The 70,433-nt window shown below is 53.0% G+C and overlaps 1 protein-coding gene across 1 annotated transcript; it reads left to right on the top strand.

The window, feature by feature from the left end:
* Nucleotides 1-31,116: 31,116 nt before the first annotated feature.
* On the top strand, nucleotides 31,117-69,685 carry CMKLR1 (chemerin chemokine-like receptor 1). The gene is made up of 3 exons (XM_069497122.1): nucleotides 31,117-31,193; nucleotides 65,844-65,913; nucleotides 66,536-69,685. The coding sequence occupies exon 3, from the start codon at nucleotides 66,539-66,541 to the stop codon at nucleotides 67,649-67,651; it is 1,113 nt and encodes a 370-aa protein (XP_069353223.1). The 5' UTR covers nucleotides 31,117-31,193; nucleotides 65,844-65,913; nucleotides 66,536-66,538; the 3' UTR covers nucleotides 67,652-69,685.
* The last annotated feature ends 748 nt before the right edge of the window (nucleotides 69,686-70,433 follow it).

The raw sequence follows: 70,433 nt of genomic DNA, 5'->3' as shown, positions 1-70,433 counted from the left end.
TATTTCCTGGCCACATGGCTGGAGGGAGTTGGGTGACCTGGGCCAGCCTGTCCCCTACTCCATTGGGGGGGTGTATGAGAAAAGGGACATAGGCCGAAGTCCCCAATACCGGCCTCCACATTGCCTGTGCTGTAGTTTATAAAAACAGTTATGGCCACAAACTTCATTACCTCCCCCCCGCCCGCCCCTCCCCACCGGCTGTTGAAGGAGAGATTCCCCATCTACCTTCTCAAGCCCTGCAAGCTCTTTGCTGCTCTCAACTCTTCACGTATCCTCATCGTCCTCTTTCCAGTGTTGCCCCCAAAAGCCCTGCTCCAGCCTGCAGCCAGGTGATCCTCCCAGGGATCGGGAGGATCGGCCCCTCTTCTGTTGATAGCCTTCTGTGGCTCCCTATTGCCCTGGATAAATCCCATACTTCTGATAAAGGTCTACAAGGCGCTTTGTGATGTAGCCCCTCCTGACCTCTCCAAGCTTTGTCCTACCCCCCTCGCTTCTGCCCCAGCTCCTTGCACTATTTACGATTGAGGCGGAAGGAGTGTCGTCCACTGTCTTGACTAAGTTTTGCACGCTGCCACCTCCAGACCGTTGCACGTGCTGTTCTTTTTGCCAGGCACGCTGTCTCCCTTTTTGCCTGGTTAAAGCCAATAGTTCATGCAATGCTCTGTCTCTTCTCCCAGACTTTTCACTCTGCGAGGTCCGGAATGAATGCCTTATTTACTCATCTCTCCCCAGTTCCTGGCACATCATAGGTGCTTCATAAATGCTCGTAAAGTAATGAATCTGATAAATGAGTGTTAGACTGTTTAGATTATATAATACCAAAGGTTGCTAATAATACTGATGATAATGATAATAATAATAAAAGTGGAAAGCTAAGGTGGGCGTTGTCGCTTGCATTTTATAGTCAATGAAATGGAAGCTTAGACAAGTGTGGAGTGTCCCCGAGCAAGGACCAGCCAGGTTTAGGGGAGGGCAGGAAATTGAGAGCTTCCTCTGTGCCTATGGAGCTGGGAGGCCACAGCGCCCCGCCCCGGTGGTGGCGGCACCTTCCAGCTCTGGGAGCTTCTCCGTCTACAACCATCCTGTCCCATCTCGCTGTCCTCGTCTGTGCCCTGTGTCTCGTGTGGCTACTGGAGCAGCCTCCTGCAGGCATTTCCAAAACAGATCCACCGCTGGAATCTGCCCTCTGTGCACCGCGGGGGAGTCAGAAACCCCGGCTGCTCTCACGTTTCTGGTCCCAACAGCCCTCAACAGCTGCTGTCTGCTAATAGGATGAAGTCTAGACTTCGAAGACCCTGAGGGGTCTGTCCCCAGGCCCCCAACCAACCTCCGCTTTCACTCTTGCTCGCCCTGCCCTCCAGCTTGATCAATCCATCCTGTTTGCAGTACCCCCCAGCTTCCCACCCCCAAGTCTTTTCTTGTGCCGATCCATCCTTTTGCCTAGAAGGCTGTACTCTCTCATTTCAGTGGGAAACTCCTTTTCACTCTTCAGGGCCCCGCCCAGGAAGCCCACCCTGATTTCTCCCGCTAGAAGTGATCTTTCCACCCCAAAAGCACTTTCTCTGGTCTCTTCCAGCACATGCCTCCCCCACCTTCTGGTTGAGCGCCGTGTGCGCTTGCCTCTGCCACACAGGAGGCCCCCAGAGGGCGTGTCCGGGGAACTGGCAGAAAGTGGGCATCGTGGAAACGGACGTCTGCCTAATTCATTCATTCAGTAATGAAGGGGTGGCCTGCTTGCTTTCTGTAGAGGTGTGTGGGGGTCTAAAGTCCTGTTTTCAATTTGTGTGGTTTCTGTCTCTTTCTATCTGAGCTGGCTGTGTTTCTGCCAATACCTTTCTTTTAAAAATTCTGTGGGTCTTTTGTGCATCTTGTTGGGGGTCAATTCCATTAGAAAAAAAGCCACATGTGTGAATCTCATTGATATAAGCTCCTCCTACCTTGAGCTTCTGCTGGGAATCCTGAGGCAGCTAAGGCCCAATACCTTTAAGGTTATGAAAAGCTACGTTTTTTTTTGTTTGTTTTATTGGTTACCTGAGACACTATCTTAGGTCTTTAGGAGGCATTAATAATGGATTTTACGGTCACACCCTCCACTTCATCTTTACACCTTATTTCTTGACAGTGCCATGGATTTGATCTTTACCTAGAGACATTTCTTAATTTTAACATCATTTGCTATCTAGAGACACAAGCAATTTTCAAAACCAGCAAGTACTGGCTTCTTTTTGTTTAACATGGATTCCTTTTATTTATCTCTTGCCTCTAGAATATTACTATAAGCAGCGAGAATAAACAGATGTCATCTTTAACATTCTGCCGGGAAATCTTATTTAGATCACTCAGTACACCAGGTCTGTTACCCAATTTCCATGTCACCACAGGTGACAGTGTTGCTAAACTTCCTACCACTGCATAGCAAGCACCCCCTTCCCACTGGGGTATCATTTATGTGTGCACCACTCATGAGATCATGACCCAACCAATATTTCTATAAGCAAGACGTGGTTCCAAGGACAGCACAATTCCAGGACCTGCTCCCATGAGCCTGACGTTCTACCAGGATCTCATTTAGTTCCCGTTCCCTTGGGAACCGTACGAAATCAGTGTTATTATTGTTTCCACTTTACAAATGTGGAAAATCAAGCTCAGAAAAGTAAAAATCCATTTCCTAGGGCCTCGCAGATAATAAGTAAAGGCTCTGGGATTTGAACCCAGCTCTGTTTAAATTCCAGGGCTTTGATGTGTAGGTGCTACTATTAAAATTCCCTTTCCTGGAATTTTATTTCCACTGCCCTTGAAAAAGTCTGAAGCTATGTCCATTTCTTCCTTGAAATTTGCTGGGGAACAAGCTGTTGGCGTTCCCCTATAGGTTTATACATTTTTTTCAGGCACAGATGAATAAAGATGTGCATTTAGGAGCAACCAGGTGGCTAGAATTGCTTTTTAATATGGGGGCTTTGGGAACTCCTCACTAGACCTCACCACCCCACAATGCTCCATTCAGTAAACAGGACTGACGAAGGTACTCGGAGCTTCCCCTTGGGAGGGCAGGACCAGGACAGGTTCTTAAAGTGTTGCAGTCATTGACTTTTCAAGGACGCTTGGGGGAAGAGAGAAGAGACGCCGATTCAGGCAGGAAAACTAAATTATGTGGTCATAAATCCTCAGGAAATTGCCCTTCTCTCTCTTTTCCCCCCACACCCTGCCATCTTACTAAGTCACAAGATGCTCTCAAAAGCTTAATGACGCCATAGGATCTAGGGCAAGACATGTGCTGAAAGGAGGGCAGACCCTGTTCCCTGGGTGCTGTAAAATGCGCTGCATCTCTTTGATCTTGACCTTGGGTTAGAAATACGGGAACTTTTCATAAGCCACAGAAAAGCTGTTAGTTTTCTGTGCGGCCTGAAAGACACCGGCCTCGCCCTCAGCTGCAAGCCTGGGGCTGGTCTGCCGCCTCGAGCTGCCCACAGCGGAAGAGGCCTGAGGCTCTTTGTATAGGTCTGGAGGACACAGGAGGGGAAGCTTCCACCAGCACCCGAACTGTTCTCCAGGGATTTAGTTTAAAACACAGCCTGTTTGCCAAGACCCCAGATGAGCAGACCCCTGGCCCTTTCTCATACCTCACCTGCTATCCTCCCCTCTCTCACTCTGCTGGAGGCCACACTGACCTCCTTGCTATTCTCCGAGCATAATAAGCTCTCTGCAACATCACAGCTTTGGTTTTTCTGATTCTTCTGCCTGGGATGCGTTTCCTACATTTTCCTACGAGTGGTCCCTTCGCATCTTTCAAGTCTCGGTCCAGTCGTCACCTCCTCAGGGAAGCCCTTCTCAACCAGTTTATTTAAGGTGACACATGTTCTCACATCATTTTATCACATCCCCATTTTATTTTTTTGACAGCACTTATTGCAATCTAATTATTTTGTTTATTTTTTTACTTGTTTACCTGCTTTTTTTTAACTTGCTTACTGATGCCCATCAGAGGAGAGAAGAACAGATATTTGTCTCTGGACTTTAAGTCTAGGACAGTCAGGACTGGGGCTATGAAGCTGGGCTCAAGTGTGCCCTGCACAGCTTCAGGGAGAGCTGCTCATTTACATCGCTGGTCCTCAAATGGAGGCTATTTTGTCCTACACCCCTTGGGGACATCCAGAAGTATCTGGAGATGTTTTTGATGGTTACAACTTGAGGGGGGTGGTGGGGTGCTATTGGCATTTGTGGGTGGGGGGTAGGGATGTTTCTGCACATTCTGCAATGCACAGGACAGCATCCACAGCTGTCTGGCCAAAAATGTCAATAGTGCTGAGATTGGAAACCCCTGAGTTAAAGGACACTGTGAATGTCACTCGTATGTACGTTTACCTGCAGGAGTCAGGCATTCGCGACGCCCAGCTGCCTGGAGCTGTCTGTGGTGCTGAAGTGTGCATGGCCCCATGCTCCAGGCCCCAGACTCCCTTGATCCCGTTTGCATCTTTGTCTCTGATTCTACCTCAGTCTGTCATCTATAGAACTATGTAACATTGAAGCTGAAGGATTCTTAGAAGTCAGCTAGTTTACTTCCTCTCTGTTGTATAAAAAGGAAATTGAGGCCCAGAGCCCTGATTTGCCCAAGATTATGCCGCACCCGGAGTGCACCTGCCCCTCCCCCACCCACGTTCCCTTCTCAGCACGACTTGGCCAACGAAGTCTTGCCATCTGAGGGTTGTTAATGGAGTTGGCCCTCAATTGAGGCATCTTGTCCCTTAATCACATCAGAACTAGAGAGAAAATGACTTTGAAGATTTGTTCCCGTGGTGCTCAGGGCGGCTGGGGTGGGCAGGCCCTCTCTGGGTGCCTGGGGGAGACAGCTTGTCTGGCAGGGAGCTAACTGATTCCTTAGGTCAGCGCTGTTGCGTGTGCACGGACAGATCTGGGCATCCCTTCTGCCTGGCGTGTCACTGAGCGTTCCCTGTGAGCTCCCCAGTGTCACGCTTTCACTGCTGCCTTCGTGGAACTGTGCTTTGTGAAACCATGACTTCTCTACCCGCCAGAAAGATTACATCCCAGGGGGCTATTCTGTCGCCGGTGGTCTTCACTGAAAGCCTCACTTTCATGCATCTCAAGGGAACTGTCACCTAGATCTACTGAGAACCTAGTAAGTGTCAGGCGCTTTATATATCGCTTCTGATCTTAACAACGCTGTGAAGTAAGCATTATTTGCCCCATTTTAAGATGAAGAAACTGAGTCTCAGAGAGGCCAAGTAGCTTTCCCAAGGTTACACAGCAAAGAAATGGCAGAGGTGTGATTTGAACTCCACCTTTCCTGTCTTTCCTCCAGATTTGTCTTTCTCAAAGTGTGGTTCCCGGACCAGTGGCATCAGCATCACCTGGGAACTTGTTAGAGATGCATGTTTGGAGAGGGATAGGGAGAGATTTGTTACAAGATACAAAATTGCAGCTTTATAGGAGGAATAAGTCCTAGTGTTCTATACCACTGTAGGATGACTATAGTTAATAATATTCTATATACTTTCAATAGCTAGAAGGAGAATATTGGATGTTCCCAATACAAACAAATGATAAATGTTTGAGATGATGGATATGATCTGACTGGATCACTATACATTACATATATTGAAGCATCACTATGTGCCCAGTGAATATGTACAATTATTATGCGTCAATTAAAAAATAAGATTTAAAAAACACATGTTTTCATGACCCACTCCAATCTCACTGAATCAGAAGCCCTGAGGGCGGAGTCTGACAATTTATGTTTTACGAAGCCCTTTGGGTGACTCTGATGCTTGTTTGAGTTTGAGTTTGAGAACCACTGCTTTGGGGCTTCCTTCCTTTTGCTCCTTGCTAGAACTTTCTGCTAGGGAGCCAGGAGCCAGTAAGGAGGAATTATCAGGCATCTCCTGGGGCACGAGAGATTGTCCATACTGGACTCTTCCTTCCCAGAAGCAGGTCACTGGGAGGCTTAGGGTTTTGTGTTATCGAGGTACCCCCTCTAGTCATCCTGAGCAGGGAGACTTATAGCCACTGAGCTGCCTCGGTTTCCCCAATTTGACTAGCTTCTGAGAACAAAAGAAACCATTGACTGAGAACCCGGTGGCTTGGATCTTCCTTGTCTGAGTCGCCCACCATTGGTAGAACAGATCAGACTTGGGGACTCAGGGAGGTACAGCCACAGGGCTATTGCCCGCTCGCCCCCACCATCTGAGGCAGACCCAGATGGCTTCTGACACAGACATCCTGAGAGTGCTCTGGCCTCACCCGGTCCATCATTCAGCCACGTGACACACAGCCAGGACTGCAGTGAGCATCCCTTGTGCCCTGTGCTGTTGCATAAGTCAAGGAATCTCCCATCTTTTTTCCTCCTCCAAGAAAGCCCGGGGGTTTGTAGTGGCAGCTCACCCTTTCCTGACAGTCGCAAATCTCTCCGGGGTTGGGGAGAAGGTGGCCGGGCAGATCTTCCCGTTTGTGGGGCCAGCTGTTTATCTCCCAAGCTCCTTTGCAAAAATGACGCTGGCAAACGGGAACTTCTGTGACTCATGCTCATGGCATCCGCTTCTTCTTGGATGTGCCCCAAGAAGATCACCTCGTGGAATCCTTAGCACCACCCTGCAAGGTTGAGCTTGGGATCCCCATTTTACAGATGAGGAAACTGAGGCTCTGAGAAGTCAGCCTGTCCATGTCCTGCAGCTAAGGAAGTGGCAGGGCTGGGGAGCGAACTCCAGTCCCTGGCTCCCTCTCACCCACGTCTGTGCTTGTGACTGGTTGTTTGATCCTATTTCACGGGCAAGGTGAGGACCGTTCTGCTTACACAACTGGGGAGGGGCAGAGGCAGGATTTGAATCCAGGTTTTTCTTTCAGAATTAAAGCCTGTGTTTTGGTGTCTGTTTGATCTAGCAGACTTGGGGCTTGATCTCAACAACTCCATAAAGAGAGCCACGGTGGGTCTGAGCACAGAGCAGTGTCTTTAGTGTGAATATGTATGGCCTTCGGCAAGCCATTTTACCTCTCTCTCTGCCTCAGTTTCCCCAGTTAGTTACACAATGTCCATCAACTTCACGTGTTTGTTGTTAAACTCAAATGACATGATCCTGAAAGATACTTTAACATTAATAATAATAACAGCATTGGCTATGCTTTATTGAGCACCTACTGTGTGCCAGGAATGATGTCTGGAGATTTGTCAGTTCTGACTCCTTAGTTCTCACCTATGAGATAAGCGCTTTGATTCATTCAGGTGAGCTCTGGGCCTCGGGTGCTTCCTCTGTGCAACAGAGATGATTTCATCACTGCCACATAGGGTCACTGCAGTATTAAGTGAGTTAACGCACGCAAGTGATACGAATGGGACCTGCACACAGTAAGCACTAGTAAGTGTCATAGCATATCGTACAGTCAGGGAAACTGAGGCTCAGAGAAGTGTAACTTGCTCAAGACCACATAGCCAAGAAGTAGCTGATCCTGGGTGTTAAACCCGTGTCTTGTGAGCAGGTGTAATACCTGCTTTTTCTCTTCCCTGTTCAGAGGGCCCCCTTATTTGGTATTTGCCCCAGATACCAGGGCGGGATACCCAAGCCTCTGCAAACTTGGTCTGTCCCCTCTTGGATGTGCCACACCCACTCTGAGCCTCAGGGACCTGCAGGGAAATAAACTGCAAAGCCTGAGAAATAAATAAAAAATTAGCTTCATGTTCCCGGCGTCCGGAGGCTGTAGTGGGTGTTGAATTATTCAGGCTGTTTGGGTGTGAGCTGTTAGTTTTCTGCTGCTCTCGCCTTGACGGCCGCCCCGACAGATTGATGGATGAGCCCGTAAAACACTTGGAGGCCAGAAAGAAAATTCTTAATCATAATTCACTGGCAGGAGTGAGTGTTTTTTCTACACTGGCAGCTCCGGAGGCTCGGCCTGGCCCCCACCCTTCCTCACCTTCTACCCTAATGAGGCTGGAGATTCCCACTGTGGAGTCGTCCTCGGGGACTCGGGGAGGGCTCGTGGCAGGACTTTGAATTTTATTTTCATTCATTTTATTTTCTGTCTTTATTTTTAAAAATGAAAGTGTAGTTTCCATAACAGGCCCCAAATTTTAAATTTGTAGCTGGATGAATTTTTATATTTGTGAATATGGTGTAACTATGACTCGGATCCAGACCCAAATTCCCATCCCCCTAGAAGGTAGCCTTATAGGGTAGCCTTATGTTCCTGTCCACTCAGTGCCATTTCACCCCCAGACAATGCCTATCCTGGCCTCTAGCATCATAGGTTAGTTTGATCTACCCTGGAGTTTCACGTAAAGTTTGTGTCTGGCTTCCTTCAGTCGAATTTTTTTTTTTTTAGATCCATCCATATTGTTGCACAGTATCAGTAATTTGCTCAGTTTTATTGCTGAATAGCATTCTAGAATATACCACAATTCCTTTATTCATTCTCCTACCGATGGAGGGATATTCCCAGCCTTTGTCTGTGGTCCAATAAGGCTACTGTGAACATCTGTATACAAGTCTGTATGGACACGTATATTTATTTCTCTGGGGTAAATACCTAGGAAAGAAATGGCTGCATCTTAGGGGACGTCCTTGTTTAGTCTTATAAGAAACAGCTGGACCTTTTTCCAAAGTGGTTGCATCATTTTACATTCCCACCAGGCATACAGGAGACCTTCAGTTGTCCCACATCCTCAGCAACACTTGGTATTATCAGTCTTTTTTTTTTTTTTCCTTATTTCTTTTTCACACAGGCATCAGAAGAGAGAGAGACGTATTATCAGTCTTTTTGATTTGAGCCATTCTGACAAGTATGCAGTGTTATCTCATTGTGTTTTTCTATTTGTAGGACTAATGCTGTTGAGCATCTTTTCATGTGCTTATTGGCCAATCTGGAGAAGAGTTAACACCCCAGGGGCGATTCTCAACCGTGGGGATGGGATTTAGTAGATAAACAAGAGGAGCTTTCTCTTCCTGCAGTGGGTTGATTCTGGGGTATGTTTCACAGTGGTTCTTAGAAGGGCCCCCGTGGGATGGAGTCCTGTTTGCCCACAGTAGTAACTTGCCATGAACGTATCCTTTAGCCAGCTGGGATCCCTTTCTGTCACCTCCCCTCTCCCTCACTATGCCTCCTGGGGTCACCTCCCAAATAAACTCCATGCACCCAAGGTTTTGTTTCAGGATCTACTAAGATAGGAGGTGCTCCAGAAGTTAGTAAGAGCAGGAAGCTCCTCCCCACCCCACTCAGGGCTGGGAGAATACAAGGACAGGTGGTGTTACTGGTGTCCAGGGGCTGGGGTCACCTGGAAGAAACTGGAATTATAGTGGGCTTGTCAGTCACAGTGCTTGTTATGTTTGAATGCTTGTCCTCTCCAAAACTCGGGTTGAAACTTAGTTGCCATGGTAACAATATTAAGATGTGGGGTTTTAAGAGATGATAGACCATGAGGGCTCCATCTTTATGAATGGATTAATGCCATTATCCTGGCAGTGGGTTTGTTATAGAAGGGAGATTTCAGCCCCCTTCTCCCCCCACCCATCCCACTTGCCCTTCTACCATGTTATGATGCAGCAAGAAGGTCCTTAGCAGATGCCAGCACCTTGGTCTTGAACTTCCCAGCCTCCAGAACTGCGGGAAATAAATTTCTCTTTATCATAAATGAATCTAGTCTGTGATATGCAGCTATAGCAGCACAACATGGAGTAAGACACTGTCCACATCAGAGAGGAAAAGGAGAACTACCTTGGCTCCCACCTTTTCTGCACCCTCAAATCTGAGTGTCCCATTGGTGGAACCCAGTTGGCCCAGGAGCCTGGGAAATTCAGCCCATGGGGTCAGGCCCCTGAGACCCAGAGCTGAGCCAGGGATATGCGAGGCGTGGATATGAGGACAAACAGGCCCAGAGCTGGTGGGAAGCAAGTCAGCGGGGGGTTCTTCCCAGTGCCTAGATGAGGATGAGCCACCCTCCTTCCCCAGTGGGCGCCCAAGACTTGGCTCCCAGGCCAGACCCAGGGACTGCTGTCTCTTCTTTTCTCCCCTGAGGCTTTGTGCAGGATGCTCTGTGTCTCAGTCACTTGGACCCCCGACCACACCACAATAGCCATCCTGTGCATCCAACCAGCAAAAGCAAAAGCAAAAGCTAAAGCTCAAAGTGGCTCAGGAAGGAAAAGGGGGCTCTGGGGTATGCCCTGTTTCCAGGCTCAAAGGGTTGCTTAGGTATCTGTGATCTACAAGATGAAAGCCCACCAGGTGGAAAATGGCAGTGGAGTGCCAAGCCAAAGGATTCCCTGTCTCCACAGCAGGAAGGTAGTACTCTGAGCCAGTGCCAGGGACTCCCAAATGCCTCTGCTGGCAGAGCCCACTGTGGCAGATGGAATTTACAGACCTCAGTGCCCTGAAAGGGAACAGTTAGACACAGGAGAGAGAGATCCAGAAAGGGGCCTGCATGCTCATCCCAGCCCATCCACTAACAGGTAGGGTGGCCTTGGGCAAATCATCTCAACCCTAGCCTCTGCCTTGCCACCTATAAAATGGGATCTTGATACTCTTTGTACTTTGTTCATGGGATATGGGATGGATTTATGTCCAAAGGAGCCCTGTTAACAGGATGGAGGTGAAGAACCTAACTCTTGCCCCTACACATTCCTCCCCTTATTCAGAAGAGGGAACACTGTGAGGATGTGGACCAGAAGGCCCACTTTGTCCTCAGCATAGTCCTGTCGGGGGCAAACTCCAGAGTGGCCCCAGTGAGCCCCACCTCCTGGAGATGACACCAATGCTTAGTGCAGAAGCTTGCTGTGAGGGTTGAATAAAACTATACCATTATCTTTAGGTCAGAGCAAATGCTGCTCAGGGGATGTGACTATTGAGTCCCAGAAGAACTCCTTCCTTCAAACCCCAATCCCATCAGCTGTAGGATGGCTGAAATGCTCTCGTGAATGCCCCATCTCTAAAATACACATTGAGCTGCTGTCCATCGCTGACACTCCAGGGTGGGGAAAGGATCGAAGAGCAGGGTTGTTTGGGGGCAGGGGTGGAAGAAGAGAAAACAGGAGGCACCAGAAGCCTGGAGGGGGAGGGAGGAGCCTTGGCATGTGCACTGGACTTCACAGTTTATGCAGGACACTCATATTCATTGGCTTATCTCTCACTTCCCAACTCAAGATGTTGATTAATGTCTTGGTAACAGAAGCTTTGCTGCTTTTTCTGCCTTCACTTTTACTGAAATCCTTGAATGGACATTACTTCTTCCTCCTGGACTCAGGCCATTGGCTTGGTGCCTTTCCTATCATACGTCCACCTCACGTCTCGGAGCCCTCTCCAAACACCACCATATGCAACCACTAACTCACTCATTGGTTCAACCAGCCAGTTAAGTAGCCAGCCAATGAACCAACTAACCATCGAATCAACCAGCTAGCCAACCAATCAATGGACTGGCCATCCAACTAGCCAACTAACCACTCAACGAACTAATCGAATAACCAACTAACCATCTGCCAACTGACCCGTGCACCAACCAGCTAGCCGGCTCATCAGCGAACCAATGCACCACCCAACAAACTACTCAACCCTTCAATGAGCAACTGATAAATCATTCAGCCAATCCACAAACCAGCTAACCAACAAATCAACCAAAGTTCACCGGCGTTAAGGAAATCCACGCCACAAGACTCTGTCTTGGCCCAGGTAAAGGGCTGTCTGCCTCCTGTTTGGTGTTCAGCAGCCCTCCTGGGAGGGGTCTCACCATTGCATTATCTCCTTGTGTAATTCTGAGCCAGACCTTTCCCCTTCTGGGGCTGTTTGGGCATCTGACCAGAGGAGTGGTTTGCAAACTGGGTTCCTGGGGGCCCAGGGTTCTGAGGAAGGGCCCTGGGGCTGCCTTGGGAGACAGGAGGCAGTAGCGTAGGCAGGGACTGGGATTTTCATTCCTGCTTTCTCCCTTTCATTTGTTTTGGATATTGAGTAGGATTTTCTTTGAGGAAAGGCTTTGGTGTCTTAATGTTTTAAAACCATTGTGTTGCATCACCTTCTCATCCCTAAAGGTCAATGATCGTGTCTTTGTGGCTATGGGGGAGGCTCTGGGCCTTTATTTGGAGTTTCCAGTTGGCAGGATGTGGTGACAACACAGAGGTGGCCGTCTGTGCCCCCCTAGGATGTGGGACCACTGAGTTACGAGGCAGAGCTGCTGGAAGCCTGACGGGCTAAGATGCTCTCAGAGACCCGCACCGCAGCGCGGGGCTGGGTATAAGTAACCCCTAACTGCATTCCCCCCGTCCTACATTTCCAAGCAGAACTGGCTTCCCCTGATTCAGGGTTGGCTGCAATTTCCAAACAGCTCCTGGCAGGGCACGGGATGTCCTTGGACACGGCACCCATTAGGAACTGACTCCAAAGGATCTTGCGGCCACGGCCAGAGCTCTCCATCTGCCTTTTCTCAGAGTCGCCACAGGGGAGGGAACGGAGAGCTGGGGGGACGTGTAGGAAGACTGTGTGAGCCATGCAAATCCGCTGCAACCCAACCTCAGAGGCCCTGCGTGGGGAGCGTGGCCTGGAACTGCCTTGTGGGCTCCAGCTCCTCAAAGCAGAAAAGCAGCCAAACAGGACCCAGGGTCCCCACTGCGGGAGAGAAGCCACAGTGTCTGGGTTGTGGTGAGACCTTGGACAAGTTGCTTCACATTCCTGAAGCTCTGTCTTGTGTTCACGTAAAATGGGACCCCTCGGTGGTTATCACTGGACAGGACAAAGCCAAGCACAGGATGTGCCTTTGTTTGCTGGGATTCCCGCTTTGCAGATAGAGAAACTGGCCAAGCAGGAAGTTTTAGGAGAGTTGGGATGATAATTGAGGTTCTGAGTTGATATCTCTTTCCTTAGCTCTATATAGGTTTTTAAGACCTTTTAAGACATCATTAAAAGATGTCTAGGACATCTTTTCCTCTCTCTCTAGGGGATATTTTCTTTTCCGGCAAGGTAGAGCCATCACTGACGAGGAGAGCTCGGGTCTGGCTCTGTGCAGACACCCAGGGGTGACTGTGGGGACCTCTTGCTCCCTGTACTGAGCTCCTCGTCTTCTCAGCGCAGCCCCCCCAGCCCAGCAGTGCGGGTTCAGATCTCTCCCCAGGCGCACGAAACATCCCCAGCCAGGCTGCCTGCTGATCTGAGCGGCTATCATTTATTTAGAGGCATCGTGGGAGTTTTTGATTTATTGGTGATGGGTCAGCTATGTTCTGCAGGCGGCCGATGGTCATGCCATTAAATTTTCAGAGATTAAGAGCGTGATGGGGAAGATAAATTTAGTGACTCGGGGGATCCAGGGAGAGCAGATCCTGGGAGGGGTCCCCGCACACCTTCGTGCTCAGCTTGGAGAGACGTGGGTCCCTTTCTGCTGCTTTTCGAGAAGGTTCTTACGTGAGCATCCTGGAGGGAGATTTGCTCCCAGAGTGACAGGCTGTCCATTCTCGCACTGAGAGGGTGTTCTCATGCTAGAACCACAGAAGGCTGGAATAGAAGAGTCACAGACTGTTAGAGTAAGACGAGTTCATTCTGTCCAGCCCTCTCATTTTACCGATGAAGAAACCGAGGCCCAGAGTGGGGAAATGACCGAACCAGGGGACATTAACTAAAGACGGTGTCCTGGCTCTCCCTCCAGGGGCCCTTCCTCCTAGGGGTGGGAATTGGTCACACAGTGGAGGAAAAGAACTTTTGCAAAGACCTTACATCTTCCAGAACACCTCCCCTTTATAGAAAAAGAAACTGAGGTTCAGAGAGGACACTTGACCTCCTGGCTGTCAATTCCACAAGGTCCACTAGGTTTTGTGCTGCCTCCCTAGCACCCACCTCAGCACGCAAAGCATAACAGGTGAAATAAATATTTGCTGAATGAATGAATGCTTAGCAGCAGATCTGGAACGAGAACCACGTGGCTTAAAGACCACATTGGGGCTCAGTGGCCAATTTCAGTAACAGCTGCCTCATTGCTGCACAGCCCTGGCCCGTTTTCTGTATTTCTCACGTGGTCATGAACAGTGGACGGGAAGCAGGAGTCCCACAGCTCAGCATCCCAGACAGTGGGAATTTTCTTGTAACAAGACAGGCTCCTAGGGACGCATCTGAAATAGATCCAAGAGGGAGCCGTGAGCCCGAGAGCTGGAGTCGGGTGGGAAGGCGGTGAGATTTGTAAGCAGCAAGAGGCTGCAGAGTCAGGGGAGGAGGGGGAGGGGAGCCCCAGCCTCCTTCCCCTTCCAGTAACTTAGCACTGGCTCAACATAACGACGAGGGCATTACCTGGACAAGGACCCTGCCCTAGCAGAAACCACAAGGCAGAACAAGAACATGAAATCAGTTTCCCTGTTTTATTTGCTGTTTGGCACGTGCCACAATCTGAAATGATCTCTTGGCTTCCATGTTCATTGCTACCACGGACTCCCTGGTGATAGCAGACACCCAGCACCAGGCTTGGCGAACAGTAGCTGCTCAGCTAATCTTGTTTGGATGAATGAATACACGGAAAGGTGGATGCAGAGTGTCTGAGGCAAGCAGGCATGATGTGAATTTATATTCTCTTTCATTCTCCCATCTGAGACCTCCCAGAGAATCTGATGGGTTCGGGCTCAAAACAATTGGGAATAACTTTTAATTTTCCGGCTAATCCCTACAGTCTCTGTTTCAGAGGCGACACATTGGCAGTCTGCCCTCCGCGTGTGGTTCTCAGACCGACTTTGATGGACGGCCTGGTGTTTCAAAACAATTTGAGCCAACTTCTGTGAATCACATTTCATATTTAAAGAAATCCTATTTTCAGATATTTTTCCAAAACAAAAAGGAAGACGCGGCAAAGCCAGGTCTGCTCCTCTGCTGGGCAAGGAGGGCTGGCACGGAGTAGCCACCACCCCACTGGGTCAGGCGGGGCACGTGGTCTCCACCTGCTTCCAGTCTGAACTGCCCTTTCTACTCACCCCTGCCCGGTCCACCCGTTCCCGCCACCTGACTCTGCCAGCATTCCTGTCCCCGATCCATTCTCTTCTGGTCCTGCTAAATGGGTCAGGGCTGATGGCACTTGTCCCCTCCTCCTGTTCCGTTATAAGCTATTCCTCCACGAACTCCAAGCCCTGAGCATCAGCTCCGAAGACCTCTCACTTCCGACTCCTACCCCGTCCCTTGCCCTCGGAGTACGGATTTTAAAACACACGCAATTGATTTGCCAAGAACGGGTGATTAATTAGAAGTGAAAGCTCCACTCGCTGCAGGAAAGCCTCGGAGGCCCTTTTGATCTCCGATGCCTCTTGCATTTCGCTGCCTTTGTTCTGGCCCCAGATGGGGGACTCATTAGGCAGCGGGGGGCTGCTGGGTGCAGATGGTTTGCTATTTCTGACAACCACCGACCAGCACCTCCTCTCCCCGGCCCTTCGCTTTTCTTCTTGAGCCCTGCCCCATGCTCTGGAGGTGCATCTCGCAGGGCTGGCTTTGGAGCCTGGGCGGGGGGGCGGGGGGGGGACACAGGCCCACACCTGGCAGGCTTCGTGGGTGCGTTTCCTTCTTTCCATGCACTTTGTTTTCACGTCAAGGTGATGGGGACAAGTAACTGGGACCTGAGTGATTTCCTTTGGAAACTTGCTACCCGGCTGTGGCTCTCGGTCCAGTAGCAACTCATGGGGAGCTTGTTAGAAATGCAGGTTCATGGGCACCAGTCCAGGTCTGCTGAGATCCCCAAGCAATTGGTGTGACCAGAGCGCTTTTCGTCTTTATCGTGGTTCCAGGGCATTCTTGGAGAGCAGGTGCACCCTTCCATAGGGATTGCTGAACGACAGTGGGATCTGATTCTCACCAACCCCCACCCTGCTCCCAGCCCAGTGCCCGGCACAGAGCCGGTGCCCAGCGTGGTCTTGTAGACTTGAGTCCTCCATATTGGTTAGGTTCCCTATGTGGTTCTCCGCCTCGGCTGCACATTGGACTGCCCCGGGGGAGGGGGGCCTTATACGTTCCTGACCACCGGGCCCCACCCCCAGAGATTCTAACTTGGGTGTGACCTGGGCTCGGAGCTTTTCAAAGCTCCCCGGGGGGTCGGACGTACAGCCAGGGCTGGGAATCACTGTTCTAGTGCCGGTGCCTGAGATGAAAGTTCTGAGCGGTCCCAACAGGGGAGCTGGCGTTGGAGACACACTCAGCATCTCTCCGTTTTTCCTCAGAGTTGGGATTAGATAGCTGTTCCCTGACTGGAGGACAGGTCCCATTGCTGGACCCATTTAGGGGCCAAGACATATGAAATACAAGTCCTGGAACCCAAGGATCACTCTTCAGGGAGTGTGTGTATCTCTCCCAGAGATAATCCCAGAGTATCTCTCCACGGGGGAGATACCTTATAAGCAGCTCATGGGATGTGAGACCATATCCATACGTGTGGAGCACCATCCTTTTTGTGTGTGTGTGTAGAGACAGGGTATGTTGCCCAGGCTGGTCTTGGACTCCTGGACTCAAGTGATCCTCCTGCCTCAGACTCCCAAGTAGCTGGGACTACAGGTGTGCACCACCATGCCTGGCTAATTTTTTAATTTTTTATTTTTTTAGAGATGGGGTCTCGCTATGTTGCCCAGGCTGGTCTTGAATTTCTGACCTCAAATGATCCTCCTGCCTTCGCCTCCCAAAGTGCTGGGATTATAGTTGTGAGCCACTGTGCCCATGTACCTGCCCTTTTAAGTCTGTCTGTTCTCCCACTCCCCTAGGTAACTCCTATTCTTTGTTTAGATTTCAGCTCAATAGAGGTCACTTCTTCCAGGAAGCCTCCTCTGACCACCCCCAGGGAAGGCTACATGCGTTCAAAGAATGGGGCTCTTTTCAGAGTCCAGTTGGAAGTTAGGCACTCAGGCGTGGGAGGCTGGGCTTGCTGTCTGGCACCCCTCCTGGACTGGAAATTCATAGGGGGCAGCCACCAGGTCTGCGTGGCCCTTCAGTGCATTCCAGTCTATATAACAGAGACCCAGTCAAAACTGCAGTGCAAGACTGAATGAGTGAGTGAGTGAATGAATGGATTGTTGAGGTTGTTGCGGGTGCCATGGTTGTGGAAGGATTCTTCCTCCCCACAGGACTCTATGTAGATGTGGTTTATCCAATTACCACGATCGGTCAGCCCTGCAGTGTGCAGTGAGGCGTAGCTGTGTTGCTTAGATCTATAATTTCCTAATAATTAGACTTTCAGGCACCCACGTCTTGCGGTTCGAATATGATTCAGTTCTACCTCTGTTGCTAAAGTAACTGCATACGTAAGCCCTCAAAAATTTGCTTTAATAGGGATGGGCTACTGTGAGTTTGTGCTATTTAGGTAACTTGCAATCTACTTTCAGGACAATGTAATTACATGGCCGGGTTATTTTTAATTTCATGGGGCAGGGTTTCTCAAGCCTCAGCCATTTCAATGCCACCTTTTTGATTTGTTGCCCTGTGTGTATACAACTCCTATGGTGTCATGCATTTAATATTTGCCTCCAAACCTACTCATTAAAAATGTCAGTAAAAATATCAGTAAATGCAGCTCAAAAGGGAAATGTATATATGACCACAGTATATAGCAAATCAGCATTACTGTCTTCAGATAGAAGGTAACCATAAAATGCCACCCCCATGTAAACAATGAAAATGAAACAATGTTACTAAATGTTGGCTAGATACTGTTGCCTCTCCCAGGCTTTGAGCCCGAGGTCTGCTCTTCTCTGTTATAAAAGGAGATTGGAAAGTGTTGAGGAAAGTGTTGAAGAAAGTGTTAAAGTCTGGTTAGCACCAAATTGAGACTTTCCCTAGGTATAATTAGGAGAATTGAAAAAGCACTGGAAAAAGAATAACTTTCTCGTGTTGTGATTCAATATTTATTTAGTGCCTTGTCCAAGCGATAGGGTCTTGTTTTAGCACACAAATTCATTTGTGTGAGCTCATAGTTCGCTCTTATAAAGTGAATAGAAAGTTCTATGTTTTGGCATCAAGTGTACTGCAATTTATTTTGTTTTTCTCTAGTTCTTTCTTATAGCCGAATCAAAAGGGTGGAGATTGGGTGGGTCTTGAAGTCGTCTGTTCTGCCTAAACTGTGAAGTTAAGAACCACGGACAAATCACCGGAAGCTCTGAAGTGTAACTGACCAGGATTGGAAGCTTCCTTTACCAAATACCTGTTTGCTCCCTGATCTTGCACCAAGCACCTCACTTGTTTAACGCTATATTTTCTCGGTTGTAGAATGTGAAGGATGGTATCAGCATCACAGGGTTGGCACGAGGCTTATAAAAAAGTGTTGTATGTGAATCATTCCCCTCTAGCATGACAGGCGGTCGGTAATTGGTGGTTACATGAGCTCCAAGAGAGCAGGGCCGTGTCACGGCCTAGCACCAGTGCCTGGCACCTGGTCGGTGCTCAATACATAACCTCACACTTGGGCAAATTCAGGGGTGCAGAGGATGGGAGATACTGTTTGCCTGTGCTGCCTTCTTGAGAGTCTTCTCCAGTTAGGTAGGTTGAAAAGTGTCGTGAGTCAAATGAGAGGTGGCCTGCGGGTGCAGAGTGGCCCCTGAGATTCCTGGGGGGCAGGGGCCATGCTGGGCAGTCAATATGGGGACCGCAGATGTAAAACCAGGGGATCATAGACCATCAGGGAAACTGAGGACTGGAGAGAGGAAGGGAATTGACGAAGGTCATCCAGCCAGTCGGAAGCAAAGCAGAGGCTCGACCCAGTGTCTTCTGATGTCCCGTCCACAGCTCTGGTCCCCACGTCACGTCCAGTCCTTACTTGCCTCCTCCAGCTGTTGTCAAGCAATGACGACCTGTTTGGTTTTCTTCCCAGAACTTTGCAAAGGCTCTGGCTTCATCTCCTCTCTGGGAATAAATCCATGTTCTCCACCAGCACCTGCAGAAAGCAGGGGATGCTGGGAGCCGCCCTGTGTGCACACATGTCCCGCGTAGGGTACAGCTGTGATCCCGGGGGTGTGAGTGCAGGGTGTGTGCGGCAGAGCACGGACTGTGGAGCAAGCAGCCTCCAAAAAACACCGCCTGACCTCTCCCCTGTGGGGCCTCGTGTGTTGGCTCAGACAATGTTTATTCTGTATTATTATGCAACATTCATTAAGGATATGGCAAAGAGAAAAAGTATCAAGAAGAAGAAGAAGAGGAAGAAGAAAAATCAGTTGTAATCCTACCACCTAGAGATAACCGCTGCTAATATCCCAGTACATTTCCTTCCAGTCTTTTTTCTCTGCGCATATATATGTGTGTGTGTGTGTGTGTGTGTGTGTAAAATATCTGCATGTGTATGTATATAATGTCCCCTTCTCCTGTCCCCTAGTGGACTTAATCCCGTACCCTTAGCTGAATATGTGCTTCACTGCACCTACCATTGTGTTAGGACCATTTCCCCATATTACCAAATGGTTTTTCTTTTCTTCCTGGAGCATAGATTTTATTCATGGATTTGGAAAAAATAAATTTTTTAATACTAAAATTAACATGGCCAAATTTTGAAGTAGAAGGCAAACTATGTCTGAATTTTGTAAATAAATTATGAGGCTTCAAAAAAAAAAACACACTTTTGGCTTGGGATCTACCCCAGACCTGCAGAGCTATGAGCTATACCTTCATTCTTCTTTGTCATTTGGCCAGTAGGTGAGAGAAGTAGCAGTCTATTCCACGTGTGTGTGTGTGTGTGTGTGTGTGTGCATATATATGTAAAACCTCTTGAAATATATATACACACACACATATATATAGCACTGTGTACTTAATATGTAATATTACATTATGTTTAATGTAGTATATATTTATATTTTATTTAATTTTATTTATAATATACTTACTATATAATATATGTTATATAATTATATATAATATTATATTTAGCTTTATTATATATAGATTTATCTACAAGGTTACGTGTGGATAGTAATAGTTTCATTTCACCTAAGAGAGGAATTGCTGGGTCGTATGTTCTGTTTTTCTAGGAACTGCCATTCTGTTTTCCAAAGTGGCCGCACAATTTTACATTCCCATCATCAGAGTATGAGGGTTCCAATTCCATAGCGTTCTCTCCAACCTCTGTGAAGTTGCTTCCGTGAGCAGGGTACCAAATGGAAGTTCGGCGAACACAGTTCTGCCGACGGTGGGCGACCTTCAGCATCAGTTTCCACTCATTCTTGTTTGCACCGTTAATTTACCTCTTTCTTCCTGGTGACAAAAAGTATCTTGACAAAAGAATCCATTCAAATTATCCTAATATTTCAGACCAGTGGGGTTTGACCACCCAGGAAATCTCCAGTCAGACAGTTTGTGCCTTTAAGCTGTCATTGATTGATCCATTCATTCACACAGCAAACATTTCTTGAGCACCTACTATATGCCCGCCATAGTACCAGGCATTAGAGGCACCATGGTTTCATGCTTACAACCATTTGAGGTTCTGGGACCTTTTTGAAAATCTGATGAAAATTTTAGACCCCCTCCCCAGAAAACCTGATGTCCACAGAGGCATACACACATGACTGTGTGTGATTACAGCCTCCTTGAAAATCATCAATAAATTTCCAGGTTCAGAATCACTGTTAAAGTCTAATAAATGAATAACAAACGATGCAGTCATCCTATTTGTGTCATCACTGTTGTATAATGCCTTGAGGCTTGACTCCTAATCAAAGATTTCCTTCTTCCCACTGCAGGGTTTGTGGACTTTGACATTTGGACGTTGGGTCCTCCTAGGTTCTATGCATGGGGTACTGGAGGGGCTGTAGCTTTAGCAGAAAGCTCTGCAGACATGGTCCCTGCCCTCACGGACCCTGCAACCCGGGGAGGGACTCCTGTCTGCACCCGACCTCAGCTCCCCCAGGGTCATCTGATGGATCTCATGAGATCATTTGAGCTCTGACTCTCATCCACAGTGTGCCGAGAAGAAACAAGGATGAAAAGAGAAGAAGGGAGGGCACACAGGTGGTGGTGGCCTCTTGGCGTCAGGGTGCCTGGGAGGCACCAGCCTTGGGAACTTCGGTCAAGGCAGGGGCTGTGGGCTGTTGAGTCCAGCTGGTATTTTAGATGATGTCTGGGACCCATTTAGGCTTTAGGAGCAAATACTCCTCGGTTAGTGAACACCAAGGCAGACATCTGTGGGCATGGAACAAAGTCAAGGAGTGTGGCCACCAAGATTCTCAAGATCTGGGAGGTCCACGATGACTTTTGGTGGTGTTTTCTACATCACACAGCCCAAGTCCTGTTAAACCAAGGAGAGAGGGCAGGGTCTCTTGCCTGCGTTCTGAAGGAGTGGATCTGACCCGAGGTAGGGAGACATCGTTTGCTTTGCTGAGTTCTAAGGCAGATCTTGGGGCTTCGATTTCCTTTCTCTCTCCCCAGCATCACAGGAAAGGAACGTGGAACCAGGAGGCAGCCAGCTGCTTCAGAACATGCAACACAGTAGCACAAAGAGAAATCTTATTTGTGAACCCTGAATGTCTCGGAGTGGGACTGTCCGGGAACACGTAAGCCCAGGAAATTGGAGGGGGTTGTTGATTTTGGCACCAGAGAGCTCCTCAAACGCTTATGTTCCTGTGACTGTGACCCTCCCATGGGTCACAGGGTCCCTTGAGAAGCCAAGTGAAAGCTAAACACTCTCTCCCCATATACTGCTGCGAACAGTTTGAGGAGGGTTTTGGATCATCACAGCCCGACCATGGCTTGTTAGGTGGTTCCTAGAAAGCAAGTCCTAACTTGTGTTGTCCACTGAGGGAGATGAAATGCAGTAGGTGCTACAATGACTGCTATTAAAGAAAGTCATAATGATAAAAAGCAGGGATTGACACATTTGTCTTAAAATGCTAGAGAGTAAATGGTTTAGGGTTTGTGAGCCTAAAAACGGTCTCTTGCTGCAACTACTCAGCCTGTCATTGCAGCGTGAAAGCAGCCATAGTCAATGCACAAATGAACGGGTGTGGTGGTGTTCCAATAAAACTTTATGTATAAAAACAAGCAGGGGGCCACATTTGGCTTATGGACTATAGTTTTCCAACCTTGATAATAATAATACTCAGCATTTAGGAATATTCAATATGAGCCAAGAACTGAGCTACATGCTTATACTACTAGCCCCGTTTTACAGAGGAGGAATCAGTTTCAGAGAGGTTTTGTAACTTGCCCAGGGCCACTCAGCTGGTAATGGATGGAGCAGAGATTCTGATTTCATTGCTTTGTTCCTAAGAAATGGTCACAAAAAAGTGTCCTGAAGGATAGGCGGTAGGAGACATAATGATATTAATTATCATAAATATTAACTAATAAGAAATAATAATAAAAATATTCATTGAGAGTCTGTTATGTGCCAGGCACTATGCTAAGTGTCTTATATGGTGCTGTGGTCTGAATGTTTGTGTCCCCTGAAAAATTTATGTGTTGAAATCCTAACCCCCCAGGTGACGGTATTAGGAGGTGGGGACTTTCGGGAGGTGATTAGGTCATGAGGGCAGAGTCCCCACAAATGGGATTAGTGCCCTTAGGAAAGAGGCCCCAGAGAGAACCCTCACCCCCTCCAACAGGTGAGGTTACTGTAAAAAGATGGCCCCGCCAGACGCTGAATCTGCCGTCATCTTGATCTTGAACTTCCCAGCCTCCAGAACTGTGGGAGGTAAGTGTTTGTTGTTTATAAGCCGCCCAGTTTATGGTATTGTGACGGCAGCTCGAATGGACTAAGACGGACAGGTCAACACAAGTCCTTCCCAGCACAACTCCCTGTTGCTATTGTTACCTCCGTGAGGGAACTGAGGCCCAGAGACGTTAGACGGCTTGCCTTAGGTCACACAGCTGGAAAGCAGGGGTGGAAGTCAAGCAGTGCCCTCCACCTCCCCCAGCTGCTATTCTGAAGCTCACGTGGGCTCTGGTAACAATTCATTCATCGTCTGCTAGGACTGGCCCTAGGGTGGTCTTAGGAGATGGTGCCGTGTAGCTGGGCTTTGCCAGCTGGCCAGGAAGTACCGCAGCAGCCACAGGACTGGCGCAGCCCTCCCAGCTGTGCGGCGGCTAGGCGGGGGCCGTTCTGAAGAGGCACGTCTGGGTTGTGCGGGACACAGAGTAGGAGGCCCAGGTGGTGGCCAGAGATGCTGAGGGCATCAGCAGGTTCCTGGAGCAGATGCCAGTCGAGGGGATCCGAGGCCCGGGACCCCTGAGCAAAAACCCCCCTCATTCTCCAGGAGACCCCCCTCTCTCTGCAGAGACAGCGGCCCGAGTCCTGAGTGTGCGTCTGAGTCAGAGGCCCCGACAGGAAAATAAACTTTCTGTACTAAGAGGAGGAGGGAGAAGCTCACTTTTCAAAAATAGGAAAGGCAGCCCCGTTGCTATGACGAATTCCTCGTGTTGCTCTGTGTTTTCAAAAATTTCTTTTTTATTTTTTTAATGACCCACATAAAAAGGTACATACAGTCTCTTTGTAAAAATACATGGAAAAATCTCCATCTTATGCTGGATCCGAAAGAGTATTGAGGAGCTGGGCGGCCGGGAGAGCTCGTGTTAAGGCCTTTGAAGGCGCTGGGATCTGTGACATTTGGGAGTCCCCACCCTACCTCGAGGGAACCTCAGAACATCTCTGCAGACCTCACTACAAATGTGCATTTCTTGTAAAAATATCTGAAAAGCGTTTAAAAGAATTCAGATGAGATGGCTTTTTATGAAGAATAAATTATTCATCGTGTTCTTGCGGTGTGTGCTTTGAGGTTTCGAATATCTCTGCAGACCTTTGACAAGCTCGCGGACGCCGGGTTCTGCCCCGAGCGTTGAGGCCATGGGGCCAGGGTCTGGGGCCTCAGTCTACCCACCTGCGAAATGGGAGTGATTCAGGATAAAATACTCGGGGAGGTAGAGACAGAGAGAGGAAGAGGAAGGGAGGGAGAGAGGAAAGAAACACACAGACGCAGATGATGTTAGAGCAGATGGAGCAAAATATAAATAATTGGTAACTCTGGGTAAAACTATAAGGGAGTTCCTGGTACTATTTTTGCTACTTTTCTGCAAGTTTGAAATTACATCAAAATGAAGTCCCCCTACTCCCAACCCAAAGTAGTGGTGGTGGTGAGGTGTTGGATTCATTGGAAGCCTTGGAGCTGTGCCCAGATGGAGCCCGGGAGGGCACCTGGGGACCCAGTGGGTTGAGGGGTGTGGCCCCATGGTCCCTGCCCTCCCTAGCAGGGCAGGTCCGTTTCCATTTGCCTCATATTTTGGCGTCCCATATGGACTCTTCTGTAAGAAAGGGGTCCTCTAAAGAGAAGGCCAGAGGCTGGTGGCCACGGTGGTGGCAGAGGACTCGTGCGGGTCTGAGGACCTGAAGGGGTCAGTGTGCGGTGATTTCGGAGGCCCTGGGTTTTCCTAACAAGGAGAGAGAGGCAGCTAAGCTATGGGTTGGGTACTGCTGGGTGGGGTGGGAGGAGAGGCGGGCAGGGCGCCAGAGTCCGGCAGCGGAAGGGAGGAGAAACAGGGTGAAGGAAGAAGGGGCCGAGATGGTGAGCTCGGGTCTTCCGGCTACCGCCTTGCCCGGCAGCACTCACTTCGTGCCAGGCCTGCTCAAGGGACTTTGCAACTACGAACTCTTTTCATTCTCACAGGACCCCGCCCAGTAGGGCAGCTACAACTACCGCCCCCATGTTACAGAGGGTGATGCTGAGGCTCAGAGAGGTGAAGTCACTCTTCCAAGGTCACACAGCAGAGAGGCAGAGCTGGGATGCAAATCCGGGCGCCTGGCTCCAGAGCTCGGCTCCACTTCCTCCATATTTCAACAGAGCAGGGAAAGGGACCTGGTGAAAGATGCAAGGTCAGAGCCAGGGGGGAGGGTGGGGGCAAGGGGTGGGGGAGACAGGCTTCCAGAAACAACTCACAGAGCTATAGTGACACCACGTATTAAGTGCTTGCTCTGCACCCCTGCAGTGCACGCCACATGCATCATCTCAGAGAATGCTCCTAACTAGTCCTGTGAGGTCGAGATTACCATCCCTACTCTATAGGACGGCCAAGGAGAAGCCCAGAGAGGGTAAGTGACTTGCCCAAGGTCACACAGCAAGAAAGTGGCAGGGCTTGGATTTGAACCCAAGTCTTTCTGCCCTCAAATGGCTGTGCTCTTGACTGGCTGACTACCCGAAATGCAGTGGCTTTGCTGCTTCTCATCCATGGCTATTGGCTCATACTAACAGCTGGCCCTGGGAGGACAGGTGAGGGCATGGGGGCTGGCTCGCATCATCAGACATTTCCAGTATGGGTCAGGTCCTGTGTTGGAGCCAGAGTGACAGCAGTCCAGGTGCGGACACAGATGTGCACACGGTGAAATGAAAGAGCACTGTGATTTGAGAAGGACGAACATGTTGGCTAAGTACAGACCCACTGACAGAAGGGGCGATTTTCCCAGGTAAGTGGGAAGAAAAGGGGCAATTCTGGAAGGCTGCCTGGAGGAGAGAACACCTGAGCTAGGTTTGCACAGATGCCCAGGAGGTTACCAGGCAGCTGGGCACAGGGTGATAAGAGAGGGTATTTCTGGCAGAAGGGGCAGCTCCGGCAAAGGTGCTCGAGGCTTTAAACCTCAGGTTCACAGTAGAAGGAAGGGGAAAAGCAGGGCCAGGCAACTGGAGAGATGGCCAGGGGTGATAGAAGCCTCTGTGTGTGTGAGTGTGCGTGTGTGTGTGTGTGTGTGTGTGTGTGTGTATGCATGCGCATGCGTGTGGAGTCGGGGCGGGGAAGCTCTCTGGGAATTGGGAGGATCAATCAGCTGCTCAGGCCTTGCTGTGTGGCTTTAGGCAATTGCGAACCTTCTCTGGGCCTCCATTCCACCCCCTGGAAAATGGAAGTTTTCCCAGAACCAAGCTACGTGCCCCGCTGGACATCACCTGTGAGTTAAGGAACAGCCACAGGTCTCACGCCAGCTCCAAGCTTCTTCCTGTCCCTGTCAGGGGTCCAGGAGAAATGAGCCTGAACAGCCCTCCCAGGCTTCCAGGGTGGTCCCACCAGCCCCAGAGTGGAAAACTGTCTCTCTCTCTTTCAGAAGGAGGGGCTGGGCGGGCAGGGCCCCGGGGCTCACTCCCCACCAGGAAAGCCACCTCCGCTGGCCTCCAAGCTGGGGCCTCCTCACTCGGTGTCCCTCCACCCCTCCCCACCCTCCCACTCCGTGCTGTTAACCCTTTCCAGCCCGGACGAAAGTTCAGGGGCCTGGACGCTCATCTAACGGACGGAATCAACTGGGCCGCCAGCGTCTTCCTTCCATTTCTCCTTCTCAGTTCCCCAAACTCAAATGCTCACTTCTGTCCTTCCCTCCCCTTCAGACAGTCCCCAAGCCCCCGAGGAGCCCCCCTCCCCTGCCCCCTCTCTCCCCGAGCCTGGTCTAGAGAGGACAGGAGAAGTGAGCCTTGCTGTTGCCCGAACACAGACCACAGACACAAGTCATGTTTCCAACACAGCTTTGTCTGGGGCTGTTATGAATGTCTGGGGATGCTTGGCCCGAGGCCCGACCGTCCTGTCGTGGTGACTTTGCTGTCCTCTCAGTGGTTAAGGACTGGAACTCGGCCTTCAGGAAGGAGTCCTTGGGTCCTCCTCGGTCTAGCTGGCCTGGGGAGGTTGCTGACTTTGATCATCCATCTATTCATTCCTTTAACAAATTTGTTTCGTGAGCAGCCCCTTTGTGTCTGGCGCCAGACCCTCCCTCCCCCCAGTCTCTCCCCTCCATGGAGGGGGAGAGGGACGATAGAGCACAAATGATCATTGCATCACAGTTGGGGCTGGCTCTGCAGGGGAGGATAGTGCGCTACGAGAATGAACATCAGGGCACTGGCCTGGTCTTGGGGTTTGGGAGAAAGTGACATTTCAGCTGATATCTGAAGGTTTGGCTCCTCCTGGATCTCTTTTTGCCTCTGCCATCCCTTTAGTTTTCTCTTTCTTGGGAGATGAGGTTGGCAGAAGCCAGGTTATGGGGGATTGTGATAGACCAGAATCGAGACATGGTAATGGGGAGCCATGGAATGTTGTTGAGCAGCGGAGTGACATTCAACAAAATGCAGCGTGAGGATGGCCAATTCTAGCAGCATCCCAGGACAAATTAGAGGGCCTGCATTTGGGAAGGTAGGCTTTTAAATGCCCAATAGAAGGAGGAAAAAAAATCCAACATTTATTGCATGCCAGCGGTGAGCCAGACTCTGTTCTAAGCACATTGTATGTATCAACTCATTTTCCCAACAACCGTCTGAGGTAGGGACTCTATTACTGCCGTTTGTAGAAGAGAAAGCTGAGATTCAGAGAGGTTAGGAAATTGCACAAGGTTGCACAGCTAGCAAGTGCAGCAGGGACCCAAACCCAGATCTGCCTGCCACCAAGGTCGATTTCCTAGTCCTACTGAAGCAGTCCTTGTATGAGTTTTCTACTCCTACTATCACAAATTACCACAAACTCAGTGGCTTAAAACAACACAAACTTGTATTCCTACAGTTCTGGAGGTCAGAGGTCCAAAATGAGCCTTAAGGGCTAAAAATCAAGGCGTCAGCAGGGCTGGTTCCTCCTGGAGGCTCCAGGGGAGAATGGATTCCTCACCTCTTCCAGCATGGGGTTGGGGGGGCTGCCTGCATTCCTTGGCTTGCGGCTGCATCATTTAAATCTCTGCTTCCTCATCACCCCACTGCCTTCTCCGTCTCTGATCTCTTGCCCTTGTGATTACATTGGGCCCACCTGGATGTTCTAGGATCGTCTCCCCATCTCAAGATCCCTAATTTAATCACATCTGAAAAATTCCTTTGCTTTCACCATGTAAGGTAACATATTCACAAGCCCTGAGGATTAGGACGCAGACATGTTGGCGGGGGGCAATTTTTTTCTGCCAGTTTCCCCTCCTTGTCTTTCGGCTCCTGACATCTTCAGGGCACGTTCATTGTCCAGGGATCTTTCCTGGTAATTAAGAGGCTCTTGGAAAGCGTCACGGCTCCTCAAAAACAGGGAGTGTCCGGAAGTCCAGCTTCATGAGGGTGGGGCAGGGCTGCCCGGTTCACCAGCCTGCGCCTGGCACAGAGCAGGTGTCTAATAAACACCTGCTGAGCATGGAATACACCAGAAGAGATAAATGACATGCCCGAGGCCACACAGCCAGCCTGTGGCTGGAATGGCGCTCTCATGCCCATGTGGCCTGTCCATGCCTTACAGAAAGTCTGGACTTGGAGAGCTGTCCACGTCACAGAGAGCATCTTTGACAGCTTCCTTCGGTTTGGGAGCCTTTCTGGTGAGCCTAGTTTAGTCAGCTGATGATCAGGGAGGTTGAGCGAACTCTTTAGCCTTAACTAGAGTGTTAGGAATCCCTGAATACTAAGGATCAGCCAGAAATAGATACCCCAGGGCTTGGGAATTAAGCTATCAGCTCCATCTACACTAGGATCAGCTGATACCAGGACGGTGTCGTGGCACAGCTGGAACCAGCCCCCGTGTCTCCCGGGTCAATGGGATGGGCTTTAATTGGAGAACAGAGTAGGACCAGAAAGGCAGCCCCACGCCACCCCACCCCAACCCCCAGGTCCAGGGCAGGCATTGCTAATTGATCTCCGTGCTCTTTCCAGCCAGGCCTGGATGCGGCCTCAGATTCCCTTTAACACGGAGCTCGAGGAGTCAAGGACCCACCGACTGGAGTTGGTATCCAGGTGAAGCTTATTCTCCATCTCGACTCGCCACGGAGGGTCCGAGGGTATAAACAGAGGTTTCTCTGCACGCCCTGGAGGGCATTACAGTCTCTGAGCCTTCTCCTCCTCCTTCGTCTCCTTCAGCAGATGAGGAGACTGAGGCTCAGAGAGGCGAAAGGACTTGCCCGAGTCCTGCAGCGGACGGTGGTGGAGACAGCAATTCAGACCAGGACCCATGGATGCAAAGCCCCTGTTCTCAGCCTCCCGTTCTGTGCATCGACAAGGTAACTTGTTCCAGGCCGCGTTGCAATTGATTCCTAATTGAAATGACTATGATCAGTGGTTCTCAAATTTGAGCAAACATCAGAATCCCCTGGTGGGTTTCTTTTTCTTTTTTTCTTTTTTTCTTTTTTCTTTTTTTGAGACAGTCTCACTCTGTTGCCCGGGCTAGAGTGCCGTGGCGTCAGCCTAGCTCACAGCAACCTCAAACACCTGGGCTCAAACCGCCCTTCTGCCTCAGCCTCCCGAGTAGCTGGGACTACAGGCATGTGCCACAAAACCCCGGTGGCTGGGGCCTGTCCCCAGAGTTTCCGATTCACTGGGTCTCAGCGAGGCCAGAGAGTCTGTACATCTAACAAGCTTCCGGGCGAGGTTGCTGGTGCTGGTCTGGAAACCACGGGTCTCTGTTAATAACTAACTTTCAGGTGGTGATGTACAGCATCCCCATCACGTTATGGAAACGTCCTCTCCTTTGGACCAGGAGACTTCAGGGCTGTTGCTCTGCTACTAACAGCTGGGTGACCTTCTCTGCCTTCTCTGGGTCCAGGGTTCCCACCTGCATAGTACCAGTTTGGATACTGAGTCCTCCACATAAGCCCAACAGAGACAGGAGGTTTGGAGGTTTGGAGCCAGGTAGGCTGGGTCTGACTTTTGACTCTAGGAAGCTGTGTGACCTTGGGCAAGTGACTTAACCTCTCTGAGCTTCAAGTTATTTGCAAAATGGAAGAGTTAGATTTGATGGTTTCTAAGTGTAAATCTCACTGAATTAAGGAGTTGAAGATGGTGGGGAGAAGAAAGTGAGGTTCTAAGGCTGACCAGATGATGAGGACATGTTCCCTGACCCGTCCATGCCTTTGAGGCCCAAAGAAGAGCAGGTCTCTCTCCTCCTCTCCCTCCCTTTCTCTTTCCCCCCACTCTCCTCCTCCCCCTCCCTTCCTCTTTTCCTTTCTAAAAGTGTTATTTTAGGCAGTCTTGGTCTTGGCTTTGGCTTCAGACAGACCTGGGTCCAGCAGGACTCCGTCAGCATGAGCTGGGCGCCTGGGGCAAAACAACTTCCGCTCTGTGGCCCCGGCACCGTCATCTGCAAAATGGGCAGGTGACACCTCTCCTGGCGTCGTTAACAGTTCGCACGACTTACTGCACGGAAGCACGTGGTATAGGGCGGCGCACACAGTGGGCGCTTCCGTTACGTCTTAAGCCTGCAGCCAGACTGCCTGGTTGGAACCCCAGCCATGCCATCTGCTGGCTGTGTGTTCTTGGGCAACTGACTTAACCTCTCTGTGCCCCGATTTCCTTATCAGTAAAATGTGGGTAGTGATAATACCTACTTTCTAGGGTGGCTGCGAGGATTAGTGAAATCCCAATCGCCCAGCAGGATGCCTGCTCTCAGCCATTTTGATCATTCCACTGGTGATGCCGCTCACAAACTGGGCACCGACTTAGCGCTGGGAGAGGGCAGGGAGCAAAACCCAGTCCTTTCCCCAGGGAGCTCCCGGAGCAAGGAGAGAGACCCCTAAGGGGCAAGGACACCACTGCATCAGTGCTGTGACGGGGTGAGCCCCCGGGGCAGAGGGGAGCCCAGAGCAGACCCCAGAGGGTCAGGAAGGGCTTCCCCTGGGAGGGGCCTCCAAGCTGAGACCTGAAGGGGACGCAGGAGGCCATCGGGCCACAAAGAAGGGCAGGAACAGCATCGGGGTGGGAGGAACAGCGCTCACAAAGCCCTGGGGTGAAAGGGAGCCCGTCTCACGGTCAGTCTGACACTCTGTGTCCCTCGTGGGGAGCAGCCGTCCTCCCCCAGCAGCCTGGGGCCGCATGTGGTCCTGGTTTGCACCGAGACAGTGGGCACGGCTCCCAGCTGCGCTAGGCTGCCAGAGGGGCTGGTCGTCCCCAGCGGGTCTGGCCGCCACCCACGAGCCCAGTCCCCGGCTGGCAGGGGCAGCCTCTCCTGGCGGCCCCCACTCCATGCAGCTGGCCGCCCCCGCCCTCGGTCAGCCCAGTTTCCTGCCCCTCCCTCCTCTCTCCTCCTTCCAGCTGTTTCTCTGGCTGAGTTCTGTCCCCGTTTCACTCAGGGCAGCAGCCCCAGCAGCGAGCAGGGAGCTCAGGGCAGAGCGGGGCTCCCTAGCGAGCCTGCGACGGGACAAGGGTCTTCCAGGGGGCTGTGTGCGCCCTGGGGGCTTCCGAGGGGATCTTGAATGAATGAATGAATGAGCAAACTGCTTTCTAGGAGAACAGCCACAGCCAGAGGAGCCGTGTGATTGAGAGAAAGAAGCTGGGGAAGCCACCAGGAACCAACGGGAAGACCGTCCGGGCGAGAAGGTATCACATTTACCTTTGGTGTCTTCCAGAGGGGCCGGGGAAGGGGAATACCAGCAGAGAGAAAAGTTTGATTCTTTTTATCATTTAATGTTTGTCCAAAGGAAAAGAGTTTTCTTGCTATTTTCAGATTTCAAAAGTAATGCATGTTAATTGTAAAAAATAGCGAATGCACACATGTGGGTATATACTTGTGGACGGCCGCATCTAGTTTGGTAACCTGCTTTGTTCCTAACCACGACTGTGGACTTCCTTCCGTGTCGTGGATGTTTCTGCAACATACGTTCTCATGGCTGCGGGGAAAGGCTGTTTTGGAATGTGTTTAACCCTTTCCTATTGAATTGGTTTCCACTTTTTCTCATTATTATAAACCAGTGCTGCAATGAACACTTGATCTAGTATGTCACTTGTGTGTGTTTGGCCCACGGATACCTTTCAGAGATGAAATTGCTGGGTCAAAGGTTTGCCTATTGTAAGGCTTTTGAGCCTCCTGGCCACGTTGTCCCCTGGAAGGTTGTGCCAACTTGCACCACGGTGTTGATTCGGGGTGTGATATTTGCACAGCCTCACCCCGCATTGTTGCGACTCATCCCTCAAATGTTCCCTGATGAGAAGTTGAGAAGAATAGCTAGATGCTTTGATTTGCATTTCTTTATTAATGTTGCTCCTCTTTTATAAAAGTATCGTTCACTTTTCTTGTGTGACTGTTCTGTTCAAGTCTGTTGCCATGTGTTTTTCCTGTTGGCATGCTTATTTTTTTTCTTATTGATGTCTAAGAGTTCTTTGTATATGAAGGATACAACGCTTTGCCAGTGCTCTCTGTTGAAAATATCCCGCCACTCCCTTTTGTTTTCAGACTAGCACATTTTAAACGGGTTAGCCACAAAAACCAGCTTTTGGCAAAATTACGAATAACACATCGTGATGATCAAGTACCTGCTACTCGATATAAGACTTGTGTGGTTCAGAGAAGTCAGGTCACTGGTCTGAGGTCACACAGCAATTCCATTTAAAGAAGCCCCCAACTTCCCTTTCTGTGTCCTCTATCTCCTTTTGAAGACCAGTCTCCTCTGTGGTCGTGCTGCCTCTCCGGCCCCCTCCAAACTGCTCGAAGGAACGATTGCTTGGAATGCCTTCGTTGCCGAGGCGAATGGGACTGGCTGATTCAGGCCTCTGCTGCAGGCCAGGGTGGCTTGGCATTTTCTTAAAAAGGAAAGTTTAACCTAAACCATGGCACTCAAATGGTGATGTGCCAGGCACTTGGGAGGTCCATGGGACTAGTGACTTCCCGGTGCACAGGAGCCTTCTCTGGACTCCCCTAAAACTTCAGGGAGTAGATGAACTTGACTTTGGGCAAGTCACTCCTCTCTCTGGCTTGACATCTTCTGAGAAGTCCCCCACCCCCATTGGGTCAAGACCTGTCCCCTAGGCTCCCCCAGGGCCTGTATTTTCAGTCCCCTGCACAAGAACTAGCATCTGTTAGGTTCACTGAATAAATAAAATACCCAGGCCTCAGTTTCACCATCTGTAAAATGGGGAGGGGGCAGTTGCACTAAAGTTCCATCTCTTAGATGTTTGTTTAATGACTCCTCTCCATTTGCAAACCACTTTATCACGACGGCTTTCTTGGATTCTCACCACGGCTGTGTGATAAAGGTACTATGAACGCCCCCCTTTTGCAGATTAGGAAACTCAGGCCTGGGGGGCACCTGGAGCTAGACCTCCACGAGAGGCAACAGAACACTGTGGCTGTGGGGGTGGGTTTGGACGGGCCTGCCCCCTGCCAACTGAGTGATGCAGAATAAGTTAGTCCTTATCGTTGTGCCTCAGTTTCCTCATCTATAAAATGGGAATAGGAACAGTAACTGTCTTATAAGATCACTGTAAAGAGTAAACGAGGTTATACACGTAGAGCGCTGAGCAGAGTTTGTCTTCTAATAAGGGCTCTATAAACATTAGCTATTACTCTCATGGTCATTTCTATCCGATCATGCTGTCTACACCTGTGACACTCGTCTGAGCCATAGAAATTATTATTGATTTCTGTAATGGATTATTAATGCTCAGGTTCCCATCAGTGTATTGGAAAACCGAAAGCCTGTTTCTTTTTCTTTTCTTTTTTTTTTTTTTTTGAGACAGAATCTGCCTCTGTTGCCCAGGCTAGAGTGCCGTGGCGTCAGCCTAGCTCACAGCAACCTCAAACTCCTGGGCTCAAGCGATCCTACTGCCTCAGCCTCCCGAGCAGCTGGGACTACAGGCATGTGCCACCATGCCCGGCTAATATTTTTCTATATTTTTCTATATATTTTTAGTTGTCCAGATAATTTCTTTCTATATTTTTAGTAGAGATGGGGTCTCGCTCTTGCTCAGGGTGGTCTCGAACTCCTCAGCTCCAAAAGCCTATTTCATTCTCTTTGAGCTACTCAGCTCCGGTACAGTCATTCCTGCCAGTTGCAAGACAACCAGGTGGACTCAGAGCCTCTCAAAGTGCAGTCTCTGGACCACTTGCGCCACGACAATCATCGGTGCTTCTTTAAGCTCCAGTTTTTGGAATCCGAGCCTCTGAGAGTGAGGCTTGGGTGTCTGCGTGTTGAACCAGCTCCCATGTGACTCAAATGTGCCCCCAAACTGGAGACCCACCAATCCAGAGGACTGGAAAGTCTTTGCTTTTTGCGCTTTGTTCATAACGAGGTTCTGGGTTCTTTGCTGCACACTGAGGTTTCTTTTTTCCTTTCTAAGCAAATATTCACGTACTTCTGTGAATCCACGTGTTCTGTGTCAGCAACCGAGGCCAAGCTGCTTGGTGGAGAAGTGAAACTGCCTTATGGGACCACAGAAAGTCAGATCATGTTAGCAATCCCCCAGGGTGAGGGGCTTTGAAATTATTTAAGCCACAGAATCCTTTCCTCCAGTGCAAGTCTGTGGGAAATGCAATTCGAAAGCAGGTAAAAGTGGCGTCATTCTCGTTGAAGGGAAGGTGGGGGACTCCGGGCTGCAGCTCGCTACACCTCACCCTTGTCACTGAAGGGCCTCTAAGAATCCTTGTAGCTTTGGGGGGCAGGGAGCAGGCTGAGAACTACAGATCTGCTCCAAGGAGTTAAGAAACCAACATTCTAGAACTTTGGTGAACTTGCTGTGTGACCTTAGGCGAGGTGGCCCCACTCTCTGGCCAAAATTATCTCATCTGTAAATAAGGACGTTGAATTTGTATCGGTTAGGGTAGTAGCTGTAGTAACATATAGCCCCCAAATGTATAACGGCGCAAACAAGACAGACGTTTATCGTAGGGCAGGTGGAGGGTGGTCTTCTTTTTTGTAGTAATTCAGTGACTCATCCGGTGGCTCCACGATCAACTCGGACAGCGTCATTGTCTGCGGCCATCTGCAGGGGAGGACAGAAAGCGGGGAGGTGGCACGTTTGTTTGCCTGCCCGGCCTGGAAGTAGCCGGTGTCACTTCAGCTCTCACCTGAGCACCGTCCCACGGCCCACGCAGTGGCACAGGAGGCTGGGACACGGCGCTCTCGGCAGGGGTAGCTTCCCACCTGTGGCTGTGTACCGCGGACGCGGAGAATGGATTTTTGTGGACGGTTTCCTGTCTCTGTCACAAATACGATGACCTCTGCGGTCTCTTCCACCCTTTGATTCGAAGTCTAAATTTTCTTAAAGTTAACAGGGTGGCGTTGGGCCCACAAATACTTTCCTATCCTCAGGAAATATACGGAGTAAACTCCCAGATTCCAGGCCCCTAAACACGGATTTCTCTGGAACATGGGTAACTGCCACTCTCTGTCCCTCCTGGAAGGAGGAAATCAGAATAACAATTTTACTGCGCACGTCCTGGTTAAGGAGAAGGTATTTATATCCATTATCTCATTAAATCCCACCATTAATATCCATTATCTCATTAAGTCCCACCATTTATATCTATTATCTCATTAAATTCCACCCTATGTGGAAAGGCTTCGGGACTGTCAACACATTTTCTAGATGGGGAAAATGAGGCTCAGAGAGGTAAAGGGACTTGCCCAAGGTCCCACAGCTTATAAGAGAAAGAACTAGGATTTGAACGCAGACAATCCTGTTCCTGTCCTAGGGTTTCCATTGCACGTGGGAATGTGTGTGTGTGTGTGAGCATGTGTGTGTGTGTGTGTGTGTGTGTGTGTGTCTGGTTAGGGTAGGGGCTTTCCTTGGGCTGGACTGCCCCAGGGATGGGCACAGGGGAAGAGGAAGCTCAGGAATCTAACTCCCCAGAATGGGCCAAGGTGTTTGGTTGTAAGGCAGCTGGTGGCTGGCCTGGGGTGGGGAAGCCCAGTGTGACTAAACATGACAACCGCTGGCCATGAAAAAGAGAAGTGATGGCACATGAGGGTGTCGGTGGGCCTGGATGACACTGAGGCCTCGAGAGGGCCAGGCACGTAGCGTGTGCTTGGGGACCATTTGCTGTGTGACCAAACCCCTGGAGCGCGAGGCTGCAGCGACCTGAGAAAGTAAGAGGCATCGGGCCCAGTCCTTGTCCTTGGGGCCCTTGTGATGAAAAAGACGGGATTCTGTCCTCCTGGAACTTCAGAGGGGCCATGGGGGGTTACATTTGTGTCCATTTTCAAGATGAGGAAAGTTGAGGCCCTGATTGGTCGAGTGACATTCCCAAGATCACTTGCTGGGATCAGGACCTGGGGCTCTTGGTGTCCAGTCTGGGGCTCTTTCCAAGCCCCCTTCTGAGCAGGAGGCTGCAGGCCAGGCCCGGGATGCAGTGAAGGGGCCCTGTTGTTGGCAGCCACTTTGTGCTGCTTCGGGACTTAGGACATTCTGGTTTGAGACAGTGTCAGGAAACCGGTGAATTTATTTCTCTTTGGAAGAAACCTCTAGATTTTTGCAGCGATGGGCATACATGTGACTGAGGAAGAGTAGCATTTCCTGTGCTGCTGGATGGGACCGAGAGGCAGTACTTGTACACGGTGCTATCCAAGAAAGAAATGTCAATGTCTGGGTGGCGCCGGCTGGCAGCGCACTGCGGTGATGCTGACAGATTCTAGAGCCAAGCGCTCTGGCGTTAGATCCCGGCTCTGCACTTTGGCTTCCGGGCACCCTCGGCTTGCTCGTTCGTACGGAGGGAAGGCCGCGGTGAGATTAAACGAGTCAGTATACACAAAGCACTCAGTGCAGCACACAGCCACCTCGATGAAGACATTTCTATTTTTAGTCTCAGGAAGGTGAGCTTTGAAATTTGCCTTTGCACACCTGGGTTGGTGTGGGCATTTGCTGCCTTGTGACCTCGGGTTCCCAGGCTGGAAAGGGGGGCCTTTCAGGCAGTCTCTGGGTTTCAAGTCTGGCTCCAGGGAGAAGTCCTGGCGGTGGTGGCGGTGGCGGTGGAGGGGGTGGGGGCGGTGGCGGTGGCGGGGGTGGGGGCGGGGGCGGGGGTGGGCAGTGCCTCGGGGTGAGCCGCCTCTGCGCAGACCTGCTCTGGCAACGCTGGAAGTGCCGGTGGCTGAGTCAGCAGGGAGGTCAGCTGGCATCCAGGCAGAGCGTTGGAATCGGTTCTGCTTTCTCGGGGTGCGTGATCCCAGCCCGGGCTCTTCCTGAGGGCGGCTCTTCCTGAGGGTAGCTCTTGTGCAAGGCGATGGGTGAGTGGGTGAGGATATCGGTGCAGAAAACCACAGCTAGAACACTCGGTTTCTCCTCCAAGGGAATCGGGGGTCAGAGAAACAGGAAGGCCAATGGGGACAGGGTGTCGTGTAGTGGGGAGAGGACAGGCCCTGCAGCCAGATGTGGGCTCTAGACCTGGGTCTGGCACCGACCACCTTTGTGAGCTTGGGACAGTCACTGACACATAACCACAAAACCTTTGAGCCACAGTTTCCTCTTGTCTCAGGGTTGTGGAGAGAGTGTCTGCCATGTTCTTTGGCCCATAGTAGGTGCTCAATAAATGACCTGGCATCGTGATTAAGGGCAGGGGACAGTCAAAACATACCCATCCCTTGCTGTCTAAATTGTTTAAACAGTTATCAAAATCTATGGGTTCCTGAGTGCTAGATGAAGTAAGAGTTCAGGTAGCAAGTGTATAAGTTTTTTGTTGCTGCTGTAACAATAACCACAAATGGAGTAGTTCAAAAACAACAACATTTAATTATTTTATGGTTCTAGAGATCGGAAGTCCCAAATAGGTTTCACTAGGCTAAAATCAAGGAGTGCATTCCTTCTGGAGGCTCTAGGAGGGAATCTGTTTCCTTGCCTTTTCTAGCTTCTAGAGGCTTCCCACACTCCCTGGTTTATGTTCCCCCGCCCCCATCTTCAAAGCCAGCGACAGCAGGTTGAGTCCTTGTCACATTGCGCCCCCACAGGGTGTACTGAGTGAGGGGCAGGCCCCAGGCTTTGGCGTCATTCGGATTGGCTCCCAGTCCCTCTTCCACCAATTACAAACCTGCTGACTCTAAACAAGCGAGTGTTCCCATCTGTAAAATGGGAAGGCACCGAACAGTTCACAGGGTGGTTGTTAGGAGGGACGGATGTAGCCAGAGTAAGCGCCTGGCACCTGGTCAAAGGCTCAACATGAATGAGGGACCCCCTGACCCACCCCCCAGACAGTTGAGTTTCCCAGCTGGGGCCTTTCTATGCCAGGCACTGGCTGTTTCTAGGTATGAGAACCCTTCTGCTTCTGCCCGTGCTGGGGAGACAGGCCAGTGTGGCTGCTGGGCCACCATGGGGTGCTCACGGGTCACAGTCACCCCTGACAATTCCATTCCTTATCTATGCAGGACAGTGAGTGAACCCTGGGCCGTTTGCCCGAGGGCTTATTGATAAACGCACTCCCGTCCAGGCCTGCCTGCGACATCAGCTCCGGGGTCTGCAGCGGCAGAGCGCAGGTGGCTTTCCCTGGGAAGCCGGGAAATGTTGCTTCAAGAAGGAAGCACCGGTGTGAGCGGGGTTCGAAGGACGAGTTGGCCTTGAGCTGCCTGGAGAAGTTGGCGAGAAGTGTGAGAGATTCCAGCCGGGGAGAGCAGCAGCGTGAGCGGAGACGTGGGGACGTGTGATGTGTGCAGGATGTCTGGGCTGGCGGGTGGGAAGCGGGTAACAGCAGGAGGGAGTCTGGATGCGCTTCAGGGCCTTGAAGGCCCCACCCAATTTCCGGGTGGTCTGATCCATTGCATTGCACCGGAGCAGCATCCTGTCGCCCCCGAGCCTTGCATTTTTCAAACTCAGTTGATTAAACTTGAACATTTGGACAACAAAAGAGCCCAGACAATCCGAAGCTAATTGAGGTTGAAATTCCGGCTCAGCAGTGGGCATGTTGGGTTGCGACTTTATCTCCCGGACTGTCTGGCCCATAAACCAGCTTAGGGAAGAGAAACTTTCCTTCCATCGGTGGCTTTCTTGATTGAATGTTGGGTCCCCTCTTGTCACTTCCAGGACTCGCTGGCGGATATAGACACAGAGGCTGGGAGGAAACAAGGTGTTTCCTTCAGGGCTGAGGAGAGCTGACTTAGGGTGGCACCTTGGTCTGCCTGGGGTGATGTGGGGATGTCTTTCCTGGAAGGAGCCGGACTGAGCCGGGCATTAAATGGCCCACAGGCCTCCTGCTGTGGGGAGCGGGCAGACTGACGTCAGCAGCACGTCTGCAGGGAGTGCGGGCGATTTTCAGTCTCTTTTATGACAGACTCGGCTCACAGGGGCCTCTTCAACTGTCGGGGATCTGGGTCAGGAAGAAAAAGGGCTTCCCTCGGGTCAGAGTGGAACGGCCACCCAGTGGGTGGAGGCAGCCGCTCTGCGGCCTCGAAGACCTCTTTTGAAACCCACAGCTGCCTCTTGTGGGCTGTGTGTCCTCTGAAAAGTTGCTTGACTGTTCTGAGCCTCAGTTTTCGCAACTCTAAAGGGAGGATCACGAAAGGGCCTCTCCTCACTGGGGTGTTGAGGGTCTTAAACGAGATCGAGTGTGGCCTGGAGTTGGGGCTCAGAAACAAACTGTGGTCCCAGCGTGGGGGAGCTGGCCCGGTGGTGAGGGGACAGGAGGGACCAGAATGCCTGAGCCACGAAAAGCTGAGAAATGCCGGTCCACAGTTTCGTTCTGAGCTTTTCCTGTCTGTTTCCTGCCTCGGCCAAACACCAAACACCGTGGCAGGGGCAGGGGGTGGGGGTGGGGGGGAGGGGGGAGGGGCAGGCCTGGGTTTGCCAGCCTCACTTTTCCCAGGGGGATGCGGGGCCTGTCTGGCCTAATCGGGCCTTTCCTTGTTCTCCCCTCCTCTGCCATGAAAAGCCTCCGATGTGAGCAGGCTGGCCCCAATCCACCCGCTCTGGCAGTTCTTCCTTCCGAGAGTCTCTTGTATCATTTCCATGGCCCGAAGGGACAGGTAGCTGTCACTAGCTGAGTCCAGGCTGGGTTCCTGCCCAATCCCACTTCCTGCCTCCAAAAGTGTCCTCTGGGGCGGTCACACCTCTCAGACCCATCCCGGCAGACTGTTTATAAACCGACCCCCCCCCCCCCCCCGCTGCCTTCGCAGACGCTCACCAGGAGCGTGGGACACAGGGCCAACAGTCCCATTTTACAGTCGGGGAAACCGAGGCCCACGGAGAACACGTGTGCTCACTCGCTCCCTCATTCTCCAAATCATGATGTCTTTATTCGCCAACCTCCCTCTCTGCCTTTGAAATGCACCCGCCCAGCGGCGGCTGTAGCTCTTTGGAGTGTGACGATGCAGAGTTTGGAGTTAGACAGGCCCGGGTTTGAGTCCCGAGTACCTTGCTTACCAGCTGGGTGATCTTGGATCAGTTTCTCTCTCTCTGCCTCAGTTTCCTTACTTATAAATTAGGTGGCCGGGAGAGGTGGCTCACGCCTGTAATCCTAGCACTCTGGGAGGCCGAGGCAGGAGGATCGTTTGAGCTCAGGAGTTCGAGACCAGCCTGAGCAAGCGTGAGACCCCCCGCCCTCCTAAAAATAGAAAGAAATTATATGGACAACTAAATATATATAGAGAGAAAAATTAGCCGGGCATGGTGGCACATGCCTGTAGTCCCAGCTACTCAGGAGGCCGAGGCAGGAGGATTGCTTGAGCCCAGGAGTTTGGGGTTGCTGTGAGCTAGGCTGACGCCACAGCACTCTAGCCCGGGCAACAGAGCAAGACTCTGTCTCTAGGTAAATATACAAATAAATTAGAGGTGATGATAGAATCTTCCATGAGTTGTGTGGCCACAGACCCACCCTACAGCAACCATAGCACACAGCACCGTGGGCCTTTATGACGGGGCTGTCACTTCGTCTTCCGTGGGTGACTCCCCAGTCTCGCGCCCCATTCCCTCAGAAGCCGGTTCAGCCAGACACCCCGTTGGAAACCAAAGCAATAAACTCACACACACTGAGCTGTTTGTAACTGACGACAGTGTGCAGCAGTGGGGTGTTTGCGGGCAGGATGCCTTGAGCCAGCACAGCGCCCCTGAAGGTGGATGTCCAGGTACTGTGGACACAAGGTGAGGGGACTTTCTGGCCAGGGATCTTCCCAGTGGCAAGCGAGCTGCAGCCTCCTCTCCTTCAGAGACCTGAGGACAGGAAATTACTGAGTTAATTTCATAGGAGAAGTTTATAGTTCCAACTTCCTCACACCTCCACTGGGGCCTCTCTGTCCCTCCCTTTTCTTGTAGACAGAATGACCGGAATTGGGTTGACTTTTTTTTTTTTTTTTTCCAAAATATGACAAAGCCGCATATTAGCAGAGCTCAGAGGATCAGGGCAGGCCTGGGAGGCCATGGAAGCCGGTGTTGCAATCTTGGCATAGCTATGTCTACACTGCCCGCCCACCAGCCTCTCAGACAGAGCCTGGGCGGAGAAGTGGTTACCCCAGCTGTGTCCTGTGCCCTGGACGAGGAGCCTGGGGTCCCTGTCACTCTCTACTGAACTGGTAAAACTGTCCTCCAACCCACAGGCGTCCTTTCCTGCCTTGTGCGGGTGTTGGGAGCAGGCACGGGGAGAGGATGGGACGGTGGGTGGCTGGGTCAGTGGGGGAGAAGTACGTGACATCAAGGTGTGCTTGGAGAAGCAGGGTGGTGAGGTGGTTGGAGCTTCTGGAATCCGGATGCTTGGTTGCGAATTGCTTGACTTCCTTGCTAGGTGGTCTTCGTTTCCTCATCTGTAAAATGGGGTTAAGAATGATACTGCCTGACAGGTCGTGGGGTGGGGCAGTGGGAGATGGATCTATGGACGGGTACCTTCTTGTTTTGTTTCTTTCTCTCTTTCTTTCTCTTTCTTTCTTTCTTTCTTTTCTTTTCTCTCTCTCTCTCTCTCTCTCTCTCTCCCCCTCCAGCCCTCCCTCCTCCCCCCTTCTTACTTCTCTCTTTGCCACAGGTGTTTACAGGGGAGAAGCTAGAACCGGGGGAGCTGGAACTGGGTTCACGACCGCAGGAGTGCAGCCACCTGCTAGGGGCCACACAGGGAGCCCTCAGCGAGTGCGCCTTGCGAGCTACTTTGTCACTAGCTAGCCCCATCCCTAGCCACGGCGTGGGCTTAGTAAGAAGCTCCCGGCTTGCCTGCTTGTGGGACTTTGGGAAAGTTGCTTCACCTTTTGAGAGGTATGTTGCTGAGGGGGCTGCCCCCCAGGGGGTGGGGAGGGGCAGGCGTGAAATGAAAGGAGCTGTGGTCCCAGGCAGGCCCTCGGGACGTTCCTGGAACCACCTGGAAGGCGTCCCTGGGCGTACTCTGGCTCCCCCAGGGCTGGTGGCCAGTGCCCTGAGCCAGCTGTGGTCTCCCAGAGGTGGAGTGGAGCATCTTTGGGCAAAACGGAGCACCTACCTGTTCCTGATGGGAGGGTCAGATGCCGGCGGGTTCTTGGCGGTTTCTCCCCTGTGGCCGGCGACGGTCAGACCTGAGGCCGTGGAAGGAAGCGCGTCCTCTCTGCTGTCCAGGAAACGTGCCCGGCCGCCCCCCACCCTGCACCCAGCGCATTGTGAGCGCTCGCAACACTCAGGAGCGGAGGAACAAATGAGCCCCAGCAGCAGAGGGGCGCAGAGCTCAGGGGGCAGGATCTCTGTCCCTTAGGGAAAACCAAACCCTCACTGAGATTATTTTGAGATTGTGTGATTATTTTTAAGACACATAACATTATTTTGAGGGCATATACTTTAAAAAAAAAAAAAAAAGCTTGAGAATTTTGGATTCCATGCCATAGTAGACCCGTGTGTTTAAAGACGGAAACTGAGGCCGTTGGGAGTCTTGGGCCAGCTCCGGGGAGAGGTGCCCAGTCTGCGCTCCGGCCTCCCGTCCGGGCGGCTCATTTGGGGAAAGTTGGGGCAGAGAATTCATGGATCATCAGGTCTGAGGGGGGTGTTCACAGATGATGGGGTCCTCTTATCTCTCCATTGTGTATTGGAGGACACAGGGGCACAGAGAGGTTAAGTGACTTGCCTGAGGTCACACAGCGGGTAAATGGCAGAGCCAGGGTTCGAACCCAGGCGGTTTTAACCACACCACTTGAACAGATGCCGCTTTGGTGAGCCCTGTTCCCGTCTGCCCTCCTACATTTGCGGCTGGGCAGCTGGGACACGTTTCCTGGACAGCTGAGACCCACTTCCTTCCACAGCCTTGATTCTGATCACAGCCGGCTCCCAGAGGGAGGAAACCACCAAGAACCCAGGCAGCACCTGGGCCCTTGAGGGCTCTTCTACTGGGGACAGGTTAGTGGTTGGTTTTGCCCAGAGAGGTAAACTTCGGAGTCCCCAAGCCGAAGCCCTGGACCTCTCTGGCCTGGGCTGGGTCTCTGCCAGGCTGGTGACATGCCAAGCCTGGACGGTGACACACTGGTCTCTCTGGGACTGGAAGTAGCCCCGTGTGCCTCTCGTCTGAGGCCCCTGGCCGTGGGGCCAGCCTCTTCTCCCAGGTGGCTTAGCCCCTGCCAGTCTCTCCTCTGGGCTCTCGTTCCGCAGTCTGCGAGGCAGCCAGGAGTTGGCAGGGAGCCTAGAACCCATTTCCAGAAGAGGAGACTGAGTCCCTAGATATGATGTCCCAGAGAGAGGGCCGGCGTCCGGTCCCAGTCCTCCAGCCAGGCGGGTCCGTGAGCTCGGGCAGGGACTGTACCCAGGTCCTCCACGCTGGGCCAAATGGCACCTTCCAGCTCCGAGTCACCTGAAAGCATCAAAGGCTCGTGGCTCAGGGAGGGGTAGAAACCGGTGCAGGGTCACTGAAAATCAGAAGCAGCGTTGGAGCTGGAACCTGGTTCCTCTGTCTCCCCGGCACCTTGTTCGTGCCTCAGTTTCCCCCGGGGAAGCATTCAAGGTCTGGGGTTTGGATGGGGGAGACAGAGCTGCTCTTTGGGTCTCAGTTTCCTGATGTCAGACAGGAGGGCTGACAACCCCAGCCCCCGGGAGCCCGTCTGTGGCCGAGTTTTCACCCGTCTGCAGAGAAACGGAAAAAGAAAAAGTACACCTAGTAGGTGCCCAGCTGGGGCAATCGGCTGAAACGGTCACCTTGTGCATGCTGGACTCGAATCCGGGAGAGAATCTTGGCTGGAAGGCGGCTGTGGGGGAGGAGCTGGGAGAGGGGTACCAGGGTCTCTGTGGAGGTGGGGTAGATAGAAGAGAAGAAGGAGTCACAGAACATTCTAAGAGGCCCTGTAGTGGGTTCAGATCTGGATGCCTGCCTTAGATGGGGTTCCCCAGAAGCAGAGCCTGAGACAGTGATTTGGTGCACATAGTGTGCTCTCAGGGAGGATCAGGGTTAGGGTGAGATGAGCGAGGCAGGAGCATGCAAGGGCAGAGCAGGATCCCAACTTTATTTAAAATGTTGACATTTAACTCATCATGCATTGCTTTTACATTAATTTTGATTTTTTAAAAAATATGCCATTACATTATTATTTGTTTGGGTTAGTGAGATTTTTGGCACCTTGTCCCTAAATTTGCACCCAAGGCAGGTGCCCCCCTGGCCTGGTCCCAGCTCTGCTCTCAGGAGAAGGGGAGGGAGGGAGGGAGCTAAGCGAGGATGTGGCCTCGGTCCCACGGAGAGACCTGGAATGTGAATTGCGCCCTGTCGGTCAGGGAGAGGCAGGAGAAGAGGGCAGCTGTGAGCTGTTAGCATCTGACATTCTCTGCCCCCGGAGGACAGGTGCCTCTGCCAGTAAAGGGGACCCGGACCCGGCACCAAATAACATCCACGACAATACCCTTGGCTGTTCTTCGAGAGATGGCAGTGCAAATTTAAATGATCTACAAGTGCTTTTGGCTGCTGGACTGTGTTTCTTTGATTATGACTGCGCTGGAGCTTCCGACGTCCCGCTGCTATTCCCCTCCCAGAACGAATGAAGGCGCAGGAAGGGGGCGGAGCCAGTGTGGATGTGGGCGTGGCCTGAGGGCCTCAGTTTACCCCAGGCTGCTGGCTCCTGTCCCAGCGGGTCGGAGCTGGAGAGAGGAAGGACAAGTGGAGGAGAGGTCTGTGGTTCTGGCCAAGGAAGGAGAAGCAGAGGGAGGAGGAAGAAGAAGGAAGGAGAGGGCTTTGTCCCCCGGGTAACCAGGCGTGTGCGAGGCTCCTGCGAGATGGACTGGCACTTTGGGCTCTTCCTAAACAGGGAGGAACAAGTGGAGGCCTGAGACCTGGGATGTTAGTTCTGAGTCCCCGACCCCTGGGGTGGGCTGGGCCTCCTGCTGGAGGTGACAGGAAAGCAACCGTCACCTGTCGGATGCCTCCCTGGGCTTGGGGAAGGGGCTCAGGGCTCCTTCTCCTGCCCCTGCCTTCCTCTTGGGATTTTAGAACAGGGCCCATATATTCTTGTGAAAACTCCACCTCTGCTCCAGCCGGGGCCTGAGTTTCGGCTATTAAAGCTTCCAATCCCAATTCTGTTCATGACATTCTTCCGCAGCCGTATTGCGTGAACGTGCAACGCATTTGTGCCTCTGCTGTGGCCTCAGCCTGGAACGCAAGCCTGGCTGACTGTCATTTGTCCTTCCAGTTTCACTTCCTCCAGGCAGCCTTCCCTGACTTGGCCGCTGGAGTCCATACGATGCCCATGAGTTCCCCCGGCCCCCTGGGCTTATGTGGTCATGGTTTTGCTCACTGTCTGTGGCTCCTACCTGGCTTTGGGTTTCCTGGGGGTGGGAACTGTATTTTTGTATCCCCAGCTCCTAGCCTGGTGCCTGGCAGATAATATGTGCTCAGTAAGGTTTATCGAATGTATGAGTGAGAAGTACGTAGTCTGTCATCAGATATTTTTACCTTGGTGTGAAAGAAACTCCGAGAGGAGTTTTTGTCTTGTTTTGTTTTGTTTTGTTTTTAATTAAAAAGGCTTGGGATAAACTGGGCCCTTACAACCATATCATGTTCATGTGCGGGGCAATGTCATGTAATAAGATTCGCGATCATACTCAACAACAACAATAATATAATAATAATAGATAACTTACTAAGTTATGGAATAATATATCTAATATCGTTGTTAGGTTATTGGTTATCTAATAATGTTAACTTACCATGGGCCATGGGACATTCTTGTTCTGGGTGTTTTATGTTCTTTCCCTTATCGTATCCTAATAGCAACTTTACAGGGTATGTAATGGTGCTGCTCCATTTCACAGATGGGGAAACTGAGGCACAGAATTTAAGTAACAAAGAGTCTCACGGGTAGTAAGTGGCAGAACTGGCATTTGAACCTGGGTGGTCAGGCTTCAGAGCTTGAGCCCTTAACCATCACATGCTGAACATGGCTTTGGGTTCAAGTCCCAGCTCCTTCATTTTCTAGCTGGGCGATCTTGGGGAAGTTGCTTGACCTCTCTGAGCTCGTTTCCTCACCTGCGAGGTGGGAGTGGTCATCAGGGCTGTGGCGGGGCCGGGGCACAATGAGGCATGGAAGGACCCGGGGGACCGATGGCGATGGTTCTCACAGCTCAGGCGGGCGGCAGTTCCAAGGGTTTCTGATTGAGGCTGCGAACAGCAGGGCCTCGGAAACCTGCGTCAGCAGATTCGTCACGGGCAATGGTCTTGACAAAGGGCAAGGCGGCCGGGAGGAGGGGACAAAGACTCCTCTGTCAGCACTTGGGCCCTCGGGGAGGCAGGTGGGGAAGCCGTGAGTGCTACAAACAGGGAGGCGAGGACCCCGCCTGCAGGTGGGGTGGGCACCCTGCCGCTCGCCAGCCATGGGTGGGGCTGGAAAATTCCTTTGCATCCTTTCCTGAGGGGCCAGGAAAGTTGGGATCAGTTCATGCAGGGGAGGGGTTTCTCTGCACGCTGGGAGTGTGGTCACTGTTTAATTTTTAAACAAAAATAAAAGCGCAAAACAGCTTCAAGTTGGCAGCTGCTCAGGGCTGCTTGGGGCTGCTCCCTGGCACCCGGGGCCACCGAGCCACCTCTGAACACGGCTCCTTGTGGGCGCGGGCTCTGGCCTCTGTGGGATCCGGGACAAGCTGCAAACCGGCTGCTGGCTGGTCGCTGCCCTGTCCTCTGCATAGACTCCCTCCTGCAGCCTGGCTGGCTTCTTCTCTGGGAGCCCACACGTTCCACATCTGCCCGAGGGGTCTCTGGGCATAAATCTCCTCCCTCACACTGTAGATAGTGTCACACATCAGCAAAATTCCTTCCTGATCCCCGATCCCCTCGGTGGCCCTGGGAACAATTGTCATCTCCTTTTGATAAATGCGGAGACTGAGGACCCGGAGTTGGAGCAGCTGGAGCAGCTGGGTGTAAGAACCAAGGTTCCCTGACTTCCCGCGAGACCTCCTACGACAGACGTGGCCCGGTTCTGTGGGGACCACAGTCTCAGTGGCTTTGAAGGATAGTCTTGATGCGTCAACACACGGCATAGCCCAGACAAAGGGAAGGCTTAAAACCCGTGTTCTCATTATAAAAGATGAGGGAATGTGCAGGAAATGATACGCATGCACGGTTAATTATAACATTGTAATACATACACAATAATTTATTGTAACATTGTAATAGTAAGAGACCTTTTAGCAGGTCAAGTGCATGCTCTGCAGACTACTTAATTAAATGCTGGCCAATCCAACAATGGAATACTATGCAGCCATCAAAAAGGATGGGTGCTCTTTACACGCTAATGTGAAATCATCTCCAGAATATATTATTAAGTAAGAAAGGCCAGTTGCAAAATGGTGGTTTAGTATACTACCATTGATACAAAAGCGGAGAGAAATTAACATATATTATATTTGTATTTGTCCAAAGCCACCCTGGAGGGAGATATGAGAAACTAACACAAGGGTACAGTGGGAAGGAGGTGGCTGGTGGCAGGGTAGGAACAAGCCTTTTCATTCTAACCTTTTTGTAGTTTCAGATGGGTTGGACATCACCAGTTAGACAGAATTGTGTTGCCTAGCCAGAAATTTAAATTTAAGAAGCCAAATTAGAATTGTGAACAGAAGCCCAGGAGGCGAATAGCAGGTGTGATTATGTTGATAGTGTGTTACAAACTCTGAGGCCTGGGGTTATCATAGCTGTTCTCTCCTTGGCCGTCACATGAACATGTTTGGGATTTTTAAAGCCAGCTCTACCTGCCTCCAGCTTTCCTTGATGTCATAAGGCGCCATGGTGGCTTCCTGTGGCTCAGCTGATGTCCCACGGCGGACCTGCCATCTCATTCCAGGAGAACCCATGAGCCCTGGGTGTGGTGCTGCAGTGTTCTGGTGGCTTCTCCTGGCTGCTGATATCCATGCACATACAGAACCTGTAGAAGATATTGCCTGAAACCCACGCTCCATCGAGAACACAGCCTGAGATGGTCTCAGCCCACCCTGTCTCTGCCAGGACCTTCCCAAACGCCACCGAGCCGGCTGTGTGTTAAACGATACTTACCTTTCCTGTTACAACCAACCAGAGGCAGCGGGGAGCTCCCATGGGCCATTCTGACCCGGGCGCGCTCTGACCGGGTGCCAGGCGGCTCTAGCTTCCCAGCCCCAGCCCCTCCCACGGCTACTGCGTGACACCACGCCCATAGCTCTCTGGTCTTTGGGAATTTCGGAAATGCCCAGGGCCACCCTTCCTGTGCTCTTAAACGTGTGCAATTGCCCCCTCCCCCGGAAGGATGACCATTCATGGGCGCCGCCCTGCCCACACTGGGGTGGCGTCCTTGGGTCTTCCTGAACCTGCTCAGGGGTCAGCAGGAGGTTCCTTTTAGCCTCTTCCTCTTCCTCTTTCCTCTGGGTCTCTGTCCCTGGGATGTTTGTCTTTGCTGTGCCTTGGTCTTCTTCCCCCTCCTTTGCAGCTTTGTCCCCTGTCACTCTGTCTTCCTCTTCTTGTCCCTCTGTGTGTCTCCTCCCCTGTCCCCTCCTGCTCATCTCTTGCTGTCCACACTGAGGAGGTGCCCTCTGCTCCCTCCTCTGGCCCCACCAAGCCCCTGTCCTGCTGGGGTCTGGAGTGTAGGGGACTCTTCCCCCAAGCTCATGGAGCCCAGGGGCAGGGCAGGCTTTGCGGGGGGCGGGGGGTGAGCAGTGCAGCCACACGGGGCTCAGAAGGTCCCTGCTTGGATTCATGCTCGGTGGTCGCCATCTTGAAGTCCTTAATATAATAATTTCCTAATAAGAGTCTGCGTGTTGATGTTACAGTGATCCCGCGAAGTGTGTAGCCGGTTCTGCTGAGGGTTGTGCACATCCTGGGGAGGACACGGCCCCCTCCTGGTGCAGCTGAAGGCACCGGGGCTGAGGTGCAGGGTCCGGGTGCCAGTCCTGCTTCTGCTCCTCGTCCACCCAATAGTAAGGGAGTTGACAGACTCGACTCCATTTCACAGATGAGACAAACCAAGGCTCAGAGAGGCCATGTCACTTGCTCAAGGGCCCACAGCTTGTGAGCCTGGCTTGAAGGAAGCTGACTTTGAAATCTGCGCACTCTGTGGCCCCTTCTCAGGCTGCGACCTTGGCGGCGTGGGAAGGCCCCTTTCCATCTGGAAACTAAGGCTCAGTTTTTTTGGGTTTTTTTTTTGGAGACAGAGTCTCGCTCTGTCACCTGGGCTACCATGCAGTGGCGTCATCATAGCTCACTGCAACCTCAGACTCCTGGGCTCAAGCGATCCACCCTCAGCCTCTCTAGCAGCTGGGACTATAGGCACGCGCCAACACTTCCGCCTGATTTTTCTATTTTTAGAGACGGGGGTCTCGATCTTGCTCAGGCTAGTCTCGAACTCCTGAGCTCGAGCGATCCTCCCTCCTCGGCCTCCTAGAGTGCTAGGATTACAGGCGTGAGCCACCGCGCCCGGCCAGGCTTCATCTTTGTGTCTGGAAAGCAGCTATAGCGAGGATGGCCATCTATGGGCAGAACCCACCTGTGTCTAAATCCCAGACCCTGACGCAGGTGCCTGGCACACGGCTACCTTCCTAAGTAGCAGCCACTGCCTTTTCGAGCCTCGGTTTCCTCATCTGCCAAATGGGGATCATGGTGGTAGCTGCCTCGTGGGGCTCTTATCCAAACTGGGCGCTTTGCGAGCGGAAGGGGCATGCTTGATAAGTACGTTAGGACAAGAGTCGTAAACAAGGATTGTGGTGGGCAAACCAGGCTGGAGGGTCGCGCATGTCCTTGTCAGGGTCATCTGTTTCACAGAGCAGGTTGACAGAGAAGCGAGTGTAATGACGCCCAGGTCCGTCCCCGGCCGGGGCAGGGAAGGGCCGCGTTCCAGCATTTCCCGTGGAGAACGGTGTCATCCGCCAACGCAGCTGGCGTTGTCAAAGCCATCGGTTCTGAGAAACGACATCAGGGAGAATGACTGGAAGGCCTCACAGTTCAGGCCTTATATCAGATGTTCTAGAAAAGTGCCTTTTCCTGAGGTGCCGTTTGGGGCGGGGCCGCCAGCTCGGACAGAGGGGTGTTTGGTGCCTCCCCTGAAACCCCCCAAACTCGAGGCTGCACCCTTCTGTCCTGCTCCCGGCACCGGGGAGCTTCGTGATCCTCCTGGGTAGGTTCGTTCTGAGCAAGAAGCAGGTGACTCGTGGAACTGGTCCCCTTCTTAGAGCAGGAGGCGGGGGTCCGATGCGTGGTCCACCCACTGCAGGCATTTAGGACATTTCTTATCACCTGCATTTCCCACCTCGGTCCTGGCTCCATTTTCTGTCCCCACCCATGTTTCCCTTCCTCCTTTCACTTTTAATTTATGTTCCCTCTGCAAGTGACCCTCCCCTACCCTTTCTGTGGCAAGCCAGTGTGTAAGCAAACGCGCACAGCGACAAACCTACAGGCAGAAAGGAGCTCTGTGCCCCCAGCCCAGCGCGGGGAGAGCGGCTTTGTCGGCCTGGAGGGGGGCAGCTGTCAGGGGGTTAAGAAGGATGCAGTGGAAGTGTTGGCCCAGGTTAAAGGGAGGGAGGTGGCCGGCTTGTCCTGTGGGACCCCAGAGGGCTGAACCAGGCCTGAGAAGAACGTAGCAGTTTGCTCAAAGTCACTTTAGGGAAAAAAAAAAAAAAAAGGAAGAGATTTCTAATGACTCAAGGAGTCTTTCTAGAAGTTCTACTGCTATCTGACTCCAGAAGTCAGATAAACGTAAACAGCCAAGGGGCCTGTTTGTCTGAGCCGGGCTCTCTATAGAGGGACAGTGACCAACGGCTCTGACTGGCCTGGGACATTCCTGGTTTGAGCACTGTAAATCCCAAGACATCCTTCAGTCTCCAGCAAACCGGGATGGCCCTGTGCACCCTACATATGTGATCTCAGGAAACCCTGACATCCACACACTTTGCAGTCGAGGAGTCTGTGATTCAGGGACACGAGGCTCCCCCGCACGCGAGGGGCCGGGCTGCAGTGGGCACGTGGCTTTGCTCCCGCTGAGCAAGGCTGAAGCTCCCAGCTGTGCTCAGCCACTTCTCTTTTCTGTAACGTGACGGTGGCAGCCCCTTGATCCCGAAGCCTCTGCAGCGGCGACTTTTGGATTCTGGAATTTCCTCTGGTCTCCAACCAGCTTTTTGTTTTCTGTGGACGGGTAGGGTGGGGTTGGGTGGGGGAAGTTTTCCCAGCAAGACCCGTCCCGGGGCATGGCTTGGGCTCTGCCTGGGGGAGAGGTGACAGTCCGGCGACGGGGTGGAGGGGGAGGGCAGCCGGTCCCTCCTCCCCAGAGCCTGGGAACAGGGTGGGATCTCGTACTCCACAGCCCGGGCTGCTGGCAGCGGTGCCAGCCCATTTGTCAGCTGCCTGGGCTGGATCCAGTGAATTCCAGGGCCAGAACCTGCCCGACTGCTCCAGGGCCACTGTGCCCGGGGCTGGCAGCCTGGGCAGGGAGTGTCTGGGGTCACTCCAGGCTCTGGGATCTCTCGGGGGCCCCCCTGGCTGCACAGGCCCCCGCAGCCCCCCTGCCTGCCCTGGGAGCCCGGCCTGTCGGGACAGCGCTGTGCAGAGGCAGGTGAGCCGGGGTCACCAAGGGCTCTAAGGAGGTGGGGTTGTGGGTGTGTGAGACGCCGCTCACCTGTGCACAGGTGGGGGCACCAGGTGCTGGATCACAGAGCCCTGCACCCAGCAGGCAAGCCATAGAATGTAAGGGACAGTCACGGCCATTGAAGACACGGAGCCTGGGGTCACAACAGCCCAGACTCAAATCCCACTTCTGCCCTTTCCCAGCTGCAGGATCTTGAGCCGCTGCCCTTGTTTCTCTGTTACCTCAGTTTTCACATCGGAGAAATGGGAATGAAAACACCTACCTTGAAGTTCCTTTCTGAGTGGAGGAACTGAGTATGCAGTTGGCGCCTGATAAGTGGGGGGTTAATACCACTGTCCCCAGCCTCTCAGTTTCTGTTCCTTTCGCCCCAGGGCTGCACCCCAGGGCCCGGTGACAGGCAGCAGGTGAGGGCAGGAGGGAGAGGGAGGAACGCCCCGTGGCGAACGGCGCCCGTCAGCTGGCCCAGCAGCTGCCGTGACGAGGACATAGGAATCACTGTGTGGCTGCAGCTAGGGGCGTTTAGAGCACGGGCTTTGGACTCCTACAGATCTGAGTTCGAGTCCCAGCTCCACCAGGGACTGGCCGGGGATCCTGGTCCGGTTCCTTTCAGAGCCTCAGTTTCAACATCTGTGAAATGGGGATAATGATCACCTCCTCCTTGGGCAGGGGGGCTGGTGGCTTATCAGGGTGCCGGGAGATGAGGAGGGCCGAGCTCCCAGCCGGATGCCGGGCGCGTTTCAGCACGGTGGCTCTCTGTCCTCTGCTGTCACCTTCTGCCTGCTCTGCCTGGGTTTGTGTCCGGTGCGTGGTGAGGCTGGGAGGAGCAAGGGAGGCGCAGCCCAGGCAGAGGGATCCGCAGGAGCAAAGGCCCCGGGGTCTAGAACGCCAGCGGGGCCGCTGTGTGAGTCCTGCAGCCTGTCCTGGGGCAGCGACCCTGGGTTGCTGGCCTCCCCGCTGCAGGCCAAGGGGGAGACAGGCCAGAGCTCCTGTCCCGGGCCTCCCTTCCTCCCTCTGCCACCTGCCTCCGCCGTGTCTCCCTCTCTGCGCCGCCCTGGCACAGGCCGTGCCTGGAGCTTTTAAGTGTTACTATCTCACGCGCACACACGTTCCTATTAACCATGCACTGGCTCCGCCGCAGTACGAGCAGCTTTGGCACCTGAGTCCTGGTCCTGCCATCATTCTGTCGTCTGTCTGCAGCCAAGAAGCCCCCTCTCTCTGTGTGCGCCGCCGTTCTCCGTCCTCACCGTCACTACTCAGACTGCAGTTTATCGGGGGAGAGTTAGACGTAGAACTCTGATGCGGAATTCAAGGCGTAGCTCAGGGTAGACCAGGCGTCAGTCTTGGCAGGGGGATGCTCTTCTGGAATCTGCAAATCAGACCCCGGAGGCTGCTCCTTCACCTGCATCCCTGCTCATCTCCTGGTGGGTCTTTAGAGTCTCACACCTGTCCTGGGACACGCCTACCTGGCGAGCTGTGGGTTCCGGCAGCCCCTCGGCACTGCCTTCCCTCCTGGCTCTCTCCCCTCTCCCCCCATCCATGCCGAAAGGCCCTGGGTCCGTGGGGCCCAGGGATGGGGAAATCAGTGCTGCATTGCCATGGTGACCAGATTTCGTCTGTGGCATCAGGGACTCTGGGGGAGATGGGTCTCAGCCCTCGGGACCGGCCAGGCCAGAGCCGGCCCCTCTCTGACTTGGCTTCTCCCGTGAAGACACATCGGGGTGTCTCTGCTCCTTACTCATCTGCTCTTCCAAGACCTTTCTTGAAGCATTGGTGGTTGCCATGGAAATGGCTCTGGAAGCAAACCTGTCCATGTGGGCTGAGGAAAAATCCTCAAGAAAAATAGGGAGGTTGCCAGACTCCCTGGCTCTCCGATGGGATCCCCGGGGCCCGGAGCCTCCAAAAACTGTGCCTTGTGGTTTCGCTTGTGACTGGCAGAAGGACCCTCAGCTCACCAGGCCCCCTGCTGTTCTCCTGCTTCCAGTTTCCCCTCTTCCAGCCCAGCCCCCACATCAGCTGCCTGGGCTAGGAACTGGAATTTTATTTTTAGAAAGGTGGACACCCACTGCTTAAAACCATCCATGGCTCCCTATTGCCTGTAGGATGAAGGTGGTGGCTTGTAGGGGGTCTCATGATCTGAACCTCTCTTGTTCTCAGCCACCTCTGCCATCACTCCTCCCTACACACACACACACACACACACACACACACAGTCCCTGGCCACACTTTATCAAGCCTCTGTCCCTTTGCACACACAGTTCCTCTACAGATATGCCTCCACTGCCCTGTCTGGCAAAGGCTTTGCACCATTCAAGGCTCAGCTCAAATGCCACCTCCTCCAGGAAGCTTTCCCCTGATTTCCCCAGCCCCCTTCCCCACAAAGTCAGGGCCAGGACCACAAACTCAGCGACCAACAGGGCCAGGCAGGAGACTTAATGACTCATGTATGAACATCTTTCACTTCCACAAAGAAATATGTGCTCTGCCATGAAAGCTGAAAGCGAGATGTCTTGGTTCATCTTTCTCTCACCTGATTGCTTTTATTTCTGCAACGGTGGAGGCCCTGGAGACACTCTGGTACACTGCAACTGACTCGTTGCCCCAGAATCAGGGGGACAATAGGGAGGGGTGGGGACTGTGGAAGACACTGCCCTGTCTGTAATGCAAGCTGCTGGAAGTCTGGAATTTAGGTGACAGCTCGGAGTCCTCACTGTGCCATGTGAAGCCTGGCACTGGGCCTTCCTACTCCCACAGTGTCTGGCAAGGAGTGTGGCCCTTAGAAGGTGCCCACTGGTGACTTTTTCAGTGGCTGGATGAATGCACGAATCTGTACTGTTTCTTGAACTGCCAAACCTACTCCTGCCCCAGGGCCTTTGCACTTGCTGTTCCCACTGCCTAGAACGCTCTTCCCTCACACAGTTGCATGTCTCCGTCTTCCTTTATTTAGGCCTCCACTCAAATGTCACCTTCTCAGAGAGGCTTCTCTGAGCACTCTATCTAAGATAGCACCCACCTACACACACACACACACACACAGTTTATGCCCTGTTCTCTTTATATTTTATTCACAACACATCACCACCTGCTGCTATATTTATTTATTTGTTTTTAATTTTTAAAAAATTTTTTTGAGACAGGGTCTTGCTCTGTCACCCAGGCTAGAGTGCAGTGGTGTCACTGTAGCTCACAGCAACCTCAAACTCCTGGGCTCAAGCGATCCTCCTGCCTCAGACTCCCGAGTAGCTGGGACTACAGGTGTGCACCACCATGCCTGGCTGATTTTTCTATTTTTATTAGAGACGGGGTCTCGCTCTTGCTCAGGCTGGTCTCTAATTCCTGACCTTAAGAGATCCTCCTGCCTCGGCCTCCCAGGGTGTTAGGATTACAGGCGTGAGCCACCGCGCCCGGCCTGCTATATTTATTATTCCAGCATTTATATAGTGCTCCAATGAACTAGGACATGCTTCTAAAATGACACCAACATAAACTCATTAAATCCCTGTAACAACCTGCGAGGGAGGAGAAACTATCACCCCTATTTTCCAGATGAGGAAACCAAGACTCAGAGAGGTGTGGTGATTTGGCCAAGATCACACAGCCGGTGAGTGGCAGAGCTGAGATCCAGACCCAGGTGTCTTGCTTCCTTACCGTGTGTTTGTTTACTTCTCTGTTTAGCATCTGTCACCCACCCCCCAGGGGCAGTGATGTGTCTGTTTTGTTCCCTGCTCCGTCCTCAGACCCGAGCCTGGTGCATAATAGGTTTTTAACAAATATTTCTTGGAAGGATGGAGGAAGGGAAACAGAGGATCAGAGGATTGGAAGGAAGACTCTTTGGCCTTCCGAGCTTAGCCAGATGTCAAGACTGTCTTGTCGGAAGCTTCTCAGCCTCCTGGAGGTTTGAGTCATCCTGTCTGGGGAGGGCCCTGCCCTGCCCTTCCTCACCCTCCAATAGAGCCTCTGTTTTCTGACCTCTCCCAGGCAAAGGTGCCAAACCACACTCCCGGCTCCCCGGGCCCATGCCGAGCACACTTCCTACAGCGACAGGAGCCGTGGAGGGGACAGGCGGGAGGCAGGAAGTCTCCGGAACAAGGTGGCCTGGAGCGAACAGGCTGTCGAGTGGCCAGCGAGGGGCCTGGCAAGGGCTGCCCTCGATCAGATGTGCTCAGGGGATGAGCACACAGGACACGGGAGGGCCTGGAATGGGGGATGAGTCTGAGACAAGCTCGTAGTCGGCAAGAACCCCAGTCTTGCTCTTGGAGTGGCAGTCGGGGGCAACGGGAGGATTGGAAGTTAACCTTGACCCTGTGGCCCAGAGATCTCAGAGCTGCGAGGGGTCCCCAGAGGTCCCTTCCTCTAGACACCTCCCCACCCCGATTTCCTGAAAGGAAGATTTTGTTATTGCCGTTTCGTAGGTGACATCAGCACAGCCCAGAGAGGCAAAGCAACTTGCCCGGCATCACACAGCATGGAGCTGAGTTATGCTGTCTTTTTTGCTGGCCCCGAGCACAAGGCTGGGAATAGATATTTGGCCCATGCAGCCATGGCGTTTTTTTAAGCTGAAAGGGAGCCTTTGAGATCATCAACCTCAATCTCCTTGTTTTATAAATGGGGAAACTGAGGACCCCCAAAGATCAGGGAGATATCTAAGGACATTTGCTAGGTAGGGCCTGTGACGTATGAAAGAAAGAGCACTAGATCCTTAACCTGGGTTAACACTCCTGCCCCTCACTAGCCACGTGACATTGGGTGAGACGCTTCACCTCGGTGGGCTGCCGCTTCTCTACTCTAAAATGGCCTCAGTCCCACGGGGTTTGGGTGAGACGATGCTCGTACAGCACTTCTCAATGTCCCGGCTCACATAGTAGGTGCTCAATAAAGCGTAGCTAGGATGGTGATTATTATTAATATTATTTAACCCTGATATTCTACGGCCCGAAGCTCCTTGCCAGGTTGGCCCACTAGGTCTCGTGTCCCTTGCCAGGGCTCTGGCGTGAGGCTAAGGGGCTGCTGAGATGTTTTTCTCATTCCTCGGGCAAAGCAACAGGGAAGGGCGCAAAGCGTAGGACTTAGCACCAAGGGCTTCAGAGCGAGGAGTCTGGGCTCTGCACGTCCTCACTCTTCTCTCCCAGGGCAGGCTGGGGCGCTGTTGCTGGGGACGGTCCTCCGGCTGCCACTTCCCAGGCATCTCAAGGTGCCAGAGAAGGGAAGCCAGGCCGCTGGGGCAGCACCCGATGCGGGCTTTCCCCTGCAGCTGAGCGTGAGCTGTGCTGGCCCAGATTCAGGCGGGCAGGGCCTGGGACGACGACGTCTCAGGTGGCACCCAGGGCCTTCCCCGCGTGCAGGCTGCAAGCCCACGCTCTGAGCAGCACAGCAAAGTGCGTGCCGTAGGCCGGCTCCCGGCTTGCGGGGAAGTCGCCCACCCCGGGCTCCTTCTAGACCACATCCTGAGCGGCCCACGTAAGCACCCCCAGGGCCTGCCGCCCTCCAGACACACTGTGTACACAGCCCGGGGATTATTTGCATGAGTGGACTCAAGGCCGACTTCAGGGGATTAGCTGGATACGGCTCTGGGCCTCCCAGGGCGGTGGGATGTAAGCAGGGGAGAAGATCTGTTTACAGGTCACCTCGAGGGGCTGGGCCGTGTTTGTGGGGACAGGCACAGGCTGTTTGCTCGGTGGCTTTGTGCGCAAGCTGGGTGGCTGGGACGATAGTTGGTGTTTGTGTGCTGGACCTATTGGTGGGGGCTGGAGGGGTTTTCTGGCCTGGAAGGAGAGTTGTCCATACACATGTCCTTGCTGGGGACATTTTGTGGCTAGGAATGACTGCTGGGGACGGGGCTGCAAGGGCAGCTGAGCCTCCAATAAAATAATGGGGCCATGTTTGTCTTTTTTATTTGTTTTGTGTTTTGTTTTGTCTTGTCTTGTTATTATGGTACCACATTTATAAGGAAGTGTCCACACTCTCCGGGGCCCACGCAACCTGGTGCCGAGTCAGGGTTTGGTTTGGGGCTTGGGTCACAGCTCAGCTCAGCCCTAAGGCAGGCAGGGTCCAGATTGCTCGGGCTCCGGTGAGGGGTCAGTCTTGCTTGTAAGAACAGCAAACCGCCGCGAAGGGGTTTTAAGCAGGGGCGACTCGATGAGGTTTGCAGTTTGAACCGACCTAGCTCCTAGGTGGAATGTGATCGGTCTAGCAGGTGGATAGGTTCGTGGCCACACAGGGGGGCAGAAATGATGCCCCGATCTGTGAGCTGTTTGGGGGGCGGGAAATGGGTAGAACGTGTGCACAGATGCAGGGGTGAGGGCGGGGGAGGCATCGGGAGTCTAGCGTCTGAGTCAGCGTGACGGCAGGAAACCGACGACCCACTCAGAGGGGGTTATCGATGAGAGCGATAGCTGAGGGGCTGGAGGGGGGTTCCCGGCACCCAGAGAGGGTGGCTGTGGCCAAGTCATGGAGACCCTGCAAGGAGGGGGCTGGAGAAGGAACACCCACCTGCAGTCCCCCCATTGAGAGCCCGAGACCCAAACTAGAGGTCAGAGGGCAAGGAGCCCATGGAGGTCTCCACGCGGGGCAGCCTGTAGGGCCCCGGGCGGTGAGTGGAGCTCCTAGAGACAGAACTCGCTGGGGAGGAAGAAAATGCTTTTACGGCTCAAGGAGAAGCATTCTAATGGGGGGACGGCAGGCTGTGGCGTGGATGTTTTGGGGGGGGGGTCTCCCTGCATCTGTGCACGACACAGCTCCTGGAGCTTTCTGGGGGCCTTCTGGCCTCTCCGCACGTGGGCTGCCAGGTCCACGGCCACCGGCGCCTTACCTCTGCCCATCCTTAGGGAACCCCAAGCTCAAACATGGCTCCGTCCAAAGCCAGGAGAAAGTGGAGCAGCCTGTTTGGGGCCAGCGGCTCCCGGCTCACTGCGGTGACTCAGCGTGAGCTCCCGCGTGTGGGCGTGGGACCAGGGAGGAACCTCTCTCCCGACACGGAGCTAATTCTGTCCCGGGGCTGGCAGCCAGGCCTGCGGCTGGAACATCTGCCGGCGCTGTGTGGTTTCCAGGTCTCCGAGCCTCTCAGAGCCGGGGATCCAGGGATTGGAACCCCTGAGGTGTCCCCTGGAGCCATCTCTCTGCCCTGGTGGACGGGACCAGCCAGGGGACTCCGGCAGCAGGCAAAGACCTCAGGACCTCGGGCGTCGGGGAGGCTGGGTCGCTGCTCGGGAGAGATGTTTTTGAGGGCGAGAGTGGTGGCTAGCAGGCCTCATTTCACGTCAGCTGCTGCCTGAAGCTGTGGTCTTGGGCTTTGGGGTCAGAGAGTCCTTGGTTCAAATCCTGAGCTGATGCTTAAAGGCTGCGTGATCCCGGACTAGTCATTTCACCTCTCTGAGCCTCCGTTTGCAAAGCCGTGCAGCAGTCCACATGGGCTGTGCTGAGGCCTAAGTTAGGGGAGTTCTAGGCCAGACCAAGTCCCTCTTCTGTGTGGCTTTGGGGGAATCTCTTACTCTCTCTGGGCCTCAGTTTCCCCTGCTACAAAACAGGATGCCCTCTGGGGGGCCTCCTACCTCCTACAAGGCTTTTGGAGGCCAAGAGAACTGGAGGAGAGATGTCTGGGCCATCCAGCTAGGCTGTCAGGGTTGGGGACGTAAGAGATGGGGACAGCAGCCAGGCCAAACACGGCCATTTGCAGAACGAGGAAAGTTTCCAGTTCCCGTGATGGGTTCCCACGGCCCCCGCAGGCCCCGATAAGGCCCCCGCATTTGGCCCGGGGCTGCCATCAGGAACAGGTCAGCGCAGGCTGTGATGACAGAGACAGGGGGCTGGGGGATAAGGGGCTCACTTGAGCTGGCCAGGCACCCAGGTGAGTGATGTCACAGGTGAGAGGTGGCTGAGCCTCCCAGATGGGAGGGCTGAGTGATGACCGGGAGTCGGGGAGGAGGAGGAGGAGGCTGAGACAGAGAGAGAAGGCAGGGAGACCACAGAGACAGAGAGAGTGACACACAAAGAAAGGCAGATGTGGAGACAGGGACGGCGAGAGCGGCAGAGAGCACGAGTCAGACAAGACAGACCAGGAGGAAGAGGAGCGCGTCCTTTGCAGACTTAGGGCACCCATTTGGCAAAGGGGTTGGACCAATGACGCAGAGAGGAAGCAGAAGGCAAACATCTGCCACCTGGATGCCCCTTGCCCTGCTGTCCCTTGAGCCGGTGGGGGACACAGAGCAGCAGGGAGCAGCCAGAGGAGGTGGGGCCTGGATCCAACCCCCTGAGTTAGAAACAGCAAGGAGAACTGCCTGGCCCTAGGCTGAGGGGCTGGAGCAGGGAGCGGTTACGGGCACCCCTGCAGCCCCTCCAGGGAGGGAGCTGGAGCTCGCAGTCCTCCAGCCCTGCAATCCCCGCCAGAGACTCCTGTGGATCAGCTAGCCAGGCAGGTGTGAGGTGTGACCTCAGGCAAGGTACCCACTCCCCCTGGCAGCCTCAGACACCCTGCCTGCGTAAGATGTCAGGGACCTTGCAGGGTCAGGGGAGGTGGCAGTGAGAAGAGGCGTGTTCTTGCCCACGCTCTGCTGCATTCCGGCACCCACACCAGTGCCGGGGGAGAAGGCTCCACCCATCCCTGAGGGATGATGAATGAATGAGCCCCACCTTGAACGGGCTTCTCCCGCGGTAACTGGGACCAGATGCATTGCCCGTGGGGGTGTAGCCAGAGGCGGAGGATTGAGGGAGGAAATCACATGGCATCTGTGAAATGCACGCCCTGAACCTTACCAGATTGATCGTGTGGGGGCAACTTGGGAGGTTCCACTGGGGCAAAGGCCAGAGCTTTCTGGAATGTTCCAAGGAGGCGAGGCAGTGGACAAAGAGAGTTTGGCTATTCGGCAGGCTCTGAGTTTGAAGTCTGGTGCCTGCCTGGCCCTGAGCTTCCTCCTCGGTCCAGAATGACTAATTGAACCCACCTTGCCTACCTGAGCTCTCTGTGTGACCTTGGGCATGTTACTTACCCTCTCTGTGCTGCCGTTTCCTCATCAGCAACAGTACTTAGAACAGTGGCTGGAACGCAGTGAGGACTATTCATATATACGTGTTTGTTTAGTAAAACTTAAGCCAATGACATCTACCTGAGCCTGTTGTGCTCTGCGGAGGGAGGAACAAGATGTCACCTTGAGGCCCTGCCCCTTCACCAGCAAGAGTCCTGCCAGCTGTGGAGGTGCAGGCAGGACAAGGCCACCTGCCTGGTGGCCACCCTGTCCCCAGCAGGCAGGGGCTGGGCTCTCCGTGGAGGTGCTGGGGCGCAGGCCAATGCGCAGCCACCCCCGACCGGGGCCGACGCTGTTACTTCCGTTAGCTCGTCCAAGTCCAAGTTCATTCCCCGCCTGCCGGGGAGGAATGTCGGGCGGGGCTCTGCAGGCTGCTTGTTTGGCCCCGTGCCCGCCCAGTGTGGCTTGGCCGGGGACTCAGTGACCCAAGTTGTGAGCTGGGCACCACCCAAGCATGAACCCCTGGCAGAGACTGGGGTGCTCGTTTGTTTCGTTTTGGGGTTTTTCTGGACCTCAGGGGAGGCGTGAGGGTTGACATAATGACACCCCTCGTTCCACCCTCGTCTCCGTCAGGGGCCCGGAAGCCCCTGCACTTGGCTGATTTTCTTTCTTCACTGCGCTCATTACCCGGTCACCCCTCCCGCCCGGCTCCCACCGAGCCATTCTAATGTGTTCAGTGTGTGTCTCGTTGCTGGGCCGGGTTCTTGCAAAACGTGCATTGCCGCTCTGTGGGGACGGGTTCCCAGTGCACTGCGGCTGGGGGCCAGAGCTCACCCAGCACGGTGGAGTTTGGACGGCTCCCTGCTGCCGTGTGTCCACCTGGTTTTCTGTTGTTTCTTACACCTGCGGTCTGTCCCAGGGTGGGCACCCCCCCCCCCCCGTGTCACCCGTCCTCGCGCCAGCAATGCACACTCCCGCTTCCAGACGCATCTGTGCCCGGCCTGCGGTCCCCGATCCCTGACCGTTTCTGTGCGCGTGTCTCCCCGCGCGGGCGCTCACTCCCACCAGCCGGCACCTCAGAGGCGGGGAGCGTCTGGGAATGCGCGCCCCAGGACAGGGTGGGGGGACGGAAAAGTGGACCGTGGCCTGCTCTGTTCCCAGAGCACTTGCTGGGTGTGAGCCAAGGCCATCCTCTGTGGGGCTTTGCAGGATGCCGCCCCCTGGCCGGGCCTCCCGTTCCTAGTCCCCCTGCCCCCACTCCCTTACCGGTTTTCCTGGATCGCTTCCTTCATAAATCACTCTTGCAGAAATCCTCATTTGAGGATTTGCTTCTGAAAAAGCAACAGACACAGCCCCGCCAACCATGCACGTGAACATCCTGCCACGTGTTTCCTTGCGGGGCTGCGGGGCACTGCCACCATGGTCCCCCAGGAGGGATAGTCACTCGGGGGTTGACAGGTGCCCCCACCTGGCCAGCCTGGGAAGCGGCCAGCTCTCCAGTTCTTGCCACAGCCGGGCAGGGGCAGAGTGTCATCTTGTTGTGGTTTCATTTGCATTTCTTTCATCTGCAATTTGTCGTATGCCTGCGTTTGGGGATTTCCCTCCTGTAAACTGCCTGTTCTTACCCTTTGCCCACTTTCCTGTTGGGGTTTCTGTCTTTTTGGATTTGCAGAAAGGAGCTCCTTGAACATTGTAGACAGCAAGCCCTTGTTGGGGGGTGGAGACTGTATAAATGTCTTCCTCCCCTGGAGGTGGGGAGTGTGTATGTGTGTGTGTGTGTGTGTGTTAATGTGTGCGTGTCTCTGTGTGAGCGCACAGTGTGTGCGTCTGTGTGCATGTGTGGCCCATTATAAGGGTGGCACAGGGTGAAGGTGGGAAGATCACAGAGAGAAGAGAGGAACAGAGAGGGTGGGCCACAAAGAAAGGCAAACACAGCGACAGTGAGGGAGAGAGGGAGAGGGAGAGAGAACAAGTCAGACAAAAGAGAGGAGAGCAAGACCAAGGCCTGGGCCCCAGCTTGGGTGACACTTCAGAACAGAGGGGTGGAGATCAGACTCCCAAGCCCAGAGTGAGCGACCCGGAGGAACTGGGATCACAATGCTAATAGCTGTAGCCATGACCACAGCAACGGGACATCAAGCTCTACCTGTGTCTGAAGCCTCCGTGTCCCCATCTGAAAATGTGCTTATGCATGTTGCATGTTCCAACCCTGTAGGACTATGGGGAAGACTGAGTGAGGTGTGCATAGGGTCTGGGCTCCCTCTCCAGCACGCAGGACGTGCTGCACGAATCATGAATGGTGAAGTCGCCCTGCGCAAGGCAGTGCCCTGAGCACTTGCCAAACACGGTGTCTTCAACTCTAACAGCAGCCTGGGACGTCGGTCCTTGGATTAGCTGCATTGCACCGGTGTTAAAATTGAGGCTTTAGTGAGGGCTGAGGAATGTGCTCAAGGTCACACAGGTCACACGGCTCATAGTCGTGGAGCCAGAGTCCATCCCTGGTGGATGTGAAACCCTTAGTTCAGCGGTCCCCAACCTTTTTGGCACCGGGGACCAGTTTCATGGAAGACAATTTTTCCATGGCTGGGGGGTGGGGGGATGGTTTTGGGATGATTCAAGCACATTACATTTATTGTGCAGTCAAACCTCTCTGCTAATGACAATCTGTATTTGCAGCCGCTCCCCAGTGCTAGCATCACCACCTCAGCTCCACCTCAGGTCATCAGGCATTAGATTCTCACAAAGAGCCCACAGCCTAGATCCCTGGCACGTGCAGTTTACAGTAGGGTTCGTGCTCCTATGAGAATCTAATGCCACTGCTGATCTGATGGGAGGCGGAGCTTATGCCGTGATGCGAGCGATGGGGAGCGGCTGTGAATACAGATGAAGCTTTGCTCACTCGCCCACCGCTCACCTCCTGCTTTGCAGCCCGGTTCCTAACAGGCCACAGACCAGCACCAGTCTGCAGCCTGGGGGTTGGGGACCACAGCCTCGAGACTGTCTGCTGTCCAGTCCTGACTCCAAAAGTGCACCTCTGTCACCTTAGCTCACCCTGGTCCTGAGCAGTAGGCAGGACAGGTGTTGCTATCGTTCCCATTTTGCAGATTGCACAAGAAAGGCCCTGAGAGCAGAAGCAACTTGTTCAGGTGACACAGCAGGTCTCCAGCCTCCCACATGAGGGCCCTGTGCTGCCACCTCCCCGCCCCCCGACATCCCCTCCTGCAGACCTACTGGAGCTGTCCCAGGGAAGGGCCCAACACGACTGGCCAGGGGAGTCTGGCCTCGGAGCAGGGCAGAGTGTCAGACAGAACCTGGGGCTGAGCCAGGAGATTCCTCTGTCCCCTGGGCTCTCTGGGGAGCTGAGGGCAGGAAGTGGGGCAGGCTGGTGTCAGGCCCAGCATGATGTCATCCGCGCCTGGCCCGGCATCTCTGCAGACTATGCTGTGCGAAGCGCTCAGCCGTGAGTCTCTGCTCCTCCTCCCCCAGCTCTCGGGGCTCAGTCACCCGGCCACTGCCAACAGGGGGGCGAGTACTGGGATGGGGAGATGCCTGGTGGGCTCCTCCTCCTCTCTCTGCCTTCCAGCCTCTTAACTTGTCCTTTAAAACTCAGCTCGGCTGCCACCTGCCCCAGGAGGCTTTGGATTCCCAGGCTGGGTCACAGCCCTGCCTCTGGGACTCTCAGGACATTCTGGGCTTGTCCCAGCTGCAGCGCTGTCTCCCTGCCTTGCACTGTGAGCTCTTTCTGGGAAAGGACCCTCGTAAAGCCATTTCCTCGTCCCTGGTGCCTGCACGGCCCAGCACAGGGAATGTGGACACCGTCCTTTCTTCCTCAAGGACACACTTGGTGACGGCCGTCAACCTGAGCGGTGCGGAGTGATGTGTAGGAGCCCAGTTTCTGCAGACCTGGTTCAAATCCCAGCTCTCCCACCGCTGCCTGTGCTTGGGCACAGGTCCTCATCTCAGCTCCTGAGCCTCCTTGTAGCCCTCACGGGGTTAAAGCGAGGCCATCTGGACTGAGAGCTCAATGCGTGTCCCCCGTTATCCTCGTGAACACTGGTCGGGTTTCGTCCAATCACAAGAGGGCTGCTCCAGGGTCCCCATCTCCCCCCTCTGCTCTAGTGCCACAGGAAACCCCAGGGACCCCTCCGCGGGTATCTCTGGAATATCCTCCCAGCATACAGAGTGGGACGACACCCAAGCTTAAATTCTGAGCCCTTTGAGCCCAGAGCCCTCGGTGGAATTTTCCAAGTGGCTTTTATTTAATGTAAGCAAAAGATGGCTTTTACGTAATAAAATACAACCTCAAGCCCGTAAGGATCAGTAATGAATTTATGTGCAGGAAGGTTGGAGTTACTTACAATGAAGCATCGACTGGCAGTCTCGCCGTGCTGAAACTTCGGATCTGGAGCCTGTTTGTTGAGTTGGGGAGAGGTTGTGCAGTGAAGAAAGAGCATGGACTCCGGGGTGTCAGAGCCCTGGTTTCCAATTCTGCTCCTCAGCCAGGCACTTGGGCAGTAGTGTAATGCCTGGTATTTACTGAGGGCTTCCTCTGTGCCAGCGTCAGGCTAAATGCTCCACATACCTGATGCCTTTAGTTTTTACATCCACTCTGTGAAGTGAGTATTCCCATTTTACTGATGAAAAAACTGAGGTTCAGAGAAGAGCAATCATGTGCCCAAAGCCGCACAGCTGGTAAGTGGCCAGGCCTGGGTTTGAACCGTGCGTGTGATCACCGCCTCTGAGAGCTTACAAGTAAGCTTGCCAACTCCTCGAATCTGAGCTGGAAAAATACTCAACAAGGTGGTCGTGGAGACAGGGTCTGCAGCAAATTCATGGCGCCCCGAGAATGCCCGGTGAGAATGAAGCTTCTTTCTCTGAGCCTCGGTTTCCACATTTCTTAAAACAAGAATCCCCAGGAAGACTCAGTGACACCAGGGAAAGAAAGTTCTTGGCACATGGCAGGTGCTCCGGGAAGATCCTCTTCTGTCTTCTCTGTGCCCAGCACTGCCTCGAGTGGTGTTTTTGGGTCCCACCCTGGCAGCGGATTTGCACTGAGCCGTCCACACTCTGTCCTTGGCCCTCTTCCCTCCACCCACCTCTGACTCGGGCTGTTATCTAGCAATACGCGGGGACAGGGGAGTGGCTGGGATGAAGTGTCCAGCAGTTGATCAGGGTGGTCAGCTGCCCCAGGTTCAAGGGCCTCCATCCCTTCCCAGCTGGGTAACCTTGACTGAATAACAGCTTTTCTGAACTTCTGCTTCCTCCTCTGTAAAATGGGATTAAGGTCGATAGACCCTATTTCTGGCTCTGAGTCCACCCAGTGCTCTGGTTCTTAGGCCTGGATCCAACTGCTGCCCCCTTTTTCTTTTCTGCAGGTGTTTCCAGCTGTGCACAGGGACTGATTGGCCGGGGACCCAGGTTCTTCGGACACCATAACAGGGAACGGTGAGGAACGCTAGTGATCTGAACTCCAAAGGGGACCAGTGACCACTGCGAGGGTGGGAGACCAGGAGGATGCCAGCAAAGCTGTCCCCTGGGTTTTGGAAGCATAGTTGGACCAAGTTCATGGTGCCAAGCATCTCTCCTCCATTGCACTTGGCATTGTTGCAATTCCCCCATTATTTGAGGGACTTTCTGATAGATAATTGTCTCCCACACTAGACTGTAGGGGTAGGAAGGATCCCATAGAGCCAGAAAACGTGTTGTCAGGAGCATAGACTCTGAAGCTTGGATTTGAATCACAGCTCTGCCTTTTCCTAGCTGCATGACTTTGTGCCTCAGTTTCCTCATTTGTAAGATAGAGTTTGTAAATTGCCTACCTCATTGGGTTGTGGCAAGGATTAAGAGAGTTTATATATGGCCCGCCCTTGGAATAGTGCCTGATACACAGGAGGTGCTGGAGAGGTTTTTGTTAAATAAATAAAACAGCAAAGCAGGAAATGGTTAAGTCACAAAACTGGCCTTGCTCGGAGTCAGGGAGGACATAGCTGGTCTTGCCTAGTGTTGGTCAGACTCTTAAAGCCGGTTCCAATCAAAGTTTCCCTGATGGCCCTCTCTTCCTCTGCAGAGCATGGAGGATTATTACAACACCTCTGCCCTCTATGACGAGGACTACCCCGAAGACTTTGACTCCATTGTGGTGCTGGAGGAGTTATCGCCCCTGGAAGCCAGGGCGGCCAGGATCTTCCTGGTGGTGGTCTACAGCCTCGTCTGTTTCCTTGGGATTCTAGGCAACGGTCTGGTGATTATCATTGCCACCTTCAAGATGAAGAAGACAGTGAACACCGTCTGGTTCCTTAACCTGGCCGTGGCAGACTTCCTGTTCAATGTCTTCCTCCCGATCCACATCGCCTACGCCGCCATGGACTACCACTGGGTTTTTGGGACGGCCATGTGCAAGATCAGCAACTTCCTGCTCATCCACAACATGTACACGAGCGTCTTCCTGCTGACTGTCATCAGCTTCGACCGCTGCGTCTCTGTGCTCCTCCCCGTCTGGTCCCAGAACCACCGCAGCGTTCGGCTGGCCTACGTGGCCTGCGTGGTCATCTGGGTCCTGGCGTTCTTCTTGAGTTCACCATCCCTCGTGTTCCGGGACACGGCCAACCTGCACGGGAAAACATCCTGCTTCAACAACTTCAGCCTGGCCCCGGCCGGGTCTTCCCCGTGGTCCACTCGCCCCCAGCTGGACACTGTGGGGTACAGCCGGCACATGGTGGTGACCGTCACCCGCTTCCTCTGCGGCTTCCTGGTCCCAGTCCTCATCATCACGGCCTGCTACCTCACCATCGTCTGCAAGCTGCAGCGCAACCGCCTGGCCAAGACCAAGAAGCCCTTCAAGATCATCGTGACCATCATCATCACCTTCTTCCTCTGCTGGTGCCCCTACCACACGCTCTACCTGCTGGAGCTCCACCACAGCGCCGTGCCTGGCTCCGTCTTCAGCCTGGGCCTGCCCCTGGCCACAGCCATTGCCATTGCCAACAGCTGCATGAACCCCATTCTGTACGTCTTCATGGGGCAGGACTTCAAGAAGTTCAAGGTGGCCCTCTTCTCCCGCCTAGTCAACGCTCTGAGTGAGGACACAGGTCACTCCTCTTACCCCAGCCATAGGAGCTTTACCCGGATGTCGTCAATGAATGAGAGGAGTTCCATGAACGAGAGGGAGACCAACATGCTCTGAGCCTCACCTGGGAGCCCCCAGTGGACACTCCCAACCCCGGGACACCCAAGGACATGTCTTCTGATGACCAAGGCAAGAACCCCTTTAGCACCCACCGATGTCCTCTGCATGGGGACAAACAGTGCTTTGAGCTGTGAGTCCAGGGTCTAGAACCCTTTTCTCCCAGTGGCCCAGTGTACGGAGCCTTCCATGTTGCTCACAGCCTTGAACTAGCAACCCACGCCTCTTGGAAGACCCACCTTGACCCATGAAAGTGAAAAAGGAAGAATTCTCAAAAGCACTGCCACGCACAGGGGTTGGCATAAAGGGGCAGGAGGAAGCTCCCTACCGTGCACGCCACACACAGCACACACACCTTTTATAAGGTCCGTTCCTGGTGGGCGCAGGAGAGGTCAGAGCAAGCCCAGCGTGGTGCAGATCACACCTGGCCCTCACACAACTGTAGCAACAGCCGGCCAGAAATTCCCGTCCCTCACACCAGTCCTCTGGGTTAAGGCACGTGCAAATGCACAGGTGACCCGGGAGGAGAAGGCGACTATCAGCCCATGAACTCCCAAGACCACGGATTTGGCTTTCAGATCACCTGGGAAGACAGAGAACAGGTCCTGAGGCGCCATGTTGGCTCCCTGCAGGGGCGGGACAGGTTGGGGTGCAGTGAGGACAAGAGGGAAGGAAGGACAGAAAAGACCAAAGAGGCTTCACAGAATGCAGGCAAGGAACAGCTCACCCTAGAACTTCGCAGGGTGACGGTGCTCTGGGCGGGAGCTATTTGGGGTGTGGGTGGTGCCAGCCCCCTGATCTCACCTTGCCTTTATTACCTGGGGGTGGGTGTGGTGGGCAGCGGTTCTTCCCTCCTTCCCTGATCCACTCGGCTCTGGCTGGAGGTGCTTAGAGTAAAACGCTGGGTGCGGGGGGAGCGGGTGGGGGCGGAGTTTCTCCTTCTCTGCAATTTTCCCCAAGCCTTGCTGGAGACCACTCCCAAATGTACCTTCCAGAAGCAGCTTTGGAGCATCTCCTGGGAAGAAGAGTGTGGCCAAGGACTCAGTCACCGAACTCAAAGCAGAGTCTGGAGCCTGCGTCCTGGAACTGGGCTCCTGAGAGGCAGAAACCACGCTACGTGGCTTTCCTCACCTCATACTGACACCTTCCTGTGGCAGACAGTGTCATTTCCCAGCGACGCAGCCGCTGGGGCTCAGAGGAAGAAGTCCCCTGCCCAACACCAGCCAGCTACTCACTGGCAGAGTTCAGATCCGAGCCCAGCTTTGCCAGGCTCCAAAGACTCTAGCCTTCTATTGAGAATTTACCTATCGAGACTATTCTAGACTCTAACGCTAGCCTGCATTTATTTAGCACTTTCCACGTTCAGCACTTTCCATGCGTTTTCTTATTTATTCCTCACAGTGATCCTGAATTAGGTACAGTTATTACTTTCCTTTCACATAGGAGGAATCTGAGGTCAGAGAGGTTAAGTAACTCACCCAAGGGCACCCAGCTAGTCTCTGCCGGGGCCTGGATTTGAACCTCAGTTTCCCTGGCCCAAAGCAGACTGCAGAGTCAGGAAGGAACTAGAGAGGTTGGGGGCGTTGACCATAAATATTGATTTTTCTGTAGATGAATGTGAACATCTTAATGGCCTTTAAGAAGCTTCGCAAATAGTTTTCAAAAATGACCCAACGTGGCAAAGAAAACACGCCTGGCTTCCGGCTCCCCCGACAGCCATCAACAGCCCTGGCACCCACCTCTTGCGTCCCTGGAGGTCCCCAAAGAGGGCAGTGGCGACAGAGGCCTGGCAGGAGGCAGCCACTTGTGAGCCTGAGGCCCTTTGGCCCCTAAGTGTCCACATCCTGTTCTCTTCCAAGTCCCCGCGTTGTTCAGCCAATTCTCCAACAGGATGCAGTGAGCAGATAGGATGTCTGCCCCAAGCTGGGCCAGTCTCCGAGGCTACGGGCTGTTTGGAATGACACTTCATTAAGAGATAAACTGTTCCTTCCCTCCTGCGTCTTTTTTTAAAAAAATCTTCATGTATCTATTTTTTAATTTCAATATATTAAAGTGGTACAGATGTTTTTGATACATGGCTTGAGTCAGGGCTGAAACTGTGCCCGTCACCCAAATAGTGTTCATTGGACCTATCAGGTGGGTTTCTGCCCTTCCCCCTCCCCCCCCCCGATTGATTTCCTATGACTTTTACTTGCCTCTGTGCCCTTCTGTGCCCGTCGGTCAGTTCCAGTTTATCAGGGAGTACATGTGGTGTTTGTTATTCCATTCTTGAGATACTTCACTTAAGAGAATGGTCTCCAGCTCCTCCCAAATTGCTGCAAAAGGCGTTAATTCATCCTTTTGCGGGCTGAGCTGTACTCCCCGGTACGCACATACCACATTCTGTTAAGCCACTCATGAACTGATGGGCACTTGGGTTGCTTCCACATCTTTGCGATTGAATCGTGCTGCAACATGTGTTGGCCGGGCGCGGCGGCTCACGCCTGTAATCCCAGCGCTCGGGGAGGCCGATGCAGCAGGATCGCTTGAGGTCAGGAGTTTGAGACCCTCCTTAAGTCTTATAGCGTATGACAAGGCAGCTCTGAATTGACCCCAGACTGCTTTCAGGAGTCCGAGTGTGGGCACTTTGAGAGCAAAAAGAGAGCTTTAAATATTCTTCCTCCCGAAGTTTACAAGGCAAGCAACTGAGGCACGGGATGGTGTGGGATTTGCCCCAGGTCACAGGGACAGACACCAGCAACTTGGGCCGCCTGGCTCCCGGGGCAGGGCGCCTCCTGGCGCG

The sequence above is a fragment of the Eulemur rufifrons genome, chromosome 21 (genome assembly GCF_041146395.1).
Source record: "Eulemur rufifrons isolate Redbay chromosome 21, OSU_ERuf_1, whole genome shotgun sequence".
Classification (NCBI taxonomy): domain Eukaryota; kingdom Metazoa; phylum Chordata; class Mammalia; order Primates; family Lemuridae; genus Eulemur; species Eulemur rufifrons.
The sequence above is the reverse complement of the archived record's forward strand: the minus strand, read 5'-3'. Positions and strand labels throughout refer to the sequence as shown.

Coding starts and splice junctions, on each gene's coding strand:
- CMKLR1 (XM_069497122.1), top strand. CDS start 66,539: ATGGAGGATTATTACAACACCTCTGCCCTCTATGACGAGGACTACCCC.